Source organism: Arachis ipaensis, chromosome B6, assembly GCF_059453495.1.
Source record: "Arachis ipaensis isolate K30076 ecotype BB chromosome B6, ASM5945349v1, whole genome shotgun sequence".
Classification (NCBI taxonomy): domain Eukaryota; kingdom Viridiplantae; phylum Streptophyta; class Magnoliopsida; order Fabales; family Fabaceae; genus Arachis; species Arachis ipaensis.
Window position 1 is genome coordinate 42,772,919 of NC_142441.1, and position 72,089 is coordinate 42,845,007.

At 39.8% G+C, this 72,089-nt stretch overlaps 3 non-coding genes across 3 annotated transcripts; 1 reads left to right on the plus strand and 2 right to left on the minus strand.

The window, feature by feature from the left end:
• Positions 1–26,398: 26,398 nt before the first annotated feature.
• On the minus strand, positions 26,399–26,506 carry LOC148555321 (small nucleolar RNA R71). The gene has a single exon (XR_015887297.1). It is a non-coding gene; the product is annotated as a small nucleolar RNA R71 (small nucleolar RNA).
• A 10,600-nt stretch (positions 26,507–37,106) lies between these two features.
• LOC148555322 (small nucleolar RNA R71) lies at positions 37,107–37,213 on the minus strand. The gene has a single exon (XR_015888054.1). It is a non-coding gene; the product is annotated as a small nucleolar RNA R71 (small nucleolar RNA).
• Positions 37,214–56,967: 19,754 nt separating this feature from the next.
• LOC148555323 (small nucleolar RNA R71) lies at positions 56,968–57,075 on the plus strand. The gene has a single exon (XR_015887192.1). It is a non-coding gene; the product is annotated as a small nucleolar RNA R71 (small nucleolar RNA).
• Positions 57,076–72,089: the final 15,014 nt, after the last annotated feature.

Here is a 72,089-nt window from a genome sequence, read left to right on the forward strand (position 1 = left end):
TCAAGCAAGACAAAGATCACAATTTTAGAGAGAATAACACACACTAAAATAAAACATTGGTTGATAAGATGCAACCAATAGAATAGGTTCAAAATCTCACTGTTTTTGTGTGTTCGAGCTCTAAAACCATGTTCCAAATTAAATTTCTTCAGGCAAGTTCAACAAAATTTTAATTCAAATTAATGAAATACTCTAAAACAGTTTCTTGGACAAGAAATTATCATTTCAACTAAGTAGTACCTAAATGCAAGCAACTAACTACACATGCAAGTTATCCTATCTAATAAAAGAAAATTAAAATATTGGTGTTGAGAGAGAAGAGGGTGGTTACCTTCGGGAGTCAGTTACCGACCTCCCCACACTTAAAGCTTGGAACGGTCCTCCGTGCCATCAGTGATGAGCAAAGTGGGTTGGAATCATCACTTCCACTATCTCGTCATGGCTTTCCATGCTGTGATCCAAAGTGGATTTCGGGGTATCGGGCTCTTCCGGAGGTGGGTGAGTACAACCAACTAGCTCTTTCAAGTAGTTGTCGCGGCGCTTATTGTGGCGCTCAATTTGCTCAATCCGCCAGTCTTGCCGGTCTACCTTCTCAAGGATCTGAAGTAGTAACTAGTGGGTGGATGGTGGTATTGCATGTGGTGTTGGTGAGGGTGGAGCGGAGGATGAAGGAGCTTCGAGAGAAGGGGCTTCACTCCGGCTTACGGGTGGTGCTGGGGGCCTAATGTATTTTCCATTCGGGACATATTCGTCGTCCCTAGGAATCATGGTCTTCACATCCCCAGCCCAATATGAAACTCCCGACGCAGATACCAAGTCCCTAACTAATACAGGAAAGGGTAAGTTGCCCACCATTTGCACTCAGCCCATAGCTTCTCGGATGAGTCGTGGCAAGTTGAGAGGTCTCTCTGTGAGGATGCACCAGAAAAGGATGGCCATGTCGGTACTAAAATTAGACTCATGAGTGCTCGGCATAATATAGTGGGACATGATCTGTGCCCACACTCGAGCCTCCATAGTGAGTGCTTGGGCAGAAATGCACTTGGGTCGAGTCCGGTATTGCCCATAGATCCACGTGCTTCTGGGTTCGGCAATGACTCTAAGGACGAGGTCCTAGTCAAAAGCAAATGTCTTGTGCTCACGCTGTGCTGCTTGATAGGAATCTATCCCATCCGGACTAGGTAAAAGATCAAGTATTTCCTGAATAGCATCTTCCGAGATAGGGACTTGCTTTCAGCGCACAAAGACTGACTGAAGGGTAGGCGACTGATAGTTGGCGTAGAATTCAACTATGCAAGAGAGATTAGCTTCTCGCGGCCTCCTGTTTAAGAATCCCCTTTGCCTCTTTTCAATGCGGGGCACCACAAATTCAACGAAGTGTTCTGGAAGAATGAGGAGGTGCTCATTGTGGTAATTTCTCTCTACTAAGACGGGGAACATCCGCTCACAATAGCTGTGAGTGAATCGTGTGGAGTCCCTTGCGGAAAATTCTTTCTCCGCTTCACCTGCTTAGTAGGTGGCTTGACTTTTGAGGATGGTTGTACCTTAGTCGGTGCTCTTTTAGTTCCCTTCTTCACCGGTGTCTTGTTAGAAGCCTTCTCTTTTCCTCTCTTGATGACCCTCGGGAAAAGGAAGAAAAAAAGAAGGAATATTAAACTTAGACAGATAAACACCGGAAGTAGGAAAGTGCAAGTGATAATGAATGCCAAAGAAAAAGAAAGTGTCTTAAATACATGGTAGCTACAACACTCAAGTAAGACATCAATTAAAATCATGAAGGCATGTCACTAACACTAGATGCAAAAGGGATAAAAGCATGCAACTAACAAGCATGAGAAGAATAGCTCAAGCATCAATATCAACAATGATAACCACATGTAAAGCAAGAACAAAATAAAGAGCATTTTTAATATGAAAATTAATGGATACCAAGCTTAATGCATATGTATTGCAAGTGTTGTGAGAAAGTAGCACTAAATTGCAAGAATAAGATAGAAAATAAATCAAGATACTATTAGTGTTTTTTCACAAACACTTGGTGTGCATATTAAAAGAAAGAAGTAAGTTGAGCAATCCAAGTGTATAGTAAACCCAAAATAGAATGCCAATTGTCAAAGCACACCTCACAACACAAACAAGCTAAGAAATATCAAAATAATCCACCAAATGAAATTCCAACACCGAAACAAAAATACAAGAAGGGAAGAGAATTAAAAAGAAACTACAAATAACAAAACTAATATGCAATTAAAAATAAATAAAATATTCAAATGCAAGAAACAAAAGAAGAATTAAAGAGTAAAAGAAGGTAAGAAAAGAAACCTTGAAAAGAAGATGAAAAGAGGAAGATAAATGCAAGTAAGAAGAAGATAAGAGGTGTGAGAAGAGAAAAGAAAAAGAAAAGAAGGAGAGGAGGTTTTGCCGCTGGAGGTGGCGGTTCGCCGGTGGTGATGGGGAGGGGAGGGAAAAAAAGGAAGTAAGAAGGGAGAAAGAAGAAAGAAGAAAGGAAAAGGAATTAGGATTAGTGATAAACCACTATTTTATGGTTTATCTTATGTTTAATTGAGTGGTTTTTATCAAGTCTTCACCCACTTATTCATATGATTTGCATAATTTTATAATCCCTTCCTAGTATTGTTCTATGATTGAAAACTTGCTTCAAATAGATCTTTAATTAGTATATTTTAATTCTCCTTTATACCATTCGATGTCGTGATCCGTGTGTTAAGTGTTTCAGGCTTTATAGGGCAGGAATGGCTTAAAAAATGGAGAGGAAGCTTGCAAAAATGGAAGGAACACAAGAAACTAAGGAGATGACCAGCGAGCACCGACGCGCACGCATGGCTCATGCGAGCGCGCAGAATGGAGAATTTTACAGTGACGCATGCGCGTGCCTGACGCATACGCGTGGATTGGAGTCTGCACAAAAGACGCGCACGCATGGACAATGCGTACGCGTGACAAGGAAATTCGCCAAATGACGCGCACGTGTGACTGACGCGTACGCGTGACAAGCGCGATCTGCAGAATTAATAGAAAATGCTGGGGGCGATTTCAGGCCGCGTTTTGACCCAGTTTTCGGCCTAGAAACATAGAATAAAGCCAGGGAACAAGCAGAGATTCAATACACATAGACGCACATAGAGACACATTCACATATTCTCATTTGGATAGTTTTTAGGTTTTTAGATCTGAATCTAGAGAGAAATTACTCTTCCTCTAGTTTCTCTTTACATTCCTAGTTTATTGCTTTTCCTTTTGGATATTGAAGAGTCATCACCGCCGTTGAAGATACTATTCTAGTTTGTTTCCTTACTTACTCTTTTATTTATTCCATATTCTTAATTCTTGTTTAGAGTGATAATTGGATTATTTTCATGGATTGTTAATGCAAAGAATTACTTTTACTTTTAATTAATTTCCTATCCCTATTTTATTTGATTTATTATGTCTTCTTCTTATATTTCTATGAACGTTATATTCATGTCTATGGAGTAGATTCCCTACTTGACATGGGGTTGATTAAAAGGAGACACTTGAGTTGGAAGGTTTAAGTGGTTAGTTAAATTGGAAGTTGTTACTTAATTCTGTATTTACTAACGCTAGACCTTCCCAAGGGAGAGGACTAGGATTTGCGAATAAGAGTTAGCTCAATCACTTGACTTTCCTTTATTTAGTAAGGTTTAACTAAGTGAAAACAACAACCTTTTTGATACTACACTTAAGAGATCCCAACAAGGATAGAACTTCCGATTAATCATTCCCCCAGTCAAGGCTTTTTATTTAGAATATTATAAATCTCTTTTAATTTTCATTGTACTAAATTACAATTGTTTATTTTCTGTTAATCAATTCTCAAAACTTTCGGAAAACTCCTGATTAATAAATTAGCACCCTTTCTAGCAACTCGTTGGGAGGCGACCTAGGATTCATACTCCCAGTATTTTTATTCTAAACATTTTTTGTGACAACCTTTCTAAATTGATAAGGCAAATTTTTGCTGGTTAAGAGCTATACTCGCAACGCTGTTCTATTATATTATAATCTCTTAATTGGTCTAATTTCTGTCACTTGTCAGTTTTTGGCACCGTTGCCGGGGAGTTGCAATTGTGTGCTAAATTATTAATTAGTATACATATTTTTATTTTATTTGCATATTTTATTTTATTTTATTACCATGAGTTGTATGTTTCTTTCATTGAATGACGCGTTCGTTTCCTGATTCGAGCTTAGCCGCATTTGATCCTGAAATTGAAAGAACTATTTCACGTATTAGGTGAGCTCGACGTCGGTTAGCCTCTGAGGGTGGTGAAGTGATTGTTATCTATTCACCAGTCTCATCTGAGGGCGAATCTGAACCGCCATCTGAGAGAGAAACAAGCTCCTTTACTACTGATTCAGTTGATTCACGTGCAGATAACATGGTCGCACCTAGGAGGATTACTCTCCAGGAAGCTAGAGCCCCAGATTTTACACTGTAGCCATATCAAGTGCATCATCCAACTCTGGCTACAGATTTTAAGCTGAAGACTGCATTGATCAACTTGATGCCCAAGTTTCATGGCTTACCTGCTTAGGAGCCCATCAAGCACCTCAAGGATTTTCAAACAGCCTGTTCTACTGTTAGGTGTCATGGTGCGAATGAAACATCTATTCTGTTAACCGCCTTCCCGTTTTCTCTTGAGGAAAAGGTGAGGGAGTGGTACTACTCCCAACCTAAAGCGACTGTTACCAACTGGGATACGCTCAGGAGAGAATTTTTGGAAAAATACTTTCCAGCTAAAGTTACAGACAGATTGAGGAAAGAGATCTCCTGCATTGTTCAAGGAGAATCAGGGACTCTCTTTGAGTACTGGGAGCATTTTAAGAACCTTCTGGATGCATGTCCCCATCACATGATTGACAGGTTAGTGTTGATCAGCTACTTCACCCAAGGCATGAAAAGGTACAAGACCGCAGATGAAGCATGGCAACTGATCAGTGACTTAGCTGAGTCTACCAGAAATCACAGGCACAGGAGCAGCCACTCAAAAGTTGTTGCAGAAGTTTCCTCCAGCACTGAGACTTCTGCTTTTACAAAGAGTATATGTGAAATGACCAACCTACTGAAGCAAATGCAGTTGAACCAACAACAACAAGCTCAGCCTTCCTCACCACAACAAAGAGTATGCGGAATATGTGCTGATTATAGTCATCATACTGATGAATGCCCGCAGCTCCAACAAGAAGACAACAATGTGACAGCTACTCATAACTTCTATGACTGCCCGAATCAAGGATACAATCAACAAGGCGGTAACTACAACCAAGGTGGAACTATAACCAAGGATGGAGGATAACTCCAACCAAAGTTGGAGAGATAATTCCAACCATGGCTGGAGGGACAACTATAACAGAGGAGGCAGAGATAACAATGAAAACCAGAGGTGGAATAACAATAACAGACAGCAGGATCAGAACCAACCTTACAGAGCTCCTCACCTAAGACAGTCACAAGGACCCCAGCATAACCAACAACAAGTCCCATAGATCACTTACCCTACTTCCTCATCTAATGATGAGATGCTTCGTTCTCTTGCACAAGGACAACAAGACATGCAGACTACACTAAACTCTACTTTAAATGGTCTGAATTCCACTTTATAAGCTCTCGCCGCCCGGATAGATTCATTACCTACTTCCGTTAACCAACTTTTAAGCTCCAGTGGAATTCCTTCTCAACCCTTACCTAACCCCAAGGGTGGCATCAATGCCATCACTTTGAGGTCTGGAACCACACTGCAAGAGAGGACCTAGGAGGAGTCAAGCCCAATAGAACACACCCAAATTGAAGACTCAGTGGACGTGGAAGATGCTGAAATGAGAGATGTTGAAAAGGAAGATGAAGTACAAGACAAGGTTTAAAAAGAAGCAGCTCAGCCAAGGAGGGGAGCACCAAAGGATGCAGAGGCTGCAAGTGGTGCCATTCCTATCCCATTTCCACACCTTGCAAGGAAGTCTAAAAAGCAGATGGAACTTGATCCCAAAATGGTAGAAATTTTCAAAAAGGTTAAGGTAACTGTTCCCCTTTTGATGTCATTCAGCAAGTACCTAAATATGCAAAGTTTCTAAAAGATTTATGCATACATAAAGATAAAATTAATGAATTAGAAACTATTCTTTTAGGTAGTTCTATATCTGCTTTAATGGGAGGTATACCTAAAAAATGTAGTGATCCAGGTCCATGTATGGTAAAATGTACCATTGAAGGTGTAATATTTTCTGATTGCATGTGTGATTAAGGAGCGTGTGTTAGTATAATGCCATTGTCTATATATGATACCTTAAGATTCCCTAACTTAAAAAGGTCGGCAGCTCATTTTGTACTAGCAGATAAAAGCATTATTACAGTAGTTGGAATTGCTGAAGATGTATTAGTGAGCATTAAGGGGCTCACATTTCCCATTGACTTCTATCTCCTGGAAATGCCCCCTAATGACTCAGGAAGACCATTGATAAATCACTATTTCATGGTTTATTTTGTACTCAATTGAGTGGTTTTTATCAACTCTTTACCCACTTATTTATACTATTTGCATGGTTTTACATTTGCCTTCCTAATTATGTGCTTTGATTGAAAACATGCTTCTTTGGCCTTAAGTTTCCTATGTTTAAATCCTCTCTTATTACCATTAGATGCTTTGATATGTGTGTTAAGTGATTTCAGAGATTACAGGGCAGGAATGACTCAGAGGATGGAAAGGAAGCATGTAAAAGTGGAAGGAATACAAGAAGTTGGAGAAATTGCTAAGCTGTCCAGCCTGACTTCTTCGCACTCAAACGGCTATAACTTTAGCTACAGAGGTCCAAACGATGCGGTTCCAGTTGCGTTGGAAAGCTAACGTCCGAGCTTCGATTTGATATATAATTTGCTATATCTGCCCCGAATTTAGGCGACGCGAACGCGTGAATGACGCGCCCGCGTGGCATCTGCGAACTTCAATCCGCGCGGACGCGTGGACAACGCCTCCGCGTCACTTGCCCGCGACCTGAACGTAATAGAAATCGCAGAGAGTGATTTTTAAGCTATTTTTGACCTAGTTTTCAGCCCAGAACACACAGACTAGAGGCTATAAAGTGGGGGAATGTATCCATTCATAAACAAGCTTTCATAATTCACTTTTCATAGGATTTAGATGTAGTCTTTAGAGAGAGAGGTTCTCTCCTCTCTCTTAGGATTAGGATTTAGGATTTCTCTTAGTTTTAGGAGTGCCTCTCAATCCCAGGTTCAATGTTCCTTTTATTTATTTTTCTAATTTAATTTATGAACTCTTCCATGTTACATTTGATATCTTTATTAGTGCTAATTCAAGGTATTTTCAGATTTAATTTTGCTTTGCTTTATTTATATGAATGCTTTTAATTTAATTTAGATTTTCCCCTTTTGGATTTGGTTGAGTCATTGGAGACACTTGAATTATCAAACTCATTGTTGATTGAAAATTAGAATTCTTCAAGAATTAATTCGGGTTCCAATAACTCTAACTTTTCCCAAGGAAAGACTAGGACTTGAGGAATCAGAATTAATTCATCCACTTAACTTACCTTCATAGTTAGAGGTTAAAAAAGTGGGAGAAAAATCTAATTCTCATTATAATTGATAAGGATAACCAGGATAGGACTTCTAATTTTCATACCTTGCCAAGAGTCTATTTTATAGTTATTTATTTTATTCTTATTGTGCAACATACTGCTTCCTTACTTTCAAAACCCCCAATTTACAAACTTATAACCAATAATAAGAACACCTCCCTGCAATTCCTTGAGAAGACAACCCGAGGTTTGAATACTTCGGTTATCAATTTATTTAGGGGTTTGTTACTTGTGACAACCAAAACGTTTGTATGAAAGGACTTTTGAAGGTTTAAAAAACTATACTTGCAACGAGGATTTATCCGCAAATTTCTAGACCACGCAAAAGTTTTTCTCATCAAAATGGCGCCGTTGCCGGGGAATTGCAAACGTGTGCCTTATTATTGGTTATTGTAAATATTTTACTTTTTGCTTGTTTATTTGTTTTTATTTTTATTTTTGCTTTTTCATAAATTAAGAGGTTATTGGTTTTTATTTAGTTATAAAAAAATTTTCAAAAATTTGTTCTTCGTGTTCATCTTGACCTTCAAGTTGTTCTTAGTTCTTTTCTTCGTTTTGATCTAAAAATTTTTAAGTTTGTTGTCATTTTATTGTTTTTCTCTTTCCTTATTAAATTCAAAAATTCAAAATTTAAAAATCAAATTTCAAAATTCAAATTTAAAAAATTTTTTCAAAATTCAATTTTAAAAATTTTTCAAATTTCAAATCTCAAATTTTAAAATTCAAATTTCAAAAAATTTAAAATTCAAAATTTCAAATTTCAGATTTCAAAATTTAATTTTCAAATTTCAAAATTTAATTTTCAAATTTAAATTTCAATAACCTTTTAATTTCAATTTGTTTTTATTTTCGTTTTTAAATTTTTATTTGCTATCATGAGTTCTCACCCCCATCGCTATGAGTCTGGTTACAATTATGTTGCAGGAAGAAGAAATTACAATGAGAACAGGCATCAAGGTTGGAACAATCAAAGATGGGAGGAGCCACAAGGATTTGATCAACCATCTTGGCGACAACCACCTCCAATGGACTATCAACAACCACCACCATATGCCTATGAACCCTTTCCTCAACATGACTTTGGACCACCATACTCACAAGCCCCTTTCCGCCAATCACCTCCATATGACCCTAACCCGTATCCACCATACCAACCACCTTATGAGCCAAATGAACCATACACAGAACCACCACCATTCCAACACAACTACTCTCATGAACCACCACCTCAATATTCACCATCTCCATATCATTATCAAGATGAACCACCTTCCTATTATGAACCCTCTCTCCCAACCATTGAACCCTCATATCCACCCCAACCTCCAATGGATGACAAACTTCATGTTATTCTTCAAAGGCAAGAAAGGATGAATAAGAGTGTGCTAAATTTCGCGGCCGCTGATGAATGGATTTTTGATGGTATAGAATTTCACAAATGAATTTTCGTTGCAAAGTATAGCTTCTAAACCAACAATAATCCTTTCATACAAAAATTTGTTTGTCACAAGTAACAAACCCCTAAATTCTATAAACCGAAGTATTTAAACCTCGGGTCGTTCTCCCTAGGAATTACAATGAAGTGTCTTGTTATTGGTTATGGATTGTATTTTGGGGTTTTGGGATAAGAGACATGAAATGTAAATGACAATGAAAATAAACTAACAACTAAAAATCACTTGGCAAGGTTGTGAGAATTAGAAGTCATATCCTAGTTATCCTCCTCGATTGTGACCACAATTATCCATTGCTACCACTTAGTTAACCTCTAATAATGGAGGAAAGTCAAGTGGATGAATCAACTTGATTCCACAAGTCCTAGCCAACTCCCAAGGGAAAGACTAGCTTTAGTGGTATCTAAATCAATTAGCAACTTCTAATTATCAATCAACAAAGACATTAGATAACTCAAGCGTCACTAATTACTCTACCATAGCCAAGAGGAACAAAATCTATACTAAAATCCAACCAAGCATTTCATCAAACACTTGGAAGGCATAAAAGAAAAGCAAAGTAAATTGATAACAAAAATAGAATCTAACAACAATTATGGCAATGAATTAACAACAACAATCAAAAGGAACACAATTATTATGAATTACCTCTAATTGAATTGAAAGAAAATAGAAGGAGCAAAAGTAGATCTACAACAAAACATAAGAACAACATAAAGGAAATTACAACAAAAGAATAGAAGAAGAATGAATGTAACAACAAGGAATTGAAAGGTAGAAGGAGATGAAAGCATGAATTAAAATCTAGATCTAAAAACTAAACCTAATTCTAATCCTAATTCTAGAGAGAAGTGAGAGCTTCTCTCTCTAGAAACTAACTCTCACTACTAAACTAAGCTAAAACTAAACTAATGGTAACTAACTTCTAAAGTATGAAAAGTATCTTCATTCCCCCTTCAATCCTTGGCTTAAATAGCATCAGAAATGAGTTGGATTGGGCCCACAAGGCTTTAGAATTCGCTGGCCACGTTTTGTTTTAAGTGAACCAGGTGGCAGCAACGGCGCGTGCGCGTACTATGCGCGTACGCATCACCATGCGCGGTTCAACCATAGCAAATCTTATATCGTTTCGAAGCCGCGGATGTTAGCTTTCCAACCCAACTGGAACCACATCATTTGGACCTCTGTAGCTCAAGTTATGGCCGATTAAGTGCGAAGAGGTCGGCTTGACAGCTTTCCGGTTCTTCCATTTCTTCATGAGTTCTCCAACTTTTCATGCTTTCTTTCTTCATTCCCTTGATCCAATCTTTGACTCCTAAACCTTAAATCACTTAACAAACATATCAAGGCATCTAATAGAATCAAGGTGAATTAAATTTAGCTATTTTGAGTCCTAAAAAGCATGTTTTCACATTCAAGCACAATTAAAGGAGAATATACAAAACCATGCTATTTCTTGAATAAATATGGGTAAAAGGTGATAAAATTCCCAAAAATCAATACAAAATAAACCGTCAAATTGGGGTTTGTCAGCCGCCTTAGGCGAGTTAGTAAATATAATAGCTTCCCAATATCTGAGCACTCAAAGAACTCCCATGGCTACACGTGGAGAATCAAAAGAAGAGCAAAGCATGAAGGAGACACTAGAAACTTCGGTGGACAATGAGGAACATGGCTTTGAATTGGAACAAGTGGAGGAAGCCATAATAGTTGTAGAGGAAGAAGTGGTTGAAGACTTAGGAGATGCTGAACCTCCATGGGATAGTCAAGACATAGAACCTCCTTCCAAGACAGTTGCATTTGATATTAAGGAGGGTGTACAACCTCCAGGGCATATCATAGTTGAAGACTTGGAAGAGGTTGGTCTAGAGATGGAGAGTAAAGAAGAAAAAGCACAGCCTCCTATGCCCTCGGTAAGCAATAAAGAAGAAATTGAATTGGAGAAAAGCTACCAAGAGGAAGAGGTTGAAATTAAAGAAGTTTGCAAAGAGGTGGAAGTTGTCAAAGGGCACAAGGGAGTAGAGCTTGAAATCACCTTGCCAAAGTTATTGGAGACCCCTCCCCCTAAGTTGCCATCATCCTTCACAACATTCAAGTGGGTAAAATTCATATCCCTTGGCTTTCTAATTCCACTTGAATATGGGCTACTGGAGACGGATGGTCAACTTAGAGCTCTTTGTGGCATTAAGAGTAAGAGAAAAATGGTCAGTGGTAAGAATTGTCTTGCAAGGTTCATTATGGTTGGAAGCTTTAAGTTTAAACGCAAAGGTTGGTTGAAAGCTCAATTGAATGGGTCTAGGAAGCTGTTTGGTAGCTGCAATGAGAATTCAAATTACTTATCACCCGGCTGGAAAAATACAGATCCCGACAAAAATGGGTGTAAAAGCAAGATTTGGGATCCTGGAATCTGCTCTGACATTTGTCACCCCGGGAGCCTAAGAATCTGTTTGAAGCTTCTTAAGGGCTTTACATGCCTAGTTTGGGATCCCGGAGGCCATTGGAATTACAAACATTGGTGGAGATTCCTGGATGAGTTCAAGCACAAGCCACCATAACAGGAAGCTCATCAAATGTCCAACTTAAGGACTTTAACTAAAAGTGCTAGGTGGGAGACAACCCACCATGGTGTAATCGTTCCTTTTTCAATTTTAATTTTATCTCATTTTGTTTGTTTTTCATTTTATTTTATTTTCACTGAACCTGGAATTACTCATAACATCCATATCATACTGCATTCTGCATTTTGCATAAAAAAAACCACGCACGCGACGCGGCAGCGTCGCTGACGCGTCCGCATCACCAGTGCGTTTTGGAAGAAAAGAATTGAACAGAGAGTCATGCGAAAGCGTGGCTGGAGGCGCGCCTTTAGCATAATTTGACCCCACGCGACCGCGTCGCTGATGCGACTGCGTCATTCGCGAAATAGCCTCCCCACGCGACCGCGTCGCCCTGTAAATCGACGTAAAACGGTGTATGGCCGAATGTTGAACTGGAATTGTGCTGGACTCGTGCTGGAAGCCCAAGCCCTACCACGCGACCGCGTCACCCAAAAATTTGGCAAAAAGAGTTTCGAACAGAGAGTTGTGCGAATGCGAGGCTGCACTTGCGCCAATCGCACAAATCAGGCCACGCGATGGCGTGACCCACGCGTCCGTGTCCCCTGACCTTGTCGCGCACCACGCGACCGCGTCACCCATGTAACACCCTACCATACAGAGTCTTATGCTTAAGTCATAATTCAGAGATGGCAAGGTATTACGACCTCTAAAACAAAAATTTAGTACGTATAGTAGTATGAATAAGGATTATAAGTAGGAGCCTTTGTGGAAAAAGGGGTAAACAAAAACCGTAACTCGAAAGCGCAACACTCCGATCAGTAACGTAACGAACAAGAAGAAAACAACGCGAGATTATATATATATACAAAGGAGTGTCAAAAACAGGAATATCAAAACTCAAATCCGGATGCGAAGATAACCGGTCCGAGCATAGCAATATATACATATAATAAAATAAGGAAACCCCAAAGGAAACCCAAAGGGACACAAATACAGAAATCTATTCTCCAAAAATCTCCTATAAGAGGAGTCATCACAGTTTGTATTATTTAATGGAGATAAAGGTATCTAAACAAGATATATAACCCAAAACAGATTCCTGAGAACAAAGGATCTTCGCTAATCCAGAAGTCTCCAGCATGCCTCAACGAGAAGCCTCGCGTCCTGCATCTGAAAACCACAAAATCCGCATGGGTGAGAACCAGAGGTCCCCAGCACGGTAACAGCTTCCACATATATAATACATAATAATAGAGGAAAGCCGAAGGCAATCCTAGAACTTCCTCCAGATAATATCAAAGCTTATAAACGAGCTAAACCATAAGTGGCAACTGACTAAAGATTCTTCAGTCTAACTAATACTTCCCTTTCCAATTCCTTCAGACCTCCCAACCACCAGCAGGAGTATAATATAGCAAACACAGTTATATCAGACAAGAGATAAACAAGTAAGAACAATTAGGGCATTTAGACAAATAGCAAGTAATATGCAGTCAAATAGACAATCTCAAATAATTCACATAGTATGCTTATGATGCATGACTGTCCCTAGTGGCTGATGATATCATCTGTCGGTTATAGAGCCAACCCGACAAGTCCTGGTAGCTAACCATTGGACTATCCTTCTGTCGCGCATCCCCAACTTGAGTTATACTCATCATAAACTTGATCATAATCATGATCCATATCCATCACCCTCACTGGTGAATATTTACGGGGGCGAGCTCATCCGGGCCTTTCACAGTGCCCGGCCACACTTACGACATAGGGTCAAAAGAGCATCGAGTCTCAACCTGGAGCACGTGGTGGCTAGCCACTGCTTCCTCCCAGGGAAACCCTCATCTTCGATGGTGGAAGTGCAAACATTCACAATTCATTCAACAGCATATATGCATTTATACTTAGCCATAATCATGGCTCTGCCGTAACACGGCAATAATCTAGCCATCCGGCTCACGGTTAAATCCATAACCAGCCAATTCATTAACAATTACGGCCCTTCGGCCCATGGCACAACAAGCACTTCCACCGCCATCCTCCGCATCTCACATAATCATCTTTGATCCTCAATGATCATTCATTTTTCCCCTTGCTTCACTCGCAAGTTACCACATTCACTAGCCCTTTTCCTCATGCTAGGCATATCATAATGATTCGAGACATAAGTGGTGAGATCGGAGGCATAGAAGTATGAAATTTGGCTTTTAAAACTCAAAAATCAACTTTGGGATGAAAACAGGGCCACGCGTACGCGCACTCCACGCGCACGCGTGGATGGCCTTAAAACTCATCGATGCGCAAGCGTCATACGCGCGAATGCGCAGATTAAAAATTAGCCAAATGACACGGAAGCGTCAGCCACGCATACGCGTGGGTGCTCTTGCGCCCAGGCATAAAACTGGCACAAATCTGGCACAACTCTCTAGAAAATAGTTGGGCATATGGCGCAGCGCATCGACGCGCCCGCGCACACCACGCGCACGCATGGATGGTGCTTCCTGGAAGAATGGCGCGCACGCGCCAAGTGCGCCTACGCGCGGAGGGTTATTCTGCTAAAAATATTCTAAGTTAAAAGCTGCAGAATTCACAGATTCAACCCCCAATCTTCCGACGGACATAACTTTCTCATTTTAAATCGTTTTTCACTCGTTCTTCGAACGGCATGGACATCCCAGATCCAATTTCATTTCTAAACATATTTGGCACAAATCAGAGATCCGTAGTCCAAGTTATGTCCCGTCAAAGTATGCCCAAAAATCATGTTTTTATACAAAACCATAAAGTGCCATTTTCAAAACAAGCCATTTTCAACTCTTTTCAAAATCTATCAAAACATGCCAATTTCATCCCTTTTCTTTGAAATCAATCAAAATGTACCAAAATCAACATCAAGCCATCTTCAACTCCCACATTGACACTTTACCAAGGTTCCCAAAACCACATCCAACTATCTTAACACTTCTCAATCAAATGGCTAAAGGACAAACACAATATCATGTCATACATCCTTCCTCATACCAATTTCCAATAATTCCATTCCCAATCAACCATCATTATACATAATCATCATCATACTCACCATCAACATGGTACTACCCATCAATTCAACCTCATTCATTCATCAAGCATATATCACAACATGCATTTTCTTATATATCACACAATCAAGGCATCAATATTCATAATCACATATATGATCACATCATATATCTCAATCATTCAACAACATCATCTATTCAATGCCTATCTTAGGGCCTCTAGCCTAAGTATTTCCTACCACATTACATATTAGATACGGAAAACTGAAACCATACCTTAGCCGATTACCCAAGCTCAACCGGAACACTTCCAAACCACTTGTCCACAAGCTCTCAAGGTCTTAACACCTCCAAGAACAGATTTTATCACACAAAACCCTCTCCCAAGCTTTCCAAAATTACCAATCAAGCTCCAATATTCACATATACACAACCTAAGCCACAATCATCATATCCATACACAACATCTCAATACCCAAACATCATAGAACAACAAATTACACTAGGGTTGAGAATCTTACCACACCCAAGGTCCAAGGAGACAAGATTAACCTTCTCCTTCAAGAGAGTTGGGTCCTATAACATCAAAGAGCCCAAAATCTCAACATTTTACCCATGAAACTCGAAAACAAGGGCTAGAATTTCGAAGAGTAAAACTTGGCTTACCTCAAGATTGATTGTATGGGTTTTGTAGAGCTCTCCGCGGTGAACGCGTGGCCATAAACGGTGCGGCAATCGGAGCTCTAGATCAAAAGTTATGGTGGTTTGAAGATCAAGTGAGAGAAAGAAGTTGAGAGAGTGTTCTTCCCTTCCTCTCCACCATTTCAGCGTGTTTGAGTGTGTTGTGAGGAGAGAGAGTGCTGAAAACTAGGGTTTTGGTTTAATTTAGTTGGGCCAAGGGCCCATTTTGGGTCCGGTTGGCCCGGTTTGGCCCGTTCGGTCCAATCTTGGTCCGATTTCTATAAAATTGGTACCGAAATTCTCGTCTTAATATCCTCTATCATATTTAGCCATAAAAATAATATTTTTGGCTTTCTAGAATAAATTCTCATTTTATGGGTTAATTAGCCGTTAATTAACCGGATCTTACATTCTACCCACCTAATTGGGAATTTTGCCCACAAAATTCAAATTCAATTACCTGAGAATAAGTGCGGATAATCCGTTCGCATCTTCGACTCAAGTTCCCAAGTGTGTTCCTCAACACCGCCTCGACTCCAAGCCACTTTGACTAATGAAACCTCTTTTCCATGCAATCGTTTGATACTAGTATCATCAATTCGGACTGGAGCCACTGGAAGCATCAAATCTTCCGTTAACTGAACTGATTCAGGTTCTAACACATGGCTAGCATCTGGAGTGTACTTCCGAAGCTGTGACACGTGAAACACATCGTGCAGGTTCGAAAGATCAGGTGGTAGAGCCATCCGATACGCCACTGGTCTAATCCTCTCCAGGATCTGAAATGGACCAATGTATTGAGGATTCAACTTCTTTGCTTTAATCGCCCTACCTACTCTTGTGGTCGGAGTAACCTTCAGGAAAACATGATCTCCTTCCTTAAATTCCAAGGGCTTCCGCCTCTGATCGGCGTAACTCTTCTGGCGACTCTGCGCCGTAAGCATCCTATCTCGGATTTTCTTAACTTGTTCAGTGGTCTCAGCTATCATTTCCGGTCCCAACAAGCCTTTCTCTCTAGCTTCATACCAACATAGCGGAGATTGACATTTCCTCCCATACAATGCCTCATACGGAGCCATTCCGATGCTCGCATGGTAACTATTATTGTATGCAAACTCCACTAATGGCATATACCGATCCCAACTCACCGGTTGGTCCAAAACACAAGCTCTCAACATATCCTCTAGGGTTTGGATCGTTCTCTCGGATTGACCATCTGTTTGAGGATGGTAAGCTGTACTCAAGCTTAATCGGGTTCCAAAAGCTTTCTGAAATGCACCCCAGAACCTCGAAGTGAAACGAGGATCTCTATTAGAGATTATAGTAGCAGGTACACCATGAAGTCTCACAATTTCCTTTATGTATAACCGTGCTAGATCCTCAAGGGTGTAAGTCATCCGAATGGGCAAAAAGTGAGCTGACTTCATCAGTCAGTCGACAATCACCCAGACAGCATCAAAACCAGTCCTAGTTCTTGGCAATCCCGACACAAAGTCCATTGTAATACTTTCCCACTTCCATTGCGGAACCTCTAAAGGTTGCAACATCCCAGAAGGTCTTTGATGTTCAATCTTTACCTTTTGATAAGTTAAGCACTTTGAAACATATTCCGCCACATCATTCTTCATACCCAGCCACCAAAACATCGCCTTTAAATCATGGTACATCTTAGTACTTCCCGGGTGAATGGAGAATCCGCTTTTTTGTGCCTCCTTTAAGGTATCTTGCCTTAAAGTGCCAACATCCGGCACAATGATCCTACCCTTGAATTTCCATAACCCATCTTTTTCTTCCGACACTCTCCACTGTTTTCCTTGCTCGATAGCTGGTAACACCTTCCATAATGCTTCATCATTTTCATGAGCCTTTAGGAGTTCGGACTTAAAGTCACTCGAGATTTCTAATCGGCTCAAACACAAGGTTCCAGATACTTCTCGAACACCAATTTTTAGACTCTCGAATCCCTTGAGCAACTTCTCCTCTTGAAGCATCATCCAAGCCGTATATAACGACTTCCGACTTAACGCATCCGCCACTACATTTGCCTTTCCCGGATGGTAATTCAACTCAAAGTCGTAGTCTTTCAATAATTCCATTCACCTCCTTTGCCTCATATTAAGCTCTTTCTGATCAAAGAGATATTTCAAGCTCTTGTGATCAGAGAAGACTTGGAACTTAACCCCATAGAGATAATGTCTCCACACCTTCAAGGCAAACACAACCGCAGCGAGTTCCAAATCGTGCGTAGGGTAACTAACTTCGTGAGGTCTCAACTGTCGTGAGGCATACGCCACCACATTATGATGATGCATCAGCACGCATCCTAGACCCTTTAGTGAGGCATCACAGTACACCTCAAATGGTTCGTTCGGCTCAGGTAACACCAACACAGGTGCAGTGGTCAACTTTTTCTTCAATGCCTGAAAGCTTTCCTCACACTCAGGAGTCCAAACAAACGGAGTGTCTTTGCGGGTTAATTTTGTCAATGGCAAGGCTAATTGCGAAAAGCCTTTGATGAACCTTCGGTAATAGCCAGCTAAACCCAGAAAACTCCTTATCTCAGTTACTGTGATTGGTTGCTTCCAATCCATCACAGCTTCTACCTTAGTTGGATCTACGGCTATTCCCTTCTTACTCACCACGTGACCCAAAAACTTCACCTCATCCTTCCAAAACTCACACTTAGACAATTTCGCATAGAGTTTCTTCTCCTTTAGAATTTGCAACACGGTCCGCAAGTGTTCCGCATGCTCTTCTTCAGTCTTGGAGTAAATCAGTATGTCGTCAATGAAGACAACAACGAATTTATCCAGAAATGGACGGAATACTCTATTCATGTAATCCATAAACACTGCAGGAGCGTTCGTCAACCCAAAAGACATTACAGTATACTCGTAATGACCATAACGAGTCCTGAAAGCGGTCTTAGGGATATCCTCACCCTCACCCTTATCTGGTGATAACCGGATCGCAAATCGATCTTAGAGAAAACCCCAGCTCCTTGTAACTGATCCATGAGATCATCAATCCTCGGCAACGAGTACTTATTCTTTATGGTGACCTTCTTCAGCTGCCTGTAATCCACACAGAGCCGCATACTTCCATCTTTCTTCTTTACCAGTAACACTGGAGCACCCCACGGGGAAACACTCGGTCGGATAAAATTCTTACCCAACAATTCCTCTAACTGAGACTTTAGCTTGGTCATCTCTAACGGTGACATCCTATAAGGAGCACTTGAGATTGGTCCCGCCCCAGGCACCAACTCAATAGCAAACTCGACCTCTCGGTTAGGTGGAAATTCCTCAATATCATCGGGAAACACTTCCGAAAACTCACACACTACCGGAATCTGATCCAACCTTTGATCATCACCCGAAACACCAGCGGTTAACAATAGGATACCCTGACATTCGATTCCAGAACAGTTCACCATCATCGAATTCAAGTAATAATTATTCACCATGACTGGCCCTTCTGTATCTTCCGGCATAAAGTACACCGACTTTGTAGAGCAATCAAGCAGAACATGGTTCTCAGATAACCAGTCCAATCCCAAGATAAGATCAAGATCGATCATCGGTAAGCAGATTAAATTATGGACAAAATCACGCTGCTTGAACCTAAACGAAACTTTCGGGCATCCTAGCCTAGTTACCATGGCTTCATGAGTAGCATTATACACTTTTAAGTCATAACCTAAGGTTACGATCTTCAATCCTAACTCATGGGCTTTTTCAAATGCAATGAATGAATGCGATGCTCCTGAATCAAATAAAGCATTTAAAGTTTGACCAGCCATTTCACAGTTACCTCGAATGAGTGTCTCGGATCCCTCTACACCCACAGCTGAGGTGGTGAACACCCGACCAGTCTGTTGTGCTTTCCCAGCACCTTGCTTCTGCTTCTCCGGACAACTTGCGGCTTTATGCCCCGCCTTTCCACAATTGTAGCACAAACCCCATCCGGCCTTGCATGGTACTCCCGGATGGTGACTCCCACACCTAGTACAAGCTTGATCATTCTGAGGCTGCTTCCCAAACCTTTTCCCTTGGGAGTTGTTGTTGTTGGGCCTCCTAAAGGAACCTCCCCTCTTGAAAGGCGGACCTCTAGGTGCAAAACTCTTCCCTCGGTTTTGTTGAAATGATCCTTTGTGACTTCCTTTCTCAGTGGCTGCCCTCTTCACACACTCTTCAGCAACCCTACACTTGTTCACCAACTCGGAGAAAGTCCTAATCTCCATTGGCCCCACCGAACCGAAAATATCGCTCCGGAGTCCTCCTTCGTACTTAACACACTTCCATTCCTCATATTCCACCGGAGTCCCTTGACACATACGAGAGAATCTGAACAGCTCCTCAAACTTGTCAGTATACTCAGATACGGGCATAGTACCCTGCTTCAGCTGCAACAATTCAAGCTCCTTGGCTGTCCTGGCAGAAGTCGGAAAGTACTTCTTATAGAACTCCTCTTGGAAGACATCCTAGGGGATATAATCATCACCCTGCTGCAGGAGGCGTCGGATTCCTTGCCACCAATGCGACGCTTCCCCAGTGAGCAAATAGTTAGTGAACTCCACACGCTGCCCTTCAGGTACCACCTGCGCTTGCAGTGCTCGCTTCATAGCCTGAAACCATGTATCGGCTTCAGTCGGGCTAGTAGTTCCCTTGAACTTCGGGGGATTAACCTTCAAAAAGTTTGCCAGTGTCATCGGGCCCTGAACTCCACCTCCGTCATTACCATGGTTGTTCATCTGTTGACCAAGAGCCTCAGCAGTGGCTTGCATAGCAGTAGCCATGTTCTCCAACGCAGTCATAAAGTTCACCGGGTCATTAGGGTTAGTCTTCGGCACACGAGCATTATTACGACTCCTCCCACGACCTCTACCGCGTCCATGAGGCGCCATCTGGTTCCTATACACACCAAACAATCGATATTAAGTTGATCAGTCTCAACATCGGAAGTCTAGTGCTTCAAAGTCCCAAATGTATGCTCATGAACATTTATGCCAATTATATCAAGTAGATATACTAATAGCACATAACACACACACACAGAGAATGCACAGAAGCATAGTCAGTCCATTCCTCAGGCTCTACAGGAACGAACTGCTCTGATACCATAATGTAACACCCTACCATACAGAGTCTTATGCTTAAGTCATAATTCAGAGATGGCAAGGTATTATGACCTCTAAAACAAAAATTTAGTACGTATAGTAGTATGAATAAGGATTATAACTAAGAGCCTTTGTGGGAAAAGGGGTAAACAAAAACCGTAACTCGAAAGCGCAACACTCCGATCGGTAACGCAACGAACAAGAATAAAACAACGCGAGATTATATATATATACAAAGGAGTGTCAAAAACAGGAATATCAAAACTCAAATCCGGATGCGAAGATAACCGGTCCGAACATAGCAATATATACATATAATAAAATAAGGAAACCCCAAAGGAAACCCAAAGGGACACAAATACAAAAACCTATTCTCCAAAAATCTCCTATAAGAGGAGTCATCACAGTTTGTATTATTTAATGGAGATAAAGGTATCTAAACAAGATATATAACCCAAAACAGAGTCCCGAGAACAAAGGATCTTCGCTAATCCAGAAGTCTCCAGCATGCCTCAACGAGAAGCCTCACGTCCTGCATCTGAAAACCACAAAATCCGCATGGGTGAGAACCAGAGGTCCCCAGCACGGTAACAGCTTCCACATATATAATACATAATAATAGAGGAAAGCCGAAGGCAATCCTAGAACTTCCTCCAGATAATATCAAAGCTTATAAACGAGCTAAACCATAAGTGGCAACTGACTAAAGATTCTTCAGTCTAACTAATACTTCCCTTTCCAATTCCTTCAGACCTCCCAACCACCAGCAGGAGTATAATATAGCAAACACAGTTATATCAGACAAGAGATATACAAGTAAGAACAATTAGGGCATTTAGACAAATAGCAAGTAATATGCAGTCAAATAGACAATCTCAAATAATTCACATAGTATGCTTATGATGCATGCCTGTCCCTAGTGGCTGATGATATCATCTATCAGTTATAGAGCCAACCCGACAAGTCTTGGTAGCTAACCATTGGACTGTCCCTCTGTCGCACATCCCCAACTTGAGTTATACTCATCATAAACTTGATCATAATCATGATCCATATCCATCACCCTCACTGGTGAATATTTACGGGGGCGAGCTCATCCGGGCCTTTCACAGTGCCCGGCCACACTTACGACATAGGGTCAAAAGAGCTTCGAGTTCTCAACCTGGATCACGTGGTGGCTAGCCACTGCTTCCTCCCAGGGAAACCCTCATCTTCGATGGTGGAAGTGCAAACATTCACAATTCATTCAACAGCATATATGCATTTATACTTAGCCATAATCATGGCTCTGCCGTAATACGACAATAATCTAGCCATCCGGCTCACGGTTAAATCCATAACCAGCCAATTCATTAACAATTACGGCCCTTCGGCCCATGGCACAACAAGCACTTCCACCGCCATCCTCCGCATCTCACATAATCATCTTTGATCCTCAATGATCATTCATTTTTCCCCTTGCTTCACTTGCAAGTTACCACATTCACTAGCCCTTTTCCTCATGCTAGGCATATCATAATGATTCGAGACATAAGTGGTGAGATCGGAGGCTTAGAAGTATGAAATTTGGCTTTTAAAACTCAAAAATCAACTTTGGGATGAAAATAGGGCCACGCGTATGCGCACTCCACGCGCACGCGTGGATGGCCTTAAAACTCATCGATGCGCAAGCGTCATACGCGCAAACGCACGGATTAAAAATTAGCCAAACCACGCGCAAGCGTCAGCCACGCGTACGCGTGGGTGCTCTTGCGCCCAGGCACAAAACTGGCACAAATCTGGCAAAACTCTCTGGAAAATAGCTGGGCATATGGCGCAGCGCATCGACGCGCCCGCGCACACCACGCGCACGCATGGATGGTGCTTCCTGGAAGAATGGCGCGCACGCGCCAAGTGCGCCTACGTGCGGAGGGATATTCTGCTAAAAATATTCTAAGTTAAAAGCTGCAGAATTCATAGATTCAACCCCCAATCTTCCGACGGACATAACTTTCTCATTTTAAATCGTTTTTCACCCGTTCTTCGAACGGCATGGACATCCCGGATCTAATTTCATTTTTAGACATATTTGGCACAAATCAGAGATCCGTAGTCCAAGTTATGTCCCGTCAAAGTATGCCCAAAAATCATGTTTTCATACAAAACCATAAAGTGCCATTTTCAAAACAAGCCATTTTCAACTCTTTTCAAAATCAATCAAAACATGCCAATTTCATCCCTTTTCTTTGAAATCAATCAAAATGTACCAAAATCAACATCAAGCCATCTTCAACTCACACATTGACACTTTACCAAAGTTCCCAAAATCACATCCAACCATCTTAACACTTCTCAATCAAATGGCTAAAGGACAAACACAATATCATGTCATACATCCTTCCTCATACCAATTTCCAATAATTCCATTCCCAATCAACCATCATTATACATAATCATCATCATACTCACCATCAACATGGTACTACCCATCAATTCAACCTCATTCATTCATCAAGCATATATCACAACATGCATTTTCTTATATATCACACAATCAAGGCATCAATATTCATAATCACATATATGATCACATCATATATCTCAATCATTCAACAACATCATCAATTCAATGCCTATCTTAGGGCCTCTAGCCTAAGTATTTTCTACCACATTACATATTAGATACGGGAAACCGAAACCATACCTTAGCCGATTACCCAAGCTCAATCGGAACACTTCCAAACCACTTGTCCACAAGCTCTCAAGGTCTTAACACCTCCAAGAACAGATTTTATCACACAAAATCCTCTCCCAAGCTTTCCAAAATTACCAATCAAGCTCCAATATTCACATATACACAACCTAAGCCACAATCATCATATCCATACACAACATCTCAATACCCAAACATCATAGAACAACAAATTACACTAGGGTTGAGAATCTTACCACACCCAAGGTCCAAGGAGACAAGATTAACCTTCTCCTTTAAGAGAGTTGGGTCCTATAACATCAAAGAGCCCAAAATCTCAATATTTTACCCATGAAACTCAAAAACAAGGGCTAGAACTTCGAAGAGTAAAACGTGGCTTTCCTCAAGATTGATTGTATGGGTTTTGTAGAGCTCTCCGCGGTGAACGCGTGGCCACAAACAGTGCGGCAATCGGAGCTCTAGATCAAAAGTTATGGTGGTTTGAAGATCAAGTGAGAGAAAGAAGTTGAGAGAGTGTTCTTCCCTTCCTCTCCACCATTTCAGCGTGTTTGAGTGTGTTGTGAGGAGAGAGAGTGCTGAAAACTAAGGTTTTGGTTTAGTTTAGTTGGGCCAAGGGCCCATTTTGGGTCCGGTTGGCCCGGTTTAGCCCGTTCGGTCCAATCTTAGTCCGATTTCTATAAAATTGGTACCGAAATTCTCGTCTTAATCTCCTCTATCATATTTAGCCATAAAAATAATATTTTTAGCTTTCTAGAATAAATTCTCATTTTATGGGTTAATTAGCCGTTAATTAACCGGATCTTACAATCCACGCGTCCGCGTCGCCTGCGCCGCACAACTTATCCAGATAAGCGCCAATTATCTTATCTTTTCTTTTCTAATCCTAATTTCTTTTATCTTTTCTTCTTTCTTCTTCCTTTTCTTACTTTCTTCTTCTTCTTCATCTCTTTCCCTTCTCATTCTTCTTTTCTTTCACTTTATTTTACTTAATTTATTTGCATACTTTCATTCATTGCATTTTAATTTTGTATATTTTTATTTTCTTTTCTAAATTTTTTATTTTACCATTGGTGTTCAAAAGTTCTTATTCAACTGTTATATCTTTTCTGGTATTATCTTAGTGCTTATGACTTGTTTTATTCTGATTGGGTAACATTATTTAAATAATTGTTAATCTTTTATGATACTTGTACTTCTCTTGCATTGATATGAACTTATACTATCTTGCATTACCCACATTTTCCTCTCCTTTGTTGCAAATTTTGCACCACTAGTATGCCATGTGCTTATATTGTTTTCTCACGTACATGTTGAAGCTTCCATGTAAATGAGACCCTTATCATTTGGCATTAACCCAACCATGCTTCATTTATTTTCTTATCTTTATTATTGGGTTATCTTTCTTCCCTTTTTCTTTCAGGATGGCCACCAGGAAGAGAACCGGAAGATGTTTACATGGGGAGACAGACAAGTCCATCTGCAAAATCTTCGGAGAAAAGCGCCAGTTGGAATAGCCCGTCTACCTGCACATCTTAGCATGCACCGAGGACGGTGCAATCTTTAAGTGTGGGGAGGTTGATACCGACTTCCATGGGTTAATCACTTCATATTTTAGCACCAATGTTTAATTTTCTTTGTTAAATTAGTTGTTGTATTTGCATATTTGTTTGATTTTATGCATCTAGTTACTACTTGGTTAAAGTAATAAAATTCTTTTAAGACCCTATCTTTGAAAAATTTCACTAATTTAAATTGAAAAAATTTTTATGTTAAAAATTGTTTGAAGTTGTATTTGGAATATGATTTTTGAGCCAAAGAACACACAACCTGTGATATTTTGAGCTTATTTACATGGTTACATTATTTAACCATAAATTTTTATTCTTGTGTATTTTCTTCACTATGATTGCAATCTTTGCTTTGTTCCATTCTATATGTCCAATATTTAGTGTATTTACATGTTTGCATATGATTGAGGCCATTGTTTGATTTTAGCTCACTTATCCCAAATAAGCCTACCCTTTACATCACCCTTGTTAGCCACATTGAGCCTTTTAATCCCATTCATTCTATATTTTACCACATCACTAGCCTTAAGCAGAAAAACAAATTAAATACCCCAATTGAATCTTTGGTTAGCTTAAGATAGAGATTGTGCATCAACTAAGTGTGGGGAAATTGTGGGAACATGGGTTAATAAGGGAATGTATCATGTTTCTAATTTATTTGAATATTAGGAATTTGGGAACCTACTCATGAAAAAAAAACTAAAATAGAAAAATATTGGAAAATCCATGTGCATTGATAAGTTATGTTTATTTCTCTACAAAAAAAAAGAGAGAGAGAAAAATCCAAAAATATTCAATAAATAAGTAAATAAATAAAGGGACAAAATTACCCGAATGCTAAGTTAATAAAAAGATCAATGCACATGTGATAAAAGTAAAGAAATATCAAAAATTTGGTACATGAGTATGGGAATCATACAAAAGTAAAAATTATGGGTAGTTAGGCATGAATTTAACAGTATATAGAGTATATGTATATTAGGTGAGAGCTTAGGTTAGTCAAAGATTTATATTATAGCTCACTTAGCCATACATGTACCCTTACCTTTACCTCAGCCCCATTACAACCCTGAAAAAAATATATAGAAAAAAAAATAGGAAGAAAAAGAAAAAGCAAGCAGAAAAAGCCAATAACCCTTAAAACCAAAAGGCAAGGGCAAATAAAAAGGATCCCAAGGCTTTGAGCATCAGTGGATAGGAGGGCCTAAAGGAATAAAATCCTGGTCTAAGCGGCTAAACCAAGCTGTCCCTAACCATGTGCTTGTGGCGTGTAGGTGTCAAGTGAAAACTTGAGACTGAGCGGTTAAAGTCAAGGTCCAAAGCAAAAACAAAGAGTGTGCTTAAGAACCCTGGACACCTCTAATTGGGGACTTTCTAATTGGGGACTTGAGACTTTCTCTAATGCAGCAGAACTGCAAGTTTCATGGACTTCCATCTGAAGATCCTTTTCAGTTCTTAACTGAATTCTTGCAGATATGTGATACTGTTAAGACTAATGGAATAGATCCTGAAGTCTACAGGCTCATGCTTTTCCCTTTTGCTGTAAGAGACAGAGCTAGATTATGGTTGGATTCTCAACCTAAAGACAGCCTGAACTCTTGGGATAAGCTGGTCACGGCTTTCTTAGCCAAGTACTTTCCTCCTCAAAAGCTGAGCAAGCTTAGAGCTGATGTTCAAACCTTCAGACAGAAAGAAGGTGAATCCCTCTATGAAGCTTGGGAAAGATACAAACAGTTGACCAAAAAGTGTCCTTCTGACATGCTTTCAGAATGGACCATCCTGGATATATTCTATGATGGTTTATCTGAGCTATCAAAGATGTCATTGGATACCTCTGCAGGTGGATCCATTCACGTAAAGAAAACGCCTGCAGAAGCTCAAGAACTCATTGACATGGTTGCTAATAACCAGTTCATGTACACTTCTGAAAGGAATCCTGTGAGTAATGGGACGCCTATGAAGAAGGGAGTTCTTGAAGTTGATACTCTGAATGCCATATTGGCTCAGAACAAAATATTGACTCAGCAAGTCAATATGATTTCTCAGAGTCTGCATGGAATGCAAGCTGCATCCAACAGTACTCAAGAGGCATCTTCTGAAGAAGAAGCCTATGATCCTGAGAACCCTGCAATAGCAGAGGTAAATTACTTAGGTGAACCTTATGGAAACACCTATAACTCAACATGGAGAAATCATCCAAATTTCTCATGGAAGGATCAAAAGCCTCAACAAGGCTTTAATAATGGTGGAAGAAACAGGTTTAGCAATAGCAAACCTTTTCCATCATCAACTCAGCAACAGACAGAGAACTCTGAACAAAATGCTTCTAATTTAGCAAACTTAGTCTCTGATCTATCTAAGGCCACTGTAAGTTTCATGAATGAAACAAGATCTTCTATTAGAAATCTGGAAGCACAAGTGGGCCAGCTGAGTAAAAGGATCACTGAAATCCCTCCTAGTACTCTCCCAAGCAATACAGAAGAGAATCCAAAGGGAGAGTGCAAGGCCATTGACATAAGCGCCATGGCCGAACCTTAGAGGAGAGGAGAGGACGTGAATCCCAAGCAGGAAGACCTCCTGGGACGTCCAGTGATCAATAAGGAGCTTCCCTCTGGGGAATCAAAGGACTCTGAGGCTCATCTAGAGACTATAGAGATCCCATTGAACCTCCTTATGCCCTTCATGAGCTCTGATGAGTATTCCTCTTCTGAAGAGAATGAGGATGTCACTGAAGAGCAAACTGCCAAGTTTCTTGGTGCAATCATGAAGCTGAATGCCAAATTATTTGGCATTGATGCTTGGGAAGTTGAACCTCCCTTGTTCATCAATGAACTAAGTGATCTGGATCAACTGACATTGCCTCAGAAGAGACAGGATCCTGGAAAGTTCATAATCCCTTGTACCATAGGCACCATGATCTTTAAAGCTCTGTGTGACCTTGGTTCAGGAATAAACCTCATGCCCCTCTCTGTAATAGAGAAACTGGGAATCTATGAGGTGCAAGCTGCTAAAATCTCACTAGAGATGGCAGACAGCTCAAGAAGACAGGCTTATGGACACGTAGAAGATGTATTGGTAAAAGTTGAGGGCCTTTACATCCCTGCTGATTTCATAGTCCTGGATACTAAAAAGAAAGAGGATGAATCCATCATCCTAGGAAGACCTTTCCTGGCCACAGCAAGAGCTGTGATTGATGTTGACAGAGGTGAAATAGTCCTTCAATGGAATGAGAACTCCCTTGTATTCAAAACTCAAGGATCTCCCTCTGCAACCATAGAGAGGAAGCAGGAAAAGCTTCTCTCCAAGCAGAGTCAACCAGAGCCCCCACAGTCAAACTCTAAGTTTGGTGTTGGGAGGCCACAACCAAACTCTAAGTTTGGTGTTGAACTCCCATATCCAAACTCTAAGTTTGGTGTAGGAGAATCTCAACAAAGCTCTGCACATCTGTGAGGCTCCATGAGAGCCCACTGTCAAGCTATTGACATTAAAGAAGCGCTTGTTGGGAGGCAACCCAATGTTTATCTAATTCTTATTTTTATTGTTTTTCATGTTTTCTTAGGTTCATGATCATGTGGAGTCACAAAATAAACAAAAAAATCAAAAACGGAATAAAAAACAGTAGAAGAAAAATCACACCCTGGAGGAGCATCTGTCTGGCGTTCAAACGCCAGAACAGAGCATAGTTCTGGCGCTGAACGCCCAGAATAGGAGCATCCTGGCGCTGAACGCCCAGAACAAGCATGGTTCTGGCGTTCAACGCCAGAAATGGCAGCAAAGGGGCGTTGAACGCCCAAGATGGGCACCAACCTGGCGCTGAACGCCCAGAGTTGTGTGCAAGGGCATTTTGCATGCCTAAATTGGTGCAGGGATGTAAATGCCTTGACATCTCAGGATCTGTGGACCCCACAGGATCCCCACTCTACCTCCTCATAATCCTAGTTTTTATTTCCACATCTTCTTCTTCATCTATTCCTTCTTCTTTTGCTCGAGGGCGAGCAACATTCTAAGTTTGGTGTGGTAAAACAATTATGTAAAGGATCTAGAGCTCAGTGGTAGAACATTTGACTGCAAATCAAGAGATCCCTGAGATACCTCAGGGGATACATTTTCTTCCACACAATTATTGGAAGCAACTAAGGGTGGAACATCAAGAGCACTCCATCATCCTTCATGAAATCAGAGAAGATCTAAAAGCAATGAAGGAGGAGCAGCAAAGACAAGGAAGAGACATAGAAGAGCTCAAGGACATCACCAAGGTGGACTCATTCCTTGTTCTTACTTTCTCTGTTTTTTTTCGTTTTCTATGTGCTTATCTGTGTTTGTGTCTTCATTACATGATCATTAGTAGTTAGTAACTTTGTCTTAAAGATATGAATGTCCTATGAATCCATCACCTCTCTTAAATAAAAACTGTTTTAATTCAAAAGAACAAGAAGTACATGAATTTCGAATTTATCCTTGAACTTAGTTTAATTATATTGATGTGGTGACAATGCTTCTTGTTTTCTGAATGTATGCTTGAACAGTGCATATATCTTTTGAAGTTGTTGTTTAAGAATGTTAAATATGTTGGCTCTTGAAAGAATGATGACTAGGAGACATGTTATTTGATAATCTGAAAAATCATAAAAATGATTCTTGAAGCAAGAAAAAGCAGCAAAGAACAAAGCTTGCAGAAAAAAAAAATAGGCGAAAAAAAAAAATATATAGAAAAAAAAATAGGAAGAAAAAGAAAAAGCAAGCAGAAAAAGCCAATAACCCTTAAAACCAAAAGGCAAGGGCAAATAAAAAGGATCCCAAGGCTTTGAGCATCAGTGGATAGGAGGGCCTAAAGGAATAAAATCCTGGTCTAAGCGGCTAAACCAAGCTGTCCCTAACCATGTGCTTGTGGCGTGTAGGTGTCAAGTGAAAACTTGAGACTGAGCGGTTAAAGTCAAGGTCCAAAGCAAAAACAAAGAGTGTGCTTAAGAACCCTGGACACCTCTAATTGGGGACTTTAGCAAAGCTGAGTCACAATCTGAAAAAGTTCACCCAATTATGTGTCTGTGGCATTTATGTATCCGGTGGTAATACTAGAAAACAAAGTGCTTAGGGCCACGGCCAAGACTTATAAAGAAGCTGTGTTCAAGAATCATCATACTGAACTAGGAGAATCAATAACACTATCTGAAATCTGAGTTCCTATAGATACCAATCATTCTGAACCTCAATGGATGAAGTGAGATGCCAAAACTATTCAAGAGGCAAAAAGCTATAAGTCCCGCTCATTTGATTGAAGATATGTTTCATTGATAGTTTGGAATTTATAGTATACTCTATTCTTTTATCCTATTTTGATTTTTAGTTGCTTGGGGACAAGCAACAATTTAAGTTTGGTGTTGTGATGAGCGGATAATTTATACGCTTTTTGACATTGTTTTTAGTATGTTTTTAGTAGGATCTAGTTACTTTTAGGGATGTTTTTAATAGATTTTGTGTTAAATTCACATTTCTTGACTTTACTATGAGTTTGTGTATTTTTCTGTGATTTCAGGTATTTTCTGGCTGAAATTGAGGGACTTGAGCAGAAATCAGATTCAGAGGTTGAAAAAGGACTGCTGATGCTGTTGGATTCTGACCTCCCTGCACTCAAAGTGGATTTTCTGGAGCTACAGAACTCAAAATGGCGCGCTTCCAATTGTGTTGGAAAGTAGACATCCAGGGCTTTCCAGCAATATATAATAGTCCATACTTTGGCCAAGAATTGACGACGTAAACTGGCGTTCAACGCCAGCCTTCTGCCCAAATCTGGCGTCCAGCGCCAGAAAAGGATCCAAAACCAGAGTTGAACGCCCAAACTGGCACAGAAACTGGCGTTCAACTCCACAAATGGCCTCTGCACGTGTAACACTCAAGCCCAAGCCCAAGCACACACCAAGTGGGCCCCGGAAGTGGATTTGTACATCAATTACTTACTCATGTAAACCCTAGTAGCTAGTTTATTATAAATAGGACCTTTTACTATTGTATTTGGCATCTTTGAACGCATTGTTCTTAGACCAGGGGGGCTGGCCACACGGCCATGCCTGGACCTTCACTTATGTATTTTCAACGGTAGAGTTTCTACACTCCATAGATTAAGGTGTGGAGCTCTGCTGTTCCTCAAAGATTAATGCAAAGTACTACTGTTTTCTATTCAATTCTTCTTATTTCGCTTCTAAGATATCCATTCGCACCCAAGAACGTGATGAAGGTGATGATTATGTGTGACGCTCATCATCCTTCTCCCTTATGAACGTGTGCCTGACAAACACTTCTGTTCTACATGAATTAAGCTAGAATGAATATCTCTTAGATCTCCTAACCAGAATCTTCGTGGCGTACGCTAGAATGATGGCGGCATTCAAGAGAATCCGGAAGGTCTAAACCTTGTCTGTGGTATTCTGAGTAGGATTCAATGATTGAATGACTGTGACGAGCTTCAAACTCGCGAGTGCTGGGCGTTAGTGATAGACGCAAAAGGAGGGTGAATCCTATTCCAGCATGATCGAGAACCGACAGATGAATAGCCGTGCCGTGACAGGGTGCGTGAGCATAAGATTCACTGAGAGGAGGGGATGTAGCCACTGACAACGGTGATGCCCTTGCATACAGCCAGCCATGGAAAGGAGTAAGACTGATTGGATGAAGATAGCAGGAAAGCAGAAGTTCAGAGGAACGAAAAGCATCTCCATTCGCTTATCTGAAATTCCTGCCAATGAATCTACATAAGTATCTCTATCCCTTTTATTGTTTATTTTAATCTAATAAAGTATCATGTTTAAATCCGCCTGACTGAGATTTGCAAGGTGACCATAGCTTGCTTCAAGCCAACAATCTCTGTGGGATCGACCCTTACTCACGTAAGGTTTATTACTTGGACGACCCAGTACACTTGCTGGTTAGTTGAACGGAGTTGTGTCCACACATAGTAAAGAGCCATAATAATGATTCCATACAATAACAAAGAGTACTACATTAATGTGATCACAATTTTGAATGAAAACATGCTTCTTTGGCCTTAAGTTCCCTATGTTTAAATCCTCTCTTATTACCATTAGATGCCTTGATATGTGTGTTAAGTGATTTCAGAGATTACAGAACAGTAATGGCTCAGAGGATGGAAAGGAAGCATGCAAAAGTGGAAGGAATACAAGAAGTTGGAGAAATTGCTAAGCTGTCCAGCCTGACCTCTTCGCACTCAAACGGCTATAACTTTAGCTACAGAGGTCCAAACGACAAGGTTCCAGTTGCGTTGGAAAGCTAATATCCTGGGCTTCGATTTGATATATAATTTGTCATAGCTTTCCTAAAGTTAGGTGACACGAACGCGTGAATGACGCGCCTGCGTCGCATCTGCGAACTTCAATCCGTGCGGACGCGTGGACAACGCCTCCGCGTCACTTGCTCGCGACCTGAACGTAACAGAAATTGCAGGGAGCGATTTCTGGGCTATTTTTGTCCCAGTTTTCAGCCCAGAACACACAGACTAGAGGCTATAAAGTGGGTGAATGCATCCATTCATAAACAAGCTTTCACAATTCAATTTTCATAGGATTTAGATGTAGTTTTTAGAGAGAGAGGTTCTCTCCTCTCTCTTAGGATTAGGATTTAGGATTTCTCTTAGTTTTAGGAGTGCCTCTCAATCCCAGGTTCAATGTTCCTTTTATTTATTTTTCTAATTTAATTTATGAACTCTTCCATGTTACATTTGATATCTTTATTAGTGCTAATTCGAGGTATTTTCAGATTTAATTTTGCTTTGCTTTATTTATATGAATGCTTTTAATTTAATTTAGATTTTTCCCTTTTGGCTTTGGTTGAGTCATTGGAGACACTTGAGTTATCAAACTCATTGTTGATTGAAAATTAAAATTCTTCAAGAATTAATTTGGGTTCCAATAACTCTAACTTTTCCCAAGGAAAGACTAGGACTTGAGGAATTAGAATTAATTCATCCACTTAACTTACCTTCATAGTTAGAGGTTAACAAAGTGGGAGAAAAATCCAATTCTCATTACAATTGATAAGGATAACTAGGATAGGACTTCTAATTTTCATACCTTGTCAAGAGTCTATTTTATAGTTATTTATTTTATTCTTATTGTGCAACATACTGCTTCCTTACTTTCAAAACCCCCAATTTACAAACTCATAACCAATAATAAGAACACCTCCCTGCAATTCCTTGAGAAGACGACCCGAAGTTTGAATACTTCGGTTATCAATTTATTTAGGGGTTTGTTACTTGTGACAACCAAAACGTTTGTATGAAAGGACTTTTGAAAGTTTAGAAACTATACTTGCAATGAGGATTTATCCGCAAATTTCTAGACCACGCAAAAGTTTTTCTCATCAACCATCATCAATCCTGCTTGGAAGACCATTCCTGAAGACTTCGAAATTCAAGCTGGATGCATTCTCAGGAACTTACTCCTTTGAGATAGATGGCAGAACAGTGAGTTTCAGTTTGAATGAAGCTATGAAGCACCCTCCGAAAGATCATTCTATCTTCCAGTGCGACATTGATAAACCACTATTTTATGGTTTATCTTGTGTGTAATTGAATGGTTTCATCAAATCTTCACCCACTTATTCATACTAATTGCATGATTTTAAAATTCCTTCCTAATAGTGTTTTATGATTGAAAACTTGCTTTCTAGAGACCTTTAATTAGTATATTTTAATTCTCTTTTATACCATTTGATGCCGTGATCCGTGTGTTAAGTGTTTCAGGCTTCATAAGGTAGGAATGGCTTGGAGAATGGAGAGGAAGCTTGCAAAAAATGGAAGGAATACAAGAAACTAAGGAGATGACCAGCGAACACCGACGCGAGCGCATGGCCCACGCAAACACGTGGAATGGAGGAAAATCGCTGAATGACGCGAATGCGTGGACGACACGTATGCGTGACCTGCGCGATTTGCGGAATTAACAGAAAACGCTCGGGGCGATTTTGGGCCATATTTTGACCCAGTTTTCGTCCCAAAAACACAGAATAAAGCTAGGGAACATGCAGAGACTCAACACACACATCTTAGACATAATAGACATACAACTTTAGATACATTAGGATAGTTTTAGGTTTTTAGATCTGAAATTTTGAGAGGATTACTTTCCCTCTAGGTTCACTTTACATTCATTATTTCATGCTTTTGGATATTGAAGAGTCATTACGTCCGTTGAAGATATTATTCTAGTTTGTTTACTTGTCCCTTACTCTTCCATATCCTTATTTATTTTATTTAGAGTTCTAATTGGATTATTTTCATGAATTGTTAGTGAAGAAGATTAATTTTACTTTTAATTAATTTGTCTCCATTTTATTTTAATTAATTTATTATGTCTTCTTATATTTTTCTGAGTATTATATTAATGTCAATGAAGTAGATTCCCAAACTTGACATAGGGGTTGATTAAAAGGAGACACTTGAGTTGGAAGGCTTAAGTGCTGATTAAACTGGAAGTTGTTAGCTAGTTCTGTATTTACTAACGCTAGACCTTCCCAAGGGAGAGGACTAGGATTTGCGAATAAGGATTAGCTCAATCACTTGACTTTTCTTTATTTAGTAAGGGTTAACTAAGTGAAAACAACAACATTTTTTATACTACACTTAAGAGATCCCAACAAGGATAGAACTTCTAATTAATCATTCCCCCAGTCAAGGCCTTTTTATATTAATAATAATTCTTAGTTTTATTGCTTTCATTTATAATTATTGCTCATTATCCAAACTTAAACTCTTTCAAAAATTCCTGATTAATAAGTTAGCACCCTTTCCTGCAACTCGTTGGGAGACGACCTGGGACTCATACTCCCAATATTTTTATTTCTAAATTTTGTGACAACTTTTCTAAATTGACAAGGCGGATCTCAGCTGGTTAAGAACTATACTCTCAACGCATTCTTTATATTGATTTCTTAATTAGCCGACTTCTGCCTGTGGTGCGCAGAAATTGTGATTACACTTTGATTATGTAAAATTCATCGCTCTTTCTTTCCCTGGAAATGGCGCCAAAAATATGATGTCAATACCATGGTTCACAACTTCGCACAACTAACCAGCAAGTGCACTGGGTCGTCCAAGTAATACCTTACGTGAGTAAGGGTCGAATCCCACGGAGATTGTTGGTATGAAGCAAGCTATGGTCACCTTGTAAATCTCAGTCAGGCGGATATAAAATGGTAATGGGGTTTTCGAAATTAATTAATAAAATAAGGATAGAAATACTTATGTAAATCATTGGTGAGAATTTCAGATAAGCGAATAGAGATACTTTCGTTCCTCTGAACCTCTGCTTTCCTGCTATCTTCATCCAATCAGTCTTACTCCTTTCCATGGCTGGCTTTATGTGATACATCACCATTGTCAATGGCTACTTTCGGTCTTCTCTCGGGAAAATGATCCAAATGCCCTGTCACGGCACGACTAATCGTCTGGAGGCATCACCCTTGTCAATGGTTTCATCCTATCCTCTCAGTGAAAATGGTCAACGCACCCTGTCACGGCACGGCTATTCATCTGTCGGTTCTCGATCCTGCTGGAATAGGATTTACTATCCTTTTGCGTCTGTCACTACGCCCAGCAATCACGAGTTTGAAGCTCGTCACAGTCATTCAATCATTGAATCCTAATCGGAATACCACAGACAAGGTTTAGACTTTCCGGATTCTCTTGAATGCCGCCATCATTCTAGCTTACACCACGAAGATTCCGATTAAGAGATCTAAGAGATACTCATTCAATCTAATGTAAAACGGAAGTGGTTGTCAGGCACGCGTTCATAGGGAATGATGATGATTGTCACGTTCATCACATTCAGGTTGAAGTGCGAATGAATATCTTAGAAGCGAAATAAGATGAATTGAATAGAAAACAGTAGTACTTTGCATTAATCTTTGAGGAACAGCAGAGCTCCACACCTTAATCTATGGAGTGTAGAAACTCTACCGTTGAAAATACATAAGTGAAGGGTCCAGGCATGGCCGAATGGCCAGCCCCCAAAACGTGATCACAGGATTAGAATGCAATCCAGGATGCCAAATACAATAGTAAAATGTCCTATTTATAATAAACTAGCTACTAAGGTTTACAGAAGTAAGTAATTGATGCATAAATCCACTTCTAGGGCCCACTTGTTGTGTTCTTGGGCTGATCTTGAATGTTACACGTGTAGAGGTCCTTCTTGGAGTTGAACGCCAGCTTTTGTGCCAGTTTGGGCGTTGAACTCCACTTTGCAGCTTGTTTCTGGCGTTGGACGCCAGAATTGGGCAGAGAGCTGGCGTTGAACGCCAGTTTGCGTCGTCTAAACTTGGGCAAAGTATGGACTATTATACATTGATGGAAAGCCCTGGATGTATACTTTCCAACGCAATTGGAAGCGCGCCATTTCGAGTTCTGTAGTTCCAGAAAATCCACTTTGAGTGCAGGGAGGTTAGAATCCAACAGCATCGGCAGTCCTTCTTCAACCTCTGAATCTGATTTTTGCTCAAGTCCCTCAATTTCAGCCAGAAAATACCTGAAATCATAGAAAAATACACAAACTCATAGTAAAGTCCAGAAATGTGAATTTAACATAAAAACTAATGAAAACATCCCTAAAAGTAACTAGATCCTACTAAAAACATACTAAAAACAATGTCAAAAAGCGTATAAATTATCTGCTCATCAGCCTGCACGTCAGTTTTTGGCGCCGTTGCCGGGGAGTTGCAATTGTGTGCTGAATTATTAATTGGTGTACATATTTTATTTTATTTGCATATGTTATTTTTATTTTTACCATGAGCTATATGTTTCTTTCATTAAATGACACGTTCACTGCCTGATCCGAGCTTGGCGCAGGATAGCCTCTGAGGGTGGTGAAGTGATTATTATCAATTCACCTGTCTCATCTAAGGGCAAATCTAAACTGCCATATGAGAGCGAAATAAGCTCCTTTACTACTGATTCAGTTGATTCTCGTGCAGATAGAATAGCACCACCTAGGAGGATTACTCTCCAGGAGGATGGAGCCCCAGATTTTACATTGCAGCCGTATCAAGTACATCATCCAACTCTGGCTGCAGATTTTGAACTGAAAACTGCATTAATCAACTTGATGCCCAAGTTTCATGGCTTACCTGCTCAAGAGCCTATCAAGCACCTAAGGAATTTCCAAACAGCCTGTTCTACTGTTAGGCGTAATGGTGCAGATGAAACTTCTATTCTATTAACTGCCTTCCCGTTTTCTCTTGAAGGAAAGGCGAGGGAGTGGTACTATTCCCAACCTGAAGCGATTGTTACCAACTGGGATACACTCAGGAGAGAATTTTGGAAAAATACTTTCCAGCTGAAGTCACAGATAGACTGAGAAAAGAGATCTCCTGCATTGTTCAAGGAGAATCAGAGACTCTTTATGAGTACTGGGAGCGTTTTAAGAACCTTCTAGACGCATGCCCCCATCACGTAATCGACAGACTGGTGTTGATCAGCTACTTCACACAAGGCATGAAGCCTCAGGATAAAACTACACTAGATGGTGCTAGTAATGGTTCTATGAAAAAGTACAAGACCGCAGATGAAGCATGGCAACTGATCAGCGAGTTAGCTGAGTCCACTAAGAATCACAGGCACTGGCACAACCACTCAAAAGCTGTTGCAGAGGTTTCCTCTAGCATTGAAACTACTGCTCTTACACAGAGTATATGTGAAATGACCAACCTACTGAAGCAAATGCAGTTGTACCAACAACAACAAGCTCAGCCTCACCCACCACAACAGAGCTAACAGTTAGTCCCACAGAGAGTATGCGGAATCTGTGCTGATTATAGTCATTATGCTGATGAATGTCCGCAGCTCCAATAAGAAGATAATAGTGTGGCAGCTACACATAACTTCTATGACCGCCCGAATCAAGGATACAATTAACAAGGCGGCAATTACAACCAAGGTGGAAACTATAACCAAGGATGGCAGGAAAATTTCAACCAGGATTGGAGAGATAATTCCAACCATGGCTAGAGGGACAACTATAACAAAGGAGGTATCGATAACAATGGAAACCAGAGGTGGAATAACAACAACAGACAACAGAATCAGAACCAGCCTTACAGAGCACCTCACCTAAGACAATCTCAAGGATCCCAGCACAACCAACAACAAGTTCCTCAGATCACCTATCCTAATTCCTCATCAAATGACGAGATGCTTCGTTCTCTTGCACAAGGACAACAAGACATGCAGACGCAGCTGAACCCTACTTTAAATGGTCTGAATGCCACTTTACAAGCTCTCGCCTCCAGGATAGATTCATTACCTAATTCCATTAACCAACCTTTAAGATCCAGTGGAATTCCTTCTCAACCCCTACCTAATCCTAAAGGTGGCATCAATGCCATCACCTTAAGGTCCGGAACTACACTGCCAGAGAGGAACCATGAGGAGCTACGCCCAATAGTACACGCCCCAGCTGAGGATGTGATAGAAGTAGAAGATGCTGAAATGGAAGATGCTGAAGAAGAAGATAAGGTACAAGACATAGTTGAAGAAGAAGCAGTTCGACCAAGGAACGGTAAACCAATGGAAGCTGAAGCTGTACAGGACGCCATCCCTATCCCATTTCCACACCTGGAAAAGAAGTCCAGAAAGCAGATGGAACTTGATCCCAAAATGGTAGAAATATTAAAAAAGGTTGAGGTAACTGTTCCCCTTTTTGATGTCATTCAGCAGGTACCTAAATATGCAAAGTTTCTAAAGGATTTATGCCTTCATAAAGATAAAATTAATGAGTTAGAAACTATTCCTTTAGGTAGTTCTATATCTGCTTTAATGGGAGGTATACCTGAAAAATGTAGTGATTCAGGTCCATGCATGGTTAACTGTACCATTGGAGGTGTAATATTTTCTAATTGCATGTGTGACTTAGGAGTGTGTGTTAGTATAATGCCATTGTCTATATATGATACCTTGAGGCTCCCTCCCTTAAAAAGGTCGGCAGCTCATTTTGTGTTAGCAGATAAAAGCATTATTACAGTGGTTGGAATTGCTGAAGATGTATTAGTGAGCATTAAGGGGCTCACATTTTCTATTGACTTCTATATCCTGGAAATGTCCCCTAATGACTCAGGAAGACCATCATCAATCCTGCTTGGAAGACCATTCCTGAAGACTCCAAAATTCAAGCTGGATGCATTCTCAGGAACTTACTCCTTTGAAATAGATGGCAGAACAGTAAGTTTCAGTTTAAATGAAGCTATGAAGCACCCTCCAGAAGATCATTCTACCTTCCAGTGCGAAATCATTGATGAAACTGTAGCTGAAGTTCACCAAGAAGAAATAGAAGAGAAACACATGGAGCAAGGTCCAAGTGTGGGAACACCCTCTGAACACAATGCAGACACTTTGCCATTATCACTAGCCCCGAACGATCCAGAGCCTAGTCAAGAGCCTAAATCAGAATTAAAGCCCCTTCCTCCACACCTCAAGTATGCTTACCTTAAGGATATTCAGAAGTTCCCAGTTATCATTGCAAGGGAACTCACTTCTCAATAAGAAGAGCAACTGCTCAGTGTGCTGAAAAAATATAAGAAAGCAATAGGATGGAGCTTGGTTGATATAGTAGGCATTAGCCCTCAAGTTTGTGAACACAGAATATTCCTAGAAGAGAAAGCAAAGCCTGTCCGTCATCCTCAAAGAAGATTAAATCCAACCATCTTAGAAGTTGTCAAGAAAGAAGTAACCAGACTACTTGAAGCAGATATCATTTACCCTATCTCAGACAGTGAATGGGTCAGTCCAGTACAAGTGGTGCCCAAGAAGTCTGGAGTCACAACAGTAAAGAATGAGCATGGAGAGCTCCTGACAACTAGAGTGCAGAATTCATCGAGAGTTTGCATTGACTATAGGCGTCTCAACCAAGCCACTTGCAAGGATCACTAACCCTTGCCATTTATTGATCAAATGCTTGATTGCCTGTCAGGTAAATCCCATTATTGCTTTTTAGATAGTTATACAGGCTACTTTCAAATTCATATAACTCCTGAAGATCAGGAGAAGACCACTTTTACATGTCCCTTTGGAACGTATGCTTATAAAAGAATACCTTTTGGCTTATGTAATGCACCTGCTACTTTCTAAAGATGCATGATGAGTATCTTTTCAGATCTTATTGAGAACTGTATGGAATTTTTTATGGATGATTTTAGCATATATGGTGATTCATTTAGCCTTTGCTTGGATAGTTTGTCTAGAGTATTAGACAGGTGTGTTAGTAGAAACCTTGTATTGAATTTTGAAAAATGTCACTTTGTGGTAAAATAAGGAATTGTACTAAGACATGTTGTGTCTAATACTGGTATTTCTGTAGATCTAGCAAAGGTAGATGTCATTTCTAGTTTACCTTACCCCTCTTCTGTGAGGGAAGTCCGTTCATTCCTTGGCCACGCAGGTTTTTACAGGAGATTCATTAAGGACTTCAGTAAGGTAGCATTGCCTTTATCCAGATTACTGCAGAAAGATATTGAGTTTGAGTTCAGTGAGGATTGCATGCAAGCGTTTGATAAGCTGAAGATCGCCCTGACTCAAGCTCCAATTGTGAGAGGACCAGACTGGAGCCAGCAATTTGAAATTATGTGTGACGCCTCCAACCATGCAGTAAGAGCGACGCTGGTTCAGCACGAAGGTAAAGACCCTTTTGTAATTGCTTATGCGTCTAAGACTTTAGACGCTGTGAAGGCTGTCCAGGACAAGCATATAAAAAAGGAGAGAATTCAAACCAGGAGAGTTAGTTCTTCTATATAACTCTAGGCTGAGGCTCATGCCAGGTAAACTGAGATCAAGATGGGAAGGTCCCTATAGAGTAGAAAAGGAAGAGCCATACGAAGTTTTTCACCTGCGTAACCCTTCTAGCTCTAAATTCATCAAGGTCAATGGACATCGCTTGAAGCTTTACCATGGAGAAAAGATTAATGATCACAAAGAATTAGAGGTTTTCCTCTTGGAAGACCCACCAACAGAAGCAGAATGTGTCTGAAGAGCGTCCAACTTAAGGACGTAAAACCAAAGTGCTAGGTGGGAGACAACCCACCGTGGTATGATTATTCAGTTTCAGTCTTAGTTTTATTTTACTATATTATATTTTTATTTTTGTTAATGACTCTTCTCATTATCTCTGCATATAGCCTGCATTTGCATCTACATCCTACATATATAAAAAAAAAGAGAGCACGCGACGCGCAAGCGTCGCTGACGCATCCGCGTCATAGGTCCATTTGGAAGAAAAGAGAATTGAACAGAAAGTCACACAAAAGCATGGCTGGAGGCGTGCCTTAGGCACAAATATGCCCACGCGACCGCATCATTCTGAAAAAGAGCCTCCCACGTATCCGCGTCACCCACGCGAACGCGTGTCCCTACAAAATCGACGTAAAGAGGCGTATGGCAGAGAGTTATGATGGAGCTGGGCTGGAATGATGCTAGAAGCACAAGCCCTATCACGTGAACACGTGACCCACGCGTCCGCATCATTTTCAAAATATGGCCATTCACGCGTCCGCGTCACCCACGAGAATGCGTCACCCCAAAATTTGGCAAAATGAGTATAAAACAGAGAGTTGTGCATACACGAGGCTGCACTCGCGCCAATAGCACAAATCAGGCCACGCGATCGGGTGACCCACGAGTCCGCGTTACCTGAACTTATCACCCACCACGCGATCGCGTGACCCACGCGTCCATATCACATGCGACGCACAGCTTATCCAGTTCAGCCAAGATATCTTATCTTTTCCTCCCCAAATCTAAATCTTTTCTTTTCCCTTCTTATTTTTTTCTTCTTTCTTCTTCCTTCTTTATTCTTTCTCACTTTTTACTTTGCCCCTTCCTTATTTTTCACATCCATTATCAAGGTTCTTTTCTTTCTTTCTTTACTTTTTACTTTTCCTTTATTATTTTTATTTATGCTTTCTTCTTTTACTTTCATTATCTATATTTTTTTTCTTTCATTTCCTTTCTTTTTATTCCTTTAATTGGTGTTAGAAATTTAATTAGGTGATTATTTACTTCTATATTTTGCTTGTGAGTTATTGTGAAATTGTTTGACAATTAAAATTACTTCTTAAAGGGTTGCTTGCATGTTCAATTTAATCCTTTCAATAACATATTCACCATGCATGCTATGTATTTGTGAAAAAGCCTGTATGGCATTGTGCATTATTTTTATATTACTCTATTATACTATTCTAATGCCTTTTTTTCACAAAACCCCTTTTATATTTTATTAATTAAATATAATTGTCAATACAAACAGGTTGTTAGTTTGAAAGGGTTGGTAATCTAACTTGGACATTGAATGCTTGATCTATGCTACTCATACCTTTACCAGCATGCCAATAAACATCTTGCATTTAATTTCCTTCACATGCACTTGCTATATTTCCATTGATGAACTTTTCACATGTAGTCATGACCATGTGTTAACGACATCCTTCTTTACCGTGCATTGATTATCACCCATAATATTCCCTCCCTTGCTTGAACCCTTAGCTTTACATATTACTTTCGTTTTTCCTTTTTCAAGATGGCCACCAAGAAAGATAAATAGAAAGCTACTCCCAAACCACCAGCAAGAAAAGAAACTAAAAGAACACTAGTGGCAGAGCCATCTTCAGCAGCAGTAAAGCCCTCAACAAAACGAATCAAGAGGATAATCAAGGTCGATGAAAAAGAAAAAGCTTTCCCAGCAAAGGACACTACGCGGTTCCCTAACCGCTACTGTGAGCAGATGTTCCCTATCCTAGTTGAGAGAAATTATAATAACGAATACCTTCTCATCCTCCCGACCAACATTGCTGAATTTGTTGAGCCCCGCATTGAGAGTAGACAATGTGGATTCCTACAGAGACAGCCAAGGCAGGTTAACCTTTCATGGGTAGTTGAATTCTACTCCAATTTTCACATGCCAACCATGCAGTCTGTCTATGCCCGTCAGAAGCAAGTTCCCATAACAGAAGAGGCTATTCAACGAGCTTTAGATCTTCCCTCTGCTCCAAAAGGATTGGACGCATTCCAAGAAGCCTCATTCAAACGCCAAACATACCAATTTAATTGGGACGCCGTTCTCAGAGTTATAGCACAACCTGGCAGCAGATGGATCTATGGATACCATCGGTCCCGACCTAAGGGCATATTGGCTTCAGCACTAACCTTGGAGGCTCGAATACGGGCACAGATTATGTCCCATTACGTCTTTTCGAGCACTCACGAGTCCTCTTTCACCGCAGACATGGCAGTTTTACTTTGATGTATCCTTACAGACTAGCACCTTAATTTACCAAGACACATTCGGCATGCTATGGGACACATACAGATTGCGGGCAATCTACCTTTTCCCGCCTTAGTTTCAAATCTAGTCTCAGCAGCCGGAGTCTCCTACAGAGCTGGGGACACCAAGGCCATGATTCCACGAGATGATCAATACGTCTCCAACGGGAAGTATATCAGACCTCCAGCAGTCACTATCAACCAGAGCACAGAACCAGCAGAAGACATTCCTTCTCTTTCCACATCACAAGCACCTTCAACAAACCAACTGCTCCATCAGATACTTGAGAGGCTAGACCGGCTTGACCGGAAAGGAAAGCAAAGTGAGCACCGTAACAAGCACCGATTTACATACCTCAAGGAGCTGATTATTGGAAACCACCCACCTGAAAAAGAACCAGACACCCCGGACTCCACTTCATTTACCAGCACAGGGAGCCATGACGGTCCCGATTGTGGAGATGCTGCTACCAGCCCCCCTTTATTCCTGACAGATGGCACCGAGGACGGTGCAAAGCTTTAAGTGTGGGGAGGTTGGTCAGTACCTGATTTTCGGAGGTAATTTCTCTTCCTAAACACCAATAAAATAGGATATTTAGTTAATTTTTCTTTTGTTAAGATAGGATAAATTGCATAGGTTATTTGCATGCATGTTCTAATTGGTTGAAAATAATAAGTTTCTTTTTAAGCCCTTATTTTTGAAAAATTTCACTAATTTAAATTAAAACTTGTGTTAAACTTGTTCAGAAGTTGTAATTGGAACATGGTTTAAAGCTAGAACACACAACCTGTGAGACTTGAGCTTAATGAAATGGTTACAATATTTAACCATAAAAATTTTATTCTTGTGTGTTTGCTTCTCTATAATTGTAATCTTTATTTTGTTCCATCCTATATGTCCAATGTTTAATGTGTTATATGCATGCGTATGATTGAGGCCATTAATTATTTTAACTCACTTATCCCAAAATAGCCTACCCTTCCATTTACCTTTGTTAGCCACTTTGAGCCTTTCTTAAAATCTCATTTGTTCTATATTTTACCACATTACTAGCCTTAAGCAGAAAAATAATTAAATATCCCAATTGAATCTTTGGTTAGCTTAAGATAGAAACTGTGTGTCAATTGAATTTGGGAAGATTGTGGGAACATGGGTTAATAAGGGAATGTGTCATGATAAAAAATTGGGAATTTGGGTACCTACTCATGTGAAACTAAGAAAAAATTATAAATCCATGTGAATTGGCAATGTTATTTTTATGCTGAAAAAAAATCCAAAAATATTCAAGTAATTAAGTAATTAAATAAGGGGACAAAATTACCCTAATGCTAAGTTAAGATCAAATAAAAGCCAATGCATATGTAATACAAGTTAAGAGAAAAGTTGATGCATGAGTATGTAAAACAATGGTGGGAGAATTCTGGGTAGTTAAGGATGATCTAGGAAGAAAATAGAGTATGTAAGTTAGGTGAAAGCTTAGGATAATCAAGGATCCAATTTATAGCTCACTTAGCCATATATATACCCTTACCTTTACCTTGGCCCCATTACAACCTTTAAAAGACCTCATGATGTTTGCATTGATACATTAAATACTTGTTGATTGGTTAGGTGAAGAACAAAGTTTAGAAAGCATGATTAGAGAAGAGTATAGTGATTACCCTATACACTAGAGAGATTAGAGTGCATATACATCACGAGTGAGGGTTCAATGCTTAATTCTATGTTCCCTGCTTTCATGAGCTGTCTTCTTACAAGTTTACTTATTCTTATTGTATGATTTGAGTTAGTGAAGTTTGAGTTATTTTTGACTTGAAGAACTTATTTATTTTAACCAAGTAGACAAAATCATATAGTTGCATTCATATGCAAATGTTGCATTGCATTGCATGAGTCTTACTTTTCCTGCTCATTTATTTTATCTCCTTAAGCTAAGCATGAGGACATGCTAATGTTTAAGTGTGGGGAGGTTGATAAACCACTATTTTATGATTTATCTTGTGTTTAATTGAATGGTTTCATCAAATCTTCACCCACTTATACATACTAATTGCATGATTTTATAATTCCTTCCTAATATTATTTTATGATTGAAAACTTGCTTCCTAGAGACCTTTAATTAGTATATTTTAATTCTCTTTTATACCATTCGATGCTGTAATCCGTGTGTTAAGTGTTTCAGGCTTCATAGGGTAGGAATGGCTTGGAGAATGGAGAGGAAGCTTGCAAAAAATGGAAGGAACACAAGAAACTAAGGAGATGACCAGCGAACACCGACGTGAGCGCATGGCCCACGCAAACACGTGGAATGGAGAAAAACACAGCGACATGAGCGCGTGCCTGACACGTACGCATGGATTGGAGTCTGCATGAATGACGTGAACGCGTAAACGACGCGCTCGCGTGACAAGGAAAATCGCTGAATGACGTGAACGCATAGACGACGTGTACGCGTGACCTGTGTGATCTGCAGAATTGACAGAAAACGCTGGGGGTAATTTCGGGCCGCGTTTTGACCCAATTTTCGGCCCAGAAACACAGAATAAAGCCAGGGAACATGCAGAGACTCAACACACACATCTTAGACATAATAGACATACAATTTTAGATACATTAGGATAGTTTTAGGTTTTTAGATCTAAATTTAGAGAGGATTACTTTCCCTCTAGGTTTACTTTACATTCACTATTTCATGCTTTTGGATATTGAAGAGTCATTACCTCCGTTGAAGACATTATTCTAGGTTGTTTACTTGTCCCTTACTCTTCCATATCCTTATTTATTTTATTTAGAGTTCTAATTGGATTATTTTCATGAATTGTTAGTGAAGAGGATTACTTTTACTTCTAATTAATTTGGCTCTATTTTATTTTAATTAATTTATTATGTCTTCTTATATTTTTCTGAGTATTATATTAATGTCAATGGAGTAGATTCCCAAACTTGACATGGGGGTTGATTAAAAGGAGACACTTGAGTTGGAAGGCTTAAGTGCTGATTAAACTGGAAGTTGTTGGCTAGTTATGTATTTACTAACGCTAGACCTTTCCAAGGGAGAGGACTAGGATTTGCGAATAAGGGTTAGCTCAATCACTTGACTTTCCTTTATTTAGTAAGGGTTAAATAAGTGAAAACAACAACCTTTTTGATACTACACTTAAGAGATCCCAACAAGGATAGAACTTCCAATTAATCATTCCCCTAGTCAAGGCCTTTTTATATTAATAATAATTCTTAGTTTTATTACTTTCATTTATAATTATTGCTTATTATCCAAACTTAAACTCTTTCGAAAATTCCTGATTAATAAGTTAGCACCCTTTCCTGCAACTCGTTGGGAGACGACCTGGGACTCATACTCCCAGTATTTTTATTTCTAAATTTCGTGACAACTTTTCTAAATTGACAAGGCGGATCTCAGTTGGTTAAGAACTATACTCTCAACACATTCTTTATATTAATTTCTTAATTAGCTGACTTCTGCCTGCACGTCAGACATCATTGATGAAACTGTAGCTGAAGTTCACCAAGAAGAAGTAGAAGAGAAGCACATGGAACAAGGTCCAAGTGTGGGGACACCCTCTGAACATAATGAAGACACTTTACCATTATCACTAGCCCCGGATAATCCAGAGCCTAGCTATGAACAGAAATTGGAATTGAAGCCCCTTCCTCAACACCTCAAGTATGCTTACCTTGAGGATAATCAGAAGTTCCCAGTTATTATTGCAAGGGAACTCACTTCACAACAGGAGGAGCAATTGCTTGGTGTACTGAGAAAGCATAAGAAAGCAATTGGATGGAGCTTGGCGGATATAGTAGGCATCAGCCCTCAAGTTTGTGAGCACAGAATATATTTAGAAGAGGAATCAAAACCTGTCCGTCAACCCCAAAGAAGATTGAATCCCACCATCTTAGAAGTTGTTAATAAAGAAGTGACTAGGCTACTTGAAGCATATATCATTTACCCCATCTCAGACAGTGAATGGGTCAGTCCAGTACAAGTGGTGCCCAAGAAGTCTTGAGTCACAACAGTGAAGAATGAGCATGGAGAGCTCCTGACAACTAGAGTGCAGAATTCATGGAGGGTTTGCATTGACTATAGGCGTCTCAACCAAGCGACTCGCAAGGATCACTACCCCTTGCCATTCATTGATCAGATGCTTGATCGCCTGTCAGGTAAATCCCATTACTGCTTTATAGATGGTTATAAAGGATATTTTCAAATTCATATAGCTCCTAAAGATCAGGAGAAGACTACTTTTACATGTCCCTTTGGAACGTATGCATATAAGAGGATGCCTTTGGGCTTTAGTAATGCACTGGATACTTTCCAAAGATGCATGATGAGTATCTTTTCAGATCTTATTGAGAACTGTATGGAAGTTTTTATGGATGATTTTAGCGTATATGGTGATTCATTTAACCTTTGCTTGGATAGTTTAGCTAGAGTATTAGACAGGTGTGTTAGTTCAAACCTTGTATTGAATTTTGAAAAATGCCACTTTATGGTAAAACAAGGGATTGTTCTAGGACATGTTGTTTCTAATACTGGTATTTCTGTAGATCCAGCAAAGGTGGATGTCATTTCTAGTTTACCTTACCCCTCCTCTGTGAGGGAAGTCTGTCCGTTCCTTGGCCATGCAGGTTTTTACAGGAGATTCATTAAGGACTTCAGTAAGGTAGCATTACCTTTATCTAGACTGTTGCAAAAAGATATTGAGTTCGAGTTCAGTGAGGATTGCATGCAAGCATTTGATAAGCTGAAGATTGCCCTGACTCAAGCTCCAATTATAAGAGGACCAGATTGGAGCTAGCCATTTGAAATTATGTGTGATGCCTCTAACCATGCAGTAGGAGTGGCGCTGGCTCAGTGCAAAGATAAGGACCCCTTCGTAATTGCTTATGCATCTAAGACCTTAGATGCTGCTCAGTCTAATTACACTACTATTGAAAAAGAGCTTCTTGCTATTGTTTTTGCTCTGGATAAATTCCGAGCCTATTTACTAGGAACTAAGGTGGTAGTGTACTCAGACCATGCAGCTCTAAAATATTTATTAGCTAAAATAGAGTCCAAACCAAGATTGATACGTTGGATACTACTGCTGCAAGAATTTGATTTAGAAATTAAGGATAGGAGTGGTAACCAAAATTTAGTGGCAGACCACTTGAGTCGCCTTGAGAACATTAAGGATGACTCCACTCCTATAAATGATGCTTTTCCATTTGATAGCTTGCGTGCAGTATCTGAAGTAGTTCCTTGGTATGCACCTGTAGCTAATTATCTAGTTAGACATACTTTCCCTCCTAATTTTATTAAGCATCAAAGGGACAAGCTGAAAAGCGAGTCTAATTATTATATATGGCATGACCCATATTTATGGAGGTGTGGTGCTGACCAGGTAATTAGAAGGTGTGTGCCCCAAACAGAATTCTAGTCCATTTTAGAGGCATGCCACTCTTCTGAGAGTGGAGGACATTTTGGCCCTCAAAGAACAGCTAGAAAAATTTTAGACTGTGGATTCTGGTGGCCTAGTCTTTTTAAAGATACTGCTGAATTTTGTAAATCTTGTTCCCCATACCAAAGGTTTGGTAATATATCCAAGAGGGATGAGATGCCTCAACAAATTATGCTTTTCTGTGAAATTTTTTATGTTTGGGGCATTGACTTCATGGGTCAATTTTCAAACTCTAATGGTTACCTTTATATACTGTTAGCTGTTATGTTTCTAAATGGGTGGAAGTCATTCCTACCTGTACTGATGATGCTAACACTGTTCTTTCCTTTGTTAGAAACCATATTGTTTATCACTTTGGATCACCACGAGCAATCGTGAGGGATCAAGGCACTTACTTTTGTAACAGAAGACTAACAGGATTATTGAAGAAGCATGGGATTGTTCACAAAGTAGCAACAGCTTATCATCCCCAAACCAATGGAGAAGCAGAAGTATCTAATAGAGAGATTAAGCCTATTCTGGAGAAGATAGTAAAGCCTCATAGGAAGGACTGGAGTGCCAGGCTACAAGATGCACTCTGGGCATATAGAACAGCATACAAGACACATATTGGGATGAGCTCCTTCCGCTTAGTGTACGGAAAGGCTTGCCACCTTCCAGTAGAGGTGGAACACAAGTCTTTCTGGGCTGTGAGGGAGTGCAACATGAATTTTGAAGAAGCTGGTGCTGAAAGGAAGCTGCAACTAGCAAAATTGGAGAATCTTCGCCTAGAAGCATATGACAACTCCAGGCGATACAAAGAGAAGATGAAGGTTGTCCATGACAAGCACATAAAACGGAGAGAATTCAGACCAGGGGAGTTAGTTCTTCTTTATAATTCCAGACTGAGGCTTATGCCAGGCAAACTGAGATCAAGATGGGAAGGTCCTTACAGAGTAGAAAAGGCAGAGCCATACGGAGTTTTTCACCTATGTCATCCTTCTAGTTCAAAATTCATCACGGTCAATGGACATCGCCTAAAGCTTTATCATGGTGAGAAGATGAAGGATCACAAAGAACTAGAGGACTTCCTCTTGGAAGACCCACCAACAGAAGTAGAATGAGCCTGAAAAACGTCCAACTTAAAGACGTTAAAGCAAAGTGCTAGGTGGGAGACAACCCACCATGGTATGATCATTCCGTTTCAGTCTTAGTCTTATTTTACTTTATTCTATTTTGTTTTTGTTAATGACTCTTCTCATAATCTTTGCATATAGCCTGCATTCACATTTGCATACTGCATATAAAAAAATGCACGCGACGCGCAAGCGTTGCTGACGCGTCCGTGTCATAGGTGCATTCGAAACAAGGAAGAAAAGAAGCAGAGAGTTACGCGGGAGCGTGGCTGGAGGCGTGTCTTAGGCACAAGCATGCCCACGCGAACGCGTCCCTGACGCATCCAAGTCATATGAAAAATTAGCCTCCCACGCGTGCGCGTCGCCCATGCGCACGCGTGACTTTGCAAAATCGACGTAAAAAGGTGTATGTCAGAGAGTTATGATGGAGTGGGGCTGAAATGATGCTGAAAGCACAAGACCTATCACACGAGCGCGTGGCCCACGCGTCCGTGACATTTTTCAAAAGGATGCCATTCACGCGTGCGCGTCACCCACGGGCACGCGTCACCCTAAATTTTGGCAATATGCAAACGAAACAGAAAGTTGTGCATACGCAAGGAGCCCTCGTGCCAATCGCATAGTTCATTTCACGCGAACGCGTGACCCACGCATCCGCGTCGCCTGCGCCACACAGCTTATCCAGATCAGCGCCAGATATCTTATCTTTTTTTCCCCTAATCCTAATCTTTTCTTTTCCTTCTTATTTCTTTCTTCTTCCTTCTTTCTTTTTTATCCCTTCTTACTTTTTACCTTCTCCCCCCTTTTTTTTTCACATCCATTATCAAGGTTCTTTTCTTTTCTTCTTCCCTTTTTACTTTTCCATTATTATTATTATTTTATTTATGTTTTCTTCTTCTTTTAATTTTTACTTTCATACTCTATGTTTCTTTTTTCTTTCTTTTTCTTTTTTACACTATTTTAATTGGTGTTAGAAATTTATTTGGGTGATTATTTTCTTCTATATTTTGCTTGTGAGTTATTAAAGAATTGTTTGACAATTAATATTACTTCTTAAGGGTTGTTTGCATGTTCAAATTCAATACTTTCAATAACATATTTACCATCCATGCTAATTGTTTGTGAAAAATCCCGTATGGCATTGTGCATTATTTTTAAATTATTCTATTCTACTACTCTAATGCCTGTTTTTTTCACAAAACCCCTTTTTATATATTATTCATTGAATATAATTGTCAATACAAAAAAGTTGTTAGTTTAACAGACTTGATAATCAAATTGGGTAATTAATGCATGATCTATGCTACTCATGCCTTTGCCGACATGCCAATAAACATCTTGCATATTATTGCCACAACATGCACATGCTATATTTCCATTGATGAACTTATCACATGTAGTCACGACCATGTGTTATCGACATCCTTCTTTACCGTGAATTGATTATCACTTATACTATCCTCTTCCTTACTCTAACCCTTAGCTTTAAAAGTTACTTACTTTTTCCCTTTTCAGGATGGCCACCAAAAAGGGTAAGAGAAAGCTACTCCCAAACCACTGGCAAGGAAAGGAACAAAAAAAGCACTAGCTGCAGAGCCATCTTCAACAACAGTAAAACCCTCGATGAAGTGAATCAAGAGGATCATCAAGGTCGATGAAAAAGAGAAAGCCTTTCCAGCAAAGGACACTGTGCGGTTCACTAACCGCTACTGTGAGCAGATGTTCCCTATCCTGGCGGAGAGGAATTATAATAATGAATAACTTCTCGTCCTCCCAACCCACATTATTGAATTTGTTGAGCCCCGAATTGAACGAAGACAATGGAGATTCCTACGGAGACAGCCACGGCAGGTCAATCTTTCAAGGGTAGTTGAATTCTACTCCAATTTTCACATGCCAACCATGCAGTCTATCTATGTCCGTCAGAAGCAAGTTTTCATAACTGAAGAGGCCATTCAACAAGATTTAGATCTTCCCCCTACTCCAGAAGGATTGAACAAATTCCAAAAAGCCTCTTTCAAGCGCCAGACATACCAATTTGACTGGGACACCATTCTTAGAGTTATAGCACAACCTGGCAGCAGATGGATTTATGGATACCATCGATCTCAACCTAAGAGCATATTGGCTTCAGCTCTCACCTTGGAGGCTCGAGTATGGGCACAGATCATGTCCCATTACGTCTTTCCGAGCACTTACGAGTCCTCCTTCACTGCAGACATGCCTGTTCTACTCTGGTGTATCCTTACAGACCAGCCTCTCAATTTACCAAGACACATCCGGAATGCTATGAGACATGCACAGATTGCGGGCAACCTACCTTTTCCCGCGTTAGTTTCAGATTTAGTCTCAACAGCCGGAGTCTCCTATAGAGCCGGGGACACCAAGGTCATGATTCCACGAGATGATTAGTACGTCCCTAATGGGAAGTATATCAGACCTCCAGCAGCCACTACCAACCGGAGCACAGAACCAATGGAAGATATCTCTTCTCCTACCATATCACAAGCACCTTCAACAAACCAACTGCTCCATCAGATATTTGAGAAATTGGACCGGCTTGACCGGCAAGGAAAGCGAAGAGAGCGCCGTAATAAGCGCAGATTTACATACCTCAAGGAGCTGCTTGTTGGTAACCACCCACCTGAAGAAGACCCAGACACCCCAGACTCCACTTCATTTACCAGCACAGGGAGCCATGATGGTCCCGATTGTGGAGATGCTGCTACCAGATTCCTTTTGTTCCTGACTAATGGCGCCGAGGATGGTGCCAAGCTTTAAGTGTGGGGAGGTCGGTCAGTACCTGATTTCTGGAGGTAATTTCTCTTTCTTAACACCAATAAATTAGTTATTTTTCTTTTGTTAGGATAGAATAGATTGCATAGTAATAGGTATTTGCATGCATGTTCTAATTGGTTGAAAAAATAATATGTTTCTTCTCAAGACTTTATTTTGAAAAAATTTCACTAATTTAAATAATTTTTTTTGTGTTAAATTTGTTTGAAAACTGTAAATTGGAACATAAATGATAGCTAGGAATACACAACCTGTGAGAATTGAGCCTAATTACATGGTTACACTATTTAACCATAAAAATTTTATTCTTGTTGTTTGCTTCTCTATGATTGTAATCTATATTTTGTTCCATCCTATATGTCCAATATTTAATGTGTTATATGCATTCATATGATTGAGGCCATTGTTTGATTATTAACTCACTTATCCCAAATAGCCTACCCTTTCATTTACCTTTGTTAGCCACTTTAAGCCTTTTAAATCTCATTTGTTCTATATTTTACAACATTACTAGCTTTAAGCGGAAAAACAAGTAATACCCCAAATTGAATCTTTGGTTAGCTTAAGACAGAAATTGTGTGTCAATAAACTATGGGAAAATTGTGGGAACACGGGTTAAAAAGGGAATGTGTCATGATAAAATATTGGGAATTTGGGTACCTACTCATATGAAACTAGAAAAATTAAAAATCCATGTGCATTGGCAATGTTATGTTTATTTTTATGCTTCAAAAAAAATCCAAAAATATTCAATCAAATGAATAAGGGGACAAAATTACCCCAATGCTAAGTTAAGTTAATGAAAAGATCAATACATATGTGATACAAGTTAAGAGAAAAGTTGATGCATGAGTATGTAATACAAAAGTGGGAAAATTTTGGGTAGCTAGGCATGAATTTAAAAGTATAGAGGGTATGTATAGGTAAGAGCTTAGGTTAATCAAGGATTCAATTTATAGCTCACTTAGCCATATATATATATACCCTCACCTTTACCTTAGCCCCATTATAACCTTGAAAAGACCTCATGATGTTTGCATTGGTACATTAAATACTTGTTGATTCGTTAGGTGAAGAACAAGGTTTAGAAAGCATGAGTAAAGAAGAACAAAGTGATTTTCCTATACACTAGAGTGACTAGAGTGCATATACACCATCAGTGAGGGTTCAATGCTTAATTCTATGTTCCCTGCTTTCATGAGCTGTCTTCTTACAAGTTTACTTATTTTTATTGTATGACTTTAATTAATGATATTTGATTTATATTTGTCTTGAAGAACTTATTTATTTTTAACCAAGTAGGCAAAATCATTTTAGCATATAGTTGAATAAATATCCATAGGTTGCATTGCATTGCATGAGTCTTACTTTTCCCTACTTATTTATTTTATCTCCTTAAGCTAAGCATGAGGATATGCTAATGTTTAAGTGTGGGGAGGTTGATAAACTACTATTTTATGGTTTATCTTGTGTTTAATTGAGTGGTTTTTATCAAGTCTTCACCTACTTATTCATATGATTTGCATGATTTTATAATCCCTTCCTAGTACTGTTTTATGATTGAAAACTTGCTTCCTATAGATCTTTAATTAGTATATTTTAATTCTCCTTTATACCATTCAATGCTGTGATCCGTGTGTTAAGTGTTTTAGGCTTTATAGGGCAGGAATGGCTTAGAAAATGAAGAGGAAGCTTGCAAAAATGGAAGGAACACAAGAAACTAAGGAGATGACCAGCGAGCACCGACGCGCACGCATGGCTCACACGAGCACGCGGAATGGAGAAATTTACAGTGACGCGTGCGCGTTCCTGACGCGTACGCATGGATTGGAGTCTGCACAAAAGATGCGCACGCATGGACGATGCGTACGCGTGACAAGAAAATTCACCAAATGACGCGCACGCGTGACTGACGTGTACGCGTGACAAGCACAATCTGCATAATTAACAAAAAACGCTAGGGCGATTTCGGGATGCGTTTTGACCCAGTTTTTGGCCCAGAAACACAGAATAAAGCCAGGGAACAAGCAGAGAGTCAATACACACAGACGCACATAGAGACATATTCACATATTCTCATTAGGATAGTTTTTAGATTTTTAGATCTGAATCTAGAGAGAAATTACTCTTCCTCTAGTTTCTCTTTACATTCCTAGTTTATTGCTTTTGCTTTTGGATATTGAAGAGTCATCACCGCCGTTGAAGATACTATTCTAGTTTGTTTCCTTACTTACTCTTTTATTTATTCCATATTCTTAATTCTTGTTTAGAGTGGGAATTGGATTATTTCATGGATTGTTAATACAAAGAAGATGTGGAAGAATCTAGGATTATGAGGAGGGAAGGTGGGGATCCTGTGGGGTCCACAAATCCTGAGATGATCCTGTGAGATCCACAGATCTTGAGGTGTCAAGGATTTACATCCCTGCACCAATTAGGCATGTAAAATGCCTTTGCATGCAATTCTGGCGTTTAAACGCCGAACTGATGCTTGTTCTGGGCGTTCAACGCCCAGATGCAGTATGTTTCTGGCGTTGAACACCAGTTCTATGCTTGTTTCTGGCGTTCAGCACCAGATTCATGCTCTGTTCTGGCGTTGAACACCAACCAGATGCTCCTTACTAGCGTTTGAACGCCAGTGAACTCCTCCTCTAGGGTGTGCTATTTTTTTATGCTGTTTTTTATTTTTCTTCAATTTTTTCAGTTGTTTTTGTGACTCCACATGATCATGAACCTATGAAGACATATAACTAATAAAAAATATAATTAAATAAAAGTTGGGTTGCCTCCCAACAAGTGCTTCTTTAATGTCAATAGCTTGACAGTGGGCTCTCATGGAGCCTCACAGATGTTCAGAGCATTGTTGAGACTTCCCAACACCAAACTTAGAGTTTGGATATAGGAGTTCAACACCAAACTTAGAGTTTGGCTGAGGCCTCCCAACCCCAAACTTAGAGTTTGACTGTGGGGGCTTTGGTTAACTCTGCAGTGAGAGAAGCTTACTGTGCCTCTTTTCCATGTTTACAGAAGGATGTCCTTGAGTTTTAAACTCAAGGGAGTCCTCATTCAATTGAAGGACTAGTTCACCTCTGTTAACATCAATCACAGCTCTTGCTGTGGCTAGGAAGGGTCTTCCAAGGATGATGGATTCATCCTCATCCTTCTCAGTATCTAGGAATATGAAATCAGCAGGGATGTAAAGGCCTTCAACCTTTACTAATATGTCCTCTACTTGTCCATAAGCCTATTTTCTGGAATTGTCTGCCATCTCTAATGAGATTTTAGCAGCTTGTACCTCAATGATTCCCAGTTTCTCCATTACAGAGAGTGGCATGAGGTTTATTCCTGACCTAAGATCGCACAGAGCCTTTTCAAAGGTCATGGTGCCTATGGTACAAGGTATTAGAAACTTTCCAGGATCCTGTTTCTTCTGAGGCAATCTTAGTTGATCCAATGCATTTAGTTCATTGGTGAACAGGGGAGGTTCATCTCCCCAAGTCTCTTTACCAAATAAATTGGCATTCAGCTTCATGATTGCACCAAGGAACTTGGCAACTTGCTCTTCAGTAACATCTTCATTCTCTTCAAAAGAAGAGTACTCTTCAGAGCTCATGAATGGCATAAGGAGGTTCAATGGAATCTCTATGGTCTCTAGATGAGTCTCAGATTCCTTTGGTTCCTCAGAGGGGAAACTTCTTATTGATCACTGGACGTCCCAAGAGGTCTTCCTCCTTGGGATTCACGTCCTTCTCCTCTCTTGTGGGTTCGGCCATGATGGTCAATTCAATGGCCTTGCACTCTCCTTTTGGATTTTCTTCTGTATTGCTTGGGAGAGTACTAGGAGGGATTTCAGTGATCCTTTTACTCAGCTGGCCCACTTGTGCTTCCAAATTTCTAATAGAGGACCTTGTTTTATTCATGAAACTCACAGTGGCCTTAGATAGATCAGAGACTAAGTTTGCTAAATTAGAGGTATTTTGTTCAGAGTTCTCTGTTTGTTGCTGAGTGGATGATGGAAAAGGCTTGCTATTGCTAAACCTGTTTCTTCCACCATTATTAAAGCCTTGTTGAGGCTTTTGTTGATCCTTCCATGAGAGGTTTGGGTGATTTCTCCATGAGGGATTATAGGTGTTTCCATATGGTTCACCCATGTAATTCACCTCTGCTATTGCAGGGTTCTCAGGATCATAAGCTTCTTCTTCAGAAGATGCCTCTTGAGTACTGTTTGATGCAGCTTGCATTCCATTTAGACTTTGAGAAATCATATTGACTTGTTGAGTCAATATTTTATTCTGGGCCAATATGGCATTCAGAGTATCAATTTCAAGAACTCCCTTCTTCTGAGGCGTTCCATTACTCACAGGATTCCTCTCAGAAGTGTACATGAACTGGTTATTAGCAACCATGTCAATGAGTTCTTGAGCTTCTGCAGGCGTTTTCTTTAGGTGAATGGATCCACCTGCAGAAGTATCCAATGACATCTTAGCTAATTCAGACAGACCATCATAGAATATATCCAGGATGATCCATTCTGAAAGCATGTCAGAAGGACACTTTTTGGTCAGTTGCTTGTATCTCTCCCAAGCTTCATAGAGGGATTCACCTTCCTTCTGTCTGAAGGTTTGAACATCCACTCTAAGCTTACTAAGCTTTTGAGGAGGAAAGAACTTGGCTAAGAAAGTCGTGACCAGCTTATCCCAAGAGTTCAGGCTATCCTTGGGTTGAGAGTCCAACCATATTCTAGCTCTGTCTCTTACAGCAAAAGGGAAAAGCATGAGCCTGCAGACTTCAGGATCTACTCCATTAGTCTTAACAGTATCACATATCTGCAAAAATTCAGTTAAGAACTGAAAAGGATATTCAGATGGAAGTCCATAAAACTTGCAGTTTTGTTGCATTAGAGAAACTAGTCGAGGTTTTAGCTCAAAATTGTTTGCTCCAATGGTGGGGATGGAGATGCTTCTTCAATGTAAATTAGAATTAAGTGCAGTAAAGTCACCAAGCATCCTCCTTGCATTATTATTATTTTCGGCTGCCATCTCCTCTTCTTGTTCGAAAATTTCTGTAAGGTTATCTCTAGATTGTTGTATTTTAGCTTCTCTTAATTTCCTCTTCAGAGTCCTTTCAGGTTCAGGGTCTGCTTCAACAAGAATATTCTTGTCCTTGCTCCTGCTCATATAGAAAAGAAGGGAACAGAAAAATAATAATAGGGATCCTTTTTACCAGAGTATAGAGGTTCCCCTGTGTGAGTAGAAGAAGAAAAGAGTGTACTGTAAAGAAGAGAAGAGGAAAAACTCGAACACAGAGAGGGAGGTAGTGTTCGAATTTTTGGATGGGAGAGAAGTGTTAGTAGATAAATAAATAAATAGAAAGAGATGAGAGAGAGGAGAATTTCGAAAACAAATTTTGAAAAGGGGTTAGTGATTTTCGAAAATTAGGAGGGAAATAAAAATAAAATTAAAATTTAAACAATTAATTAATTAAAAAGAATTTTTGAAAAAGATGGAGATATTTTCGAAAATTAGAGAGAGGGAGTTAGTTAGGTAGTTTTGAAAAAGATAAGAAACAAACAAAAAGTCAATTAGTTAGTTGAAAAAGATTTGAAAATCAATTTTTAAAAGATAAGAAGATAAGAAGTTAGAAAAGATATTTGAAAAAAATATGATATGAAAAGGTATGATTCTGAAAAAGATAAGATAAAAAGATATTTTTGAAAAGATATGATTGAAATTAGTTTTGAAAAATATTTGATTTTTAACATCACAATTAATGACTTGATTCACAAGAAATCACAAGATATGATTCTAGAACTTAAAGTTTGAATCTTTCTTAACAAGCAAGTAACAAACTTGAAATTTTTGAATCAAAACATTAATTGTTGATGATATTTTCGAAAATTAGGAGATAAAATTGAGAAAAAGATTTTTGAAAAATATTTTCAAAATTTTCGAAAATAAATAAGAAAAATGAAAAAGATTTGATTTTTGAAAAAGATGAGATTTTTTAAAAAGATAAGATATTTTTTTGATTTTTGAAATTTTTTATGATGAGAGAGAAAAACACTAAAAATGCTCAATGCATGGAAATTTTAGATCAAAACAATGAATGCATGCAAGAATGCTATGAATGTCAAGATGAACACCAAGAACACTTTGAATGTCAAGATGAACACCAAGAACTTATTTTTGAAAATTTTTATATGCAAAGAAAACATGCAAGACACCAAACTTAGAAATCTTTCATGTTTAGACTCTTTGGATGCAAGAATGCATATGAAAAACAAGAAAAGATGCAAAATAAGAAAATATGAAGATCAAACAAGAAGACTTACCAAGAACAACTTGAAGATCATGAAGAACACTATGAATGCATGAATTTTCAAAAAAATGCAAAATGAATATGCAATTGACACCAAACTTACAATTTGACTTAAGACTCAAACAAGAAACATGAAATATTTTTTATTTTTATGATTTTCTAATTTTTTTTTTGTATTTTTCGAAAATTAATTTGAAAAAGAAAAATAAGGATTCCAAAATTTTTAATATGAATTCCAGGAATCTTGCATTCTTAGTCTAAAGCTTCAGTCCAGGAATTAGACATGGCTCACTAGCCAGCCAAGCTTTCAATGAAAGCTCCGGTCCAAAACACTAGACATGGCCAATGGCCAGCCAAGCTTTAAGTGACAAATCAAGCATACAGCAGCTGATGGATTAGCAACAACTAGCTTGCTCTTGATAATGTTGGGTTGGAAGCCCCAGTCCAAAAGAATTTAGACATGGCTTTGTAGCCAGCCAGGCTTCACATGCTTCATGAAACTCTAGAATTCATTCTTAAAAATTCTGAAGAACATAATATAAATTTTTTTTTGAAAATATTTTTTTTTTTGGGAAAAACGAAAAAGAGGAAAATATTTTTGAAAAATTTTTTTTTGAAAACTTTTTGAAAATAAAATAAGAAGAAAATTACCCAATCTGAGCAACAAGATGAACCGTCAGTTGTCCAAACTCGAACAATCCCCGGCAACGGCGCCAAAAACTTGGTATTGCGAAATTGTTACTCAGGTTGTAAAATTTGTTGTTCGTTCTCTCCTTGGCAATGGCGCCAACAAACTGGTTCACAATACTATGGTCCAAACATAACTTCACAACTTCGCACAACTAACCAGCAAGTGCACTGGGTCGTCCAAGTAATAAAACCTTACGTGAGTAAGGGTCGATCCCACGGAGATTGTTGGTATGAAGCAAGCTATGGTCACCTTGTAAATCTCAGTCAGGCAGATATCAAATGGTTATGGAGTTTTCGAAAATAAATAATAAATAAATGGAAGATAAAGATAGAAATACTTATGTAATTCATTGGTGAGAATTTCAGATAAGCGTATAGAGATGCTTTCATTCTTCTGAACCTCTGCTTTCCCGTTGTCTTCATCCAATCAGTCTTACTCCTTTCCATGGCAAACTTTATGTAAGGGCATCACCGTTGTCAATGGCTACATCCCATCCTCTTGTGAAAAAGGTCCAATTGCTCTGTCACAGCACGGCTAATCATATGAGGTTCTCGATCATACTGGAATAGGATTCACCCTCCTTTTGCGTCTGTCACTACGCCCAGCACTCGCGAGCTTGAGGTTCATCACAGTCATTCAATCCTTGAATCCTACTCGGAATACCACAGACAAGGTTCAGACTTTCTGGACTCTCATGAATGCCGCCATCAATCAAGCTTATACCACGAAGATTCTGATTAAGAGATCCAAGAGATAGTCATTCAATCTAAGGTGGAACGGAAGTGGTTGTCAGGCACGCGTTCGTAGGAGAATGATGATGATTGTCACGTTCATCACATTCATATTGAAGTGCGAATGAATATCTTAGAAGCGGAATAAGTTGAATTGAATAGAGAAACAGTAGTACTTTGCATTAATTCGTGAGGAACAGCAGAGCTCCACACCTTAATCTATGGAGTGTAGAAACTCTACTGTTGAAAATACATAAGTGATGAAGGTTCAGGCATGACCGAGAGGCCATCCCCCAAACGTGATCAATATGATCTAAAGATGAACTAAAAAATCATAAGATGTCTAATACAATAGTAAAAAGTCCTATTTATACTAAACTAGTTACTAGGGTTTACAGAAGTAAGTAATTGATGCATAAATCCACTTCCGGGGCCCACTTGGTGTGTGCTTGGGCTGAGCTTGAATGTTACACGTGCAGAGGCTCTTTCTGGAGTTGAACGCCAGGTTGTAACATGTTTCTGGCGTTCAACTCTGGTTCGTGACGTGTTTCTGGCGTTTAACTCCAGACTGCAGCGTAGAACTGGCGTTCAACGCCATTTTGCGTCATCTAAACTCGTCTAAAGTATAAACTATGATATATTGCTGGAAAGCCCTAGATGTCTACTTTCCAACGCAATTGGAAGCGTGCCATTTTGAGTTCTGTAGCTCCAGAAAATCCACTTTGAGTGCAGGGAGGTCAGAATCCAACAGCATCAGCAGTCCTTCTTCGACCTCTGAATCTGATTTTTGCTCAAGTCCCTCAATTTCAGCCAGAAAATACCTGAAATCACAGAAAAATACACAAACTCATAGTAAAGTCCAGAAATGTGAATTTAACATAAAAACTAATGAAAACATCCCTAAAAGTAACTAGATCCTACTAAAAACATACTAAAAACAATGCCAAAAAGCGTATAAATTATCCGCTCATCAGTACGCGTCAGTGAGGCGTACGTGTAGGGTGGGTTGTGCTCTTGGCATTCCACCTGCACAGTTCCAACGTTACTCTCTGGTTTTTGTACCAGAGAGCGCCAGCATCACTATGACGCGTGCGTGTCGGGGACGCTTACGCGTGAGTTGGCCCTTTTTTTAATATATATATATATATATATGTATTAAAATAAATCAGAACAAAGGTTAAAATGCATAGTTGAAAATTATCACAAACACGCAATGAAGTAAAGATAAGCAAATAAATAAAATAGAACTATAAAAAGGGAAGATCATACCATGGTGGGTTGCCTCCCACCTAGCACTTTTCTTTAACGTCCTTAAGTTGGACGGTCCATAGGCTCAGTCCTCTTCGTTGGTTGGGTCCTTCAAGAGGAAGATATCCAGCTCCTTGTTGTTCTTCACTTTTGCACCACGATAAAGCTTTAAACGGTAGCCATTTACTTTGAAAAAGGTGGGGCTTAAGGGGTGACTTAGGTGGACAACTCCATACGGTTCAACCTTCTCCACCATGTAGGGCCCATCCCATCTTTACCTCAGTTTGCCCCGCATTAATCTCAACCTTGAGTTGTAGAGAAGGACTTGAGTTGTAAATCTCCACCATGTACCGCCTTCACATTTTCTTTGTAGAGCCTTGAGTTTTCATACGCTTCTAGCCCAATGCACTCCAATTCCTCCAGTTGTAATTTTCTTTCAATTCTAGTTCCTCCCAATCCTGAGTTGCATTCCTTCACAGCCCAGTAAGCCTTGTGTTCCACCTCTACCGAAAGGTGACAAGCTTTTCTGTACACTAGGCGGAATGGACTCATGCAGATTGGTGTCTTATAAGTTGTCCGATAAGCCTATAGTGCATCTTCAAGCATAGAGCTCCAGTCCCTTCTATGAGGTTTAACATTCTTCTCGAGTATGCAATTGATCTCTCTATTAGACACCTCGGCTTGGTTATTTATTTGGGGATGGTAAGCTGTCGCCACCTTGTGAATGATGCCATGTCTCTTCATCAAACCTGTCATTCTTCTGTTACAAAAATGAGAGCCTTGATCAGTCACATTTGCTAGTGGTGATCCAAAGTGACAAATAATATTATTTCTAACAAAAGAGACAACCACGTTAGCATCATCAGTACGGGTAGAAATTGCTTCCACCCATTTAGAAACATAATCAATAGCTAATAGAATATATAAGAAACCATTCTAGTTTGGAAAGAGACCCATGAAGTCAATACCCCAAACATAAAAAATTTCACAAAACAACATGAGTTGTTGGGGAATCTCATCCCTCTTAGATATATTTCCAAACATTTGGCATTGGTGGCAAGAATTACAGAAAAGATTTGTATCCTTAAAGAGTGTGGGCCACCAAAATACGCAATCTAAAATTTTTCTTGTAGTTCTTTGAGGACCAAAGTGGCCACCACTCTCAGAAGAGTGGTAAGCCTCTAAGATAGACTGGATTTCGAATTGTGGAACACACCTTCTAATTATTTGGTTAGCACCACATCTCCACAAATATGGATCATCCCATATGTAATACTTGGACTCGCTCTTGAGCTTGTCCTTTTGATGTTTAGAAAAATTTGGACGAAAAGTTCGACTAACCAAATAATTAGCAATGGGTGCATACCAAGGAACCTCCTCGAATATTGTCTGCAAGCTATCAAGTTGAAATGCATCATTGATAGGAGTGGAGTCACATTTAATATGTTCTAGGTGACTCAAGTGGTCTGCCACTAAATTTTAGGAACCACTCCTATCTTTGATTTCTAAATCAAACTCTTGCAATAGCAATATTCAACAGATTAACCTTGGTTTTGACTCTTTCTTAGCTAACAAGTATTTCAAAGCTGCATGGTCTGAATATACCACCATTTTGGTTCTTAGTAAATAAGCTCGGAATTTATCCAAGGCAAAAACAATGGCTAAAAATTCCTTTTCAGTGGTAGTATAGTTAGACTGGGCATCATCTAATGTTTTAGAAGCATAAGCTACAATATAGGGATCCTTACCTTCGCGCTGAGCCAGCGCCGCTCCTACCGCATAGTTAGATGCATCACACATAATCTCAAATGGCCTACTCCAATTAAGCCTTCTCACAATAGGAGCTTGGGTCAAGGCAATCTTCAGCTTGTCAAATGCTTCCATACAGTCTTCACTCAAGTCAAACTCTACGTCTTTCTGCAGCAGACGGGAAAGGGGTAGTGCAACCTTACTGAAGTCCTTGATAAAACACCGGTAGAAACCTACATGACCAAGAAAAGAATGGACTTCCCTCACAGAGGGTGGGTAAAATAAACCAGAAATAACATCAACCTTTGCAGGATCAACAGATATTAGAAATAACATGAACTAGAACAATACCTTGCTTTACCATAAAATGACATTTTTCAAAATTAAGCACAAGATTTGAACTAGCACATCTTTCTAATACTCTAGCAAGATTATCCAAACAAAGGTCAAAGGAATCACCATACACACTAAAATCATCCATAAATACTTCCATGCAGTGCTCAAGAAGATCCGAAAAGATACTCATCATGCATTTTTGAAACGTAGCCAGTGCATTACATAAACCAAAAGGCATTCTTTTATATGCATACGTTCCAAAGGGGCATGTAAAAGTAGTTTTCTCTTGGTCTTCTGGAGCAATATGCATCTGAAAATAACCCGTATAACCATCTAAAAAGCAATAGTGTGATTTACCTGACAGGCGATCAAGCATTTGATCGATGAAAGGTAGTAGATAGTGATCCTTGCGAGTAGCCAAGTTCAGGCGCCTGTAGTCAATGCACACTCTCCATGAATTCTGCACCCTTGTGGTCATGAGTTCCTGATTCTCATTATTAACTATGGTGACGCCGGACTTCTTCGGAACCACTTGTACTAGGCGTCTCAACCAAGCCACTCGCAAGGATCATTATCCCTTGCCATTCATTGATCAGATGCTTGATCGCCTGTCAGGTAAATCCCATTACTGCTTTTTAGATGGTTATACAGGCTACTTTCAAATTCATATAGCTCCTGAAGATTAGGAAAAGACTACTTTTACATGTCTTTTGGGACTTATGCTTATAAGAGAATGCCCTTTGGCTTATGCAATGCACCAGCTACTTTCCAAAGGTGCATGATGAGCCTTTTTTCTGATCTCATTGAGAACTGTATGGAGGTTTTTATGGATGATTTTAGCGTATATGGTGATTTATTTAGCCTTTTCTTGGATAGTTTATCTAGAGTGTTAGACAGATGTGTTAGTTCAAATCTTGTATTAAATTTTGAAAAATGTCACTTTATGGTAAAACAAGGAATTGTACTAGGACATGTTGTGTCTAATACTGGCATTTCTGTAGATCCAGCAAAGGTGGATGTTATTTCTAGTTTACCTTACCCCTCCTCCGTGAGGAAAGTTTGTTCGTTCCTTGGCCATGTAGGTTTTTAAAGGAGATTCAATAAGGACTTCAGTAAGGTAGCACTGCTTTTATCCAGATTGCTGCAGAAAGATATTGAGTTCGAGTTCAGTGAGGATTGTATGCAAGCATTTGATAAGCTGAAGATCGCCCTGACTCAAGCTTCAATTGTGAGAGGACCAGAATGAATCCAGCCATTTGAAATTATGTGTGATGCTTCCAACCATGCAGTAGGAGCAGCGCTGGCTCAGCGCGAAGGTAAGGATCCTTTTGTAATTGCTTATGCATCTAAGACTTTAGATGCTGCTCAATCTAGCTATACTATTACTGAAAAAGAGCTTCTAGCTATTGTTTTTCCTCTGGATAAATTCCAAGCCGATTTACTTGGTACTAAGGTAGTGGTGTACTCAGATCATGCAGCTCTAAAATATTTACTAGCTAAAAAGGAGTCCAAACCAAGGCTAATACGTTAGATACTACTGCTGCAAGAATTTGATTTAGAAATTAAGGATAGGAGTGGTAACCATAATTTAGTAGTAGACCACTTGAGTCGCCTTGAGCACATTAAAGATGACTCCACCCCTATAAATGAAAATTTTCCATTTGATAGCTTACATGCAGTATTTGAAGTAGTTCCTTGGTATCCACCTGTAGCTAATTATCTAGTTAGCCACACTTTTCCTCCAAATTTTACTAAGCATCAAAGAGACAAGCCAAAAAGCGAGTCCAAATATTATATATGGGATGACCCATATTTATGGAGGTGTGGTGCTGACCAGGTAATTAGACAGTGTGTGCCTCAATCAGAATTCCAACCCATTTTAGAGGCCTGCCACTCATCTGAGAGTGGAGGACATTTTGGCTCTCAAAGAACAGCTAGAAAAATTCGAGACTGTGGATTCTGGTGGCCTACTCTTTTTAAAGACGCTGCTGAATTTTGTAAATCTTGTCCCCCTTGCCAAAGGTTTGGTAATATATCCAAGAGGGATGAGATGCCTCAACAGATTATGCTTTTCTGTGAAATTTTTTATGTTTGGGGCATTGACTTCATGAGTCTATTTTCAAATTCTAATGGTTACTTTTATATACTGTTAGCCGTATATTATGTTTCTAAATGGGTGGAAGCAATTCCCACCCATACTGATGATGCTAACACTGTCGTTTCCTTTGTTAGAAACCATATTATTTGTTGCTTTGGATCACCACGAGCAATCGTGAGCAATCAAGGCACCCACTTTTGTAACAAGAGACTGACAGGATTACTTAAGAAGCATAGGATAATTCATAAAGTAGAAATAGCTTACCATCCCCAGACCAATGAGCAAGCAGAAGTCTCTAACAGAGAGATAAAGCGTATTCTGGAAAAGATAGTAAAACCTCATAGGAAGGACTGGAGTGCCAGGCTACAAGATGCACTCTGGGCATATAGAACAGCGTATAAAACACCCATTGGGATGAGCCCCTTCCGCTTAGTATACGGAAAGGCTTGCCACCTTCCAGTAGAGGTGGAACACAAGGCTTTCTGGGCTGTGATGGAATGCAACATGAATTTTGAGGAAGCTGGTGTTGAAAGGAAGCTGCAACTAGCAGAACTTGAGAACCTTCACCTAGAAGCATATGACAACTCCAGGCGATACAAAGAAAAGATGAAGGCTGTCTATGACAAGCACATAAAAAGTAATGAATTCAGACCAGGGGAGTTAGTTCTTCTTTATAACTCTAGACTGAGGCTTATGCCAGGTAAACTGAGATCAAGATGGGAAGATCCATATAGAGTAGAGAAGGCAGAGCCATACGGAATTTTTCACCTGTGTCATCCTCCTAGCTCCAAATTTCTAAAGGTCAATGGACATCGCCTGAAGCTCTATCATGGTGAGAAGATGAAGGATCACAAAGAACTAGAGGTCTTCCTCTTGGAAGACCCACCAACAGAAGCAGAATGAGTCTGAAGAGCGTCTAACTTAAGGACGTAAAAGCAAAGTGCTAGGTGGAAAACAACCCACCATGGTATGATCGTTCTGCTTCAGTCTTAGTTTTATTTTACCTTATTCTATTTAATTTTTGTTAAAGACTCTTCTCATAATTTCTGCATATAGCTGCATATAGCCTGCATTTGCATTTGCATACTGCACAAAAAATAAAAAAAAAACGCACACGACGCGTAAGCGTCGCTGACGCGTCTGCGTCATAGTTGCGTTAGGAAGAAAAGAGAATTGAACAGAAAGTCATGTGAAAGCGTGGCTGGAGGCGTGCCTTAGGCACAAACATGCCCACGCGACCGTGTCACTGACGCGTCCGCGTCATTTTGAAGAATAGCCTCCCACGCGTCCGCGTCACCCATGCGAACGCGTTCCCCTAAAAATCGATGTAAAAGAGGTATATGGTAGCAAGTTACGATGGAGTGGGGCTGGAATGATGCTGGAAGCACCATCCCTATCACGATACCGCGTGCCTCACGCGTCCGCGTCGTTTCCAAAATATGGCCATTCACGTGATCACGTCACCCACGCGAACGCTGATAAACCACTATTTTATGGTTTGTATTGTGTTTAATTGTGTGGTTTTATCATGATCTTTACCCACTTATTCATTAAATAAGCATGCATTTATAATTCCTTCCTAAAGTTATTGCATGATTGAAAACTTGCTTCCTAGAGACTTTTAATTATGTATTTTATTTCTCTTTTATTCCATTCGATGCCGTGATCTGTGTGTTAAGTGTTTCAGGCTTTATAGGGCATGAATGAGTTAGAGATTGGAAAGAAAGCTTGCAAAAATAGAAGAAACACAAGAAATTGAGGAGATGACCAGCGAGAAGCGATGCGGCCGCATGGATCACGCGACCGCGCGAAAGAAAGGAAATCGCAGTGACGCGGCCGCATGGATAACGCGACCGCGCGGCATGGAATAAAACGAGTGACGTGGCCTCATGGATGGCGCGACCGCGTGGCAAAGCAGAAAGCCGAATGACGTGGCCGCATGGATGACGCGACCGCGTGACATGCACGATCTGCATAATTTGCAGAATCGCTGGGGGCGATTTCGGGCCTTATTTTGACCTAGTTTTCGGCCCAGAAAAGCAGACTAGAGCCAGAGGACATGCAGAAACCAACAACAACATTCATTCCGCATAGTTTTAGTTTTTCGGATCTAGTTTTACTCCTCCTCTAGGTTTTTTCTCTACACATTCATAGTTTTTAGGATTCGTTATTTTTCATTGTTTTTGCATTGGGATATTGAGAAGAGTTATTGCCTCATCAAGACTTCGACATTCTAGTTCGTTCTCTTTATTTGTCTCTTACTCTTCCATGTTCCTTAATTTACTTAATTTTACTATTGGGTTATTTTAGCATTTATTAATACAAGAATCACTTTTATTTTTAATTAATCTTTTGATTATTATTTATCATGTCTTTCTTTAATTCCCTTTCTTATGTTATGAATTTTACATTTACAATGAGCGAGTAGTTCCCTAACTTGATGGGGAGTTGATTGAAAAGAACCCTTGAGTTGGGATGCTCAAGAGAAAGATTGTAATTGGGTTTATTGTTGGATTGCTCTCTAGTCATTAACACCAATCCTCCCAAGAGTGGATTGGAACTTGTGGATAGAAACAACATTCCAGCTTGTTTGACTTTCCCTTACTTAGTAAGGGACAACTAAACATAATAACCATCAATTGTCAATTAATCTTGAGAGTACTCCAACAAGAATAGGGCTTCCAGCTAATCAACTCCCAGTCAAGGCTTTTATTTAAATTTATATAAATTCTCTAAATTAATTTTCTGCCATTCAACTCAAACCTTTTTGAAAACATCTGATTAATAAAATAGCACACTTTTCTGCAACTCGTTGGAAGACGACCTATGATTCATACTCCCAGTATTTTAATTTTAATTTCTGTGACACCCTTCTAAATTGATAAGCGGATTTCTGGTTGGTTGAGAACTATACTTGCAACGCATATTTTATAATCATTCTTAACTTGCCAATTTCCGCCCACATCAATTTTGGCGCCGTTGCCGGGGAGTTGCAATAGAGTGCTAAAGTTATTAATTGGAATTTATTTATTTGCATTTTATTTTATTTTGCTACTATGAGCTGCTTGTTTTTTTCGTTAGATGACATGTTCACTTCCTGATCCAAGCTTGCTAATATTCGATCCTGAGATTGAAAGAACTATTTCACGAATAAGGCAAGCTCGGCGTCGGTTAGTCCTCTCTGAGGGCGGATCTGAAACGTCACTTGAGAAAGAAACCAGCCCCCGTTCTACTGATTTGGTTGTTTCACGTGCAGGTAACATGGCAGTAGCCAGGAGAGTTACTATCCAGGAGGCTGGAGCCCCTGATTTTACAATGCAACCATTTCAAGCGCATCACCCAGTGGTGGCTACAGACTTTGAAATAAAGACCGCACTGCTCAATTTGATGCCCAAGTTTCATAGCTTACCTGCTCAAGAGCCTATCAAGCACCTGAGAGATTTTCAGGCAGCCTGTTCTACTGTCAGGCGTGATGGTGCAGATGAGACTTCAATTTTCCTGAAAGCTTTCCCGTTTTCTCTTGAGGGGAAGGCAAGAGAGTGGTACTACACTCAACCAGTAGCAATTGTATCCAACTGGGATACACTGAGAAGAGAATTCTTGGAAAAGTTCTTTCTAGCTGAAGTTACTGATAAACTGAGGAAAAATATTTCCATGATTGTTCAGGATGATTCTGAAACTCTTTATGAGTACTGGGATCGCTTCAATAATCTTCTAGAAGCATGCCCCTACAATATGATTGACAAGATAGTGTTACTCGGTTATGTCACACAGGGCATGAGGCCCCAAGATAAGACCACATTGGAGAGTGCTAGCAATGGGTCTATGAAAAAGTACAAGATCACTGATGAGGCATGGAAATTGATCAGTGACTTAGCTGAATCTACTAGGAATCACAGGCAAAAACAAGGCCGTGCAAAAGCCGTTGCAGAAGTATCCTCTAGTAGAGAGACTACTGCTCTAACTCAGAGTATCTGTGAAATGACCAATTTGCTGAAGCAGATGCAATTGAACTAACAACAAGTTCAGCAAGCTCAACCTTCTCCACCACAGCAAAACCAACAGTTAGTCCCACAGAGAGTTTGCAGAATCTGTGCTGATTATAGCCATTATACTGACAAATGTCCGCAACTACAGCAGGAAGAAACACCGTGGCAGCCACTCATAACTTCTATGACCGCCCCAACCAAGGGTACAATCAAGGTAGCAATTACAACCACTGATGGTAGGAAAATTCTAACCAGAATTGGAGGGACAACAACAATAGAGGAGGCAGAGATAATCAGGGAAATCAGAGGTGGAATAACAACAACAACAGGCAGCAGAATCAGAATCAGCCTTACAGAGCACCTCACCTAAGGCAATCCCAAGGACCACAGAATACCCAACAGCAGACCTCTCAAATTACCTATTCTTCTTCATCTGCCAATGATGACTTACTACAATCTATTGATCAGAGATAGCAGACCATGGAAAATAACATTAATGCCACTCTGAATGGTCTGACCGCTACTTTGCAGGCTCTTGTCTCATAGATTGGTCCAATGAATAACTCCAATAATCAACCTTTGAGCTCCAGTGGAATTCCCTCTTAACCATTACCCAATCCCAAGGGTGGTATTAATGCCATCACCCTAAGGTCCGGAACCACACTGCAGGAGAGGAACCAGGAGGAGCCAAGCTCACCAGAACATGCCTCAGCTGAAGAGGTAGTGGAAATAGAAGATGTTGAAGAGGAGGAAGACATACAGGACATAGCTGAAAAAGAAGAAGTTTGACCACAGGAGGAAGCATCAAAAGGTGCAGACACTGCAGAAGACACCACTCCTATTCCATTTCCACAACTTGCAAGGAAGCCCAAGAAGCAGCTGGAACCTGATCCAAAAATGGTAGAGATATTCAAAAAGGTTGAGGTAACTGTTCCTCTATTTGATGTTATTCAACAGGTACCTAAGTATGCAAAGTTTTTAAAAGATTTATGTATACATAAAGACAAAATTAATGAATTAGAAACTATTCCTTTAGGAAGTTCCATATCTGCTTTAATGGGAGGTTTACCTGAAAAGTGTAGTGACCCAAGTTCTTGTATAGTCAATTGTACTATTGGTGGTGTGATAATTTCTGATTGCATGTGTGATTTAGGAGCATGTATGAGTATAATGCCTTTGTCTATATATGATGTTTTGAGGCTCTCTCCCTTAAAAAGGTCGGCAGCTCGTTTTGTGTTAGCAGATAAAAGCAATATTATAGTGGTTGGAGTTGCTGAAGATGTATTAGTGGGCATTAAGGGACTCATGTTCCCCATTGATTTTTATATCCTGGAATTGCCCCAAAATGACTCAGACAAGCCATCATCAATCCTACTCGGAAGGCCATTCTTGAAGACCTCAATTAGATGCTTTTTCAGGAACATACTCTTTTAAAATAGATGGCAGAGTAGTAATCTTCAATCTGAATGGAGTTATGAAGCATCCTCCGGAGGATCATTCTATCCTCCAGTGTGACATTATAGATGAAACTGTGGTTGAAGTTCACCAGGAGGAATTTGAAGAGAAGCACACAGGACAAGGTCCAAGTGTGGGGACATTCTCAGAGGACAATGACAGTGCCTTACCACTATTACCAACTCCAGATAACCCAGAGTCTGACCATGATCAGAAGTTAGAATTAAAACCCCTTCCTCCACACCTCAAATATGCTTACCTTGAAGATGGGCAGAAGTTCCCGGTTATCATTGCAAGGAAACTCACTTCTCAACAGGAAGAGCAGCTACTTGGTGTACTGAGGAGGCACAAGAAGGCAATTGGTTGGAGTTTGGCAGACATAGTAGGCATCAATCCTCAAGTATTCGAGCATAGGATATTTTTAGAAGAAGGAGCAAGACCTGTCCGTCAACCCCAAAGAAGACTGAACCCCACTATCCTAGAGGTTGTCAAAAAGGATGTGACCAGACTACTAGAGGCAGATATCATCTATCCCATCTCAGACAGTGAATGGGTAAGCCCAGTACAAGTGGTGCCAAAGAAGTCTAGAGTCACTGCAGTGAAGAATGAGCATGGAGAGCTCCTGACAACCAGAGTTCAGAACGCCTGGAGGGTCTGCATTGACTACAGACGCCTCAACCAAGCAACCCGTAAGGATCACTATCCTCTTCCATTCATTGATCAAATGCTGGATCGCCTGTCAGGTAAATCGCATTATTATTTTTTAGATGGTTACACAGGTTATTTCCAGATTCATATAGCTCCTGAGGATCAGGAAAAGACCACTTTTACATGTCCTTTTGGGACTTATGCTTACAAGAGAATGCCCTTTGGCTTGTGCAATGCACCAGCTACTTTCAAAAGGTGCATGATGAGTCTTTTCTCTGATCTTATTGAGAATTGTATGGAGGTTTTTATGGATGATTTTAGTGTATACGGTGATTCTTTCAGCCTTTGCTTAGATGGATTATCTAGAGTATTAGATAGATGTGTCAGTACAAAC